Source organism: Rousettus aegyptiacus, unplaced genomic scaffold (genome assembly GCF_014176215.1).
Source record: "Rousettus aegyptiacus isolate mRouAeg1 unplaced genomic scaffold, mRouAeg1.p scaffold_m13_p_5, whole genome shotgun sequence".
NCBI lineage: Eukaryota > Metazoa > Chordata > Mammalia > Chiroptera > Pteropodidae > Rousettus > Rousettus aegyptiacus.
Genome location: NW_023416308.1, coordinates 78,149,132 through 78,221,220, shown reverse-complemented (window position 1 = coordinate 78,221,220; position 72,089 = coordinate 78,149,132). Strand labels below are relative to the sequence as shown.

The window sequence follows — 72,089 nt, the reverse complement described above, 5'->3', positions numbered from 1 at the left end:
TTTTGATGATAACTATTGCTAATAAGGTGTTTATAATGTTTCAGATTGATCCAGGATTTACCAGCTTTATCCCTTATCCTCAAAGTAATTCTACTCTTTTGCTGTCTCTTGTTTATCAGCAAGGCTATGAGACCTCACAGATAAATATCTATTTTCAAGTTCACATAAAAAGTGGAACAAACATTTTGAAAGTGGATCTACATGTAAAAATTGTCTAACATAATGTCTAGTACGTAGTAGTCATTCCCAATGTTCTTTATTTTTCAATCTTTTTAAAATATCTCCTTCCTTCCCCATGCCACACCGCCTTAGTTTGTTAAAAGCCATCTCTTACTTTTCTCACCTCTGGATCTGGCTGAGCAGGTATTAATAATGTATCTTTGCTTTTTCTGTTTCATAGTTGGTGCTACTCACTGAATTTGATACTAACAGTCTGTATTGGCCATTTATCGCTTCTCTGATGCATTTTTTTTTCCAGAAATAAAAGTGAAATGACTTCTGATGATTAAATTATCTCTAGAGGTAATTCTGATAGAGCATTGGAAATGGCGTGTAATAAAGTTCAAGGCTTCAGCCATCTTTCACATTTATATTACTTATTACATCACTAATATTTACATATCCCCACAAAAACGCAACTTCCTTGTGATGGATTCAACTTTTAAACATTAATTAACACAAGATAAGACACATTGTGTAATTGAAAAAGCTTAAAATCAAATGACATCAGTTCAAACCTCATGTCTGTTCATAACAATATATGTTTTTTTCAAAAAATTAATCTCTCTATGCTTCAATTCTCAAATTTAGAAATCAAGAATAATGATACCATGCGAAGATTAAATGAAATGACAAATGTAAAATATCTAACATAATGCAGTAAAAGTTAATGTCCACCCCTTGCATTTCCTTATTTTGTCTTTCAATTCATTCTAATTTTCTTTTTCTCTTCTCCAGACCTCAGAATCTAGGGATAAAATGAAGTGTCCTATCTACCTATATATCTATAAAGTGATGTATTTATTTATATATTTAATAATTACAAAATGACATATATAAAGGTTAATGTGCTATCCTCAGAAGAGTATTTTTTATTTTATGTATTTTATTTATTTCACTCAAATTGAATCATTTCACTATTTTATAAAGAACATTCTTTTAAACTAATGCTAACCCCAATATCTTTTAATAAGATATATTTTTATTCTTCTTTAATTTTTTAATTTAAGTATAGCTGATATGTAATATTATATTGCTTATATCGGTTTCAGGTATACATTATAATGGTTAGATATTTTTATACTTTACAATGTGGTCACTCCATTAATTGCAGTGATCATCTGTTACCATGTAAACTTATCACAATATTATTGACTATATTCCCCTTCCCCTTTCCTCCCATTTCCCACCCTCTCTCTTCTAGTAACCAACCCTCTGGCCTCTGTTTCTTTAAGACTGTTTTTGTTTTATTTTTTCGTTTATTTTGTTTTGCTGTCACATATAAGTGAAACAATACTGTACTTTTGTCTTTCTTTCCCAGACTTATTTCACTTAGCATAATACCCTCTAGATCCATCAATGGTGTCACAAGTGTCAAAATTTCATTCTTTTTTGTTGCTGTATAATATTCCATTATATATATTTTTATATATATATAAAACACATCTTCTTTAGATATATATTTTTTAAATACAGAAGATATTTTGTTATATCAATAAATATACTGATAGTGTCTTAATAAAGATTATTTATTCATTTATCTATTTTATCTAATAAATATTTATTGAGGGTAAACAAAGTAAAATTAGTTCTGTAATTAAATTTGATTCTTATGGTAAATACTAGGAAAAAAAACTATTTAAAAGAAACAAGAGCAAAAGAATAGAGTGTGACTGGGGCAGCTAGAGGGTTCAGTGAAGGCCTTTCTGAGGATGTGATTTTGAGAAAGAGTGGTTAGTGCCTCGGAAATAGAGGCACTAACCACTTCCTGAGATGGGAAGACTGTAGAGATATTTGATCAAAAAGGAGTGGTGTGTGGTCGTAGCACATGAGAGAGGTTTCTAGAGGTCTTATTTTATTAGGCCTTATCGGCTATATTAAGAACTATAGATTTTATTATTAACATGAAGGAAAATACCAAAGGAGTGAGAGATTAGATATATAATAAAAACTTTCTTATTTATGATTTTACTGCCTTTATGTTGATAATTAAACCTTTAAACAAAAGTTTATATAATCTGTATATTACATAGATGAATTTTGTAAGTGGGCTGGGACATTAACACTGACTTTGAAAATGGTATATAGAATGAAGTTGAAAAAAACGCCAGGAGAATTAAGAAGAGAGAGACAAGAAATGAGCAGAACTCTATGTTCCCAAAGTCAGAGTGTTATATCTATGCTGAAAAAAGATTGACTTTAAGAAGATATTTAGGGGTTATTAAATGCTTTGTGAGTTAAAGGAATTTGTCATTATGATATTGTGACTTCTAATAAGAAATATATATTCGGCTTCATCCCAGTTCCTAGCACAGAACTCTCTTGGAATTTCCTATGTGATTAAATCAGTAAAGGTGCCTTTTGTTATGTTAATGAGGTAACTTTTGGATCCCACTTAAGACTGGAGGCTAGTTGCCAGGAGAACCAAGCATGTCATTAGAGGGTTGAAACTTTCAGTCTTATCTTCTTGACATCTGGGGAGGGGAGAGATGCTGCATGTTGAATTGATTGCCAATGGCCAATTATTCAATAAATCATACCTATGTAAAGAAGCTTCTATAAAAACCCAAAATAATGGGGTTTGGAGAGCTTCTGGGTTAGTGAACGCATGGGGATAAGCACATAGAAATTTGGGGGAGAATGGTGCACTCAGAGAAGCATGGAAGCTCCAGGCCCTTGTCATATAACTTGACTGCATCTCTTTATGTGACTGTTCCTGAGTTATACCCTTTAATAATAAATTGGTAATCTAGGGAGTAAATGGGTTTCCTTAGTTCTGAGAGCCACCCTAGCAAATTACTCAAACTCAAGTAGGGAAGCATAGGAACTTCTGATTTATAGCCAGTTGGTCATAAGTATAGGTAACATCTGGACTTACAACTGGTATCTGAAGTCCAAGGAGAAAGTTGTGGAATCATCCAGTTTGTAGCCAGTTTTACAGAAGCACAGATGACAACCTGGATTTGTGATTGAATCTGAAACTGGTGAAGGGGACAGACTTGTAGGACTGAACCCTTAACTTATGAAGTATGATGCTATTTCAGAGTAGATAGTGTCAGAATTGAGTTGAATACTTTTGGGACACTTCTCTGGTGTCCCGACAATTGCTTAGTTTTGTGTAGGAAGCCCCCCACATGCACAGGTTGGAATTGGGTCTCAGAATGGAAATCAGATTCAATTAATAGTGATAGAAAATGTGCTTTTGTTAGGAACTGTGCTTGGTGCTGATAATATCAAGATCATTAACATTAAGACACAAAGTGTGATCTTAATGAATTCATGGGCCACTGTGGAAGGCAGACAAGTGAACATCAAGTTGCAAGACCGTTGCAGTATTGTAATAAAGTTAGAATACAAATTATGGTAAAAGCACATAGACCTTTTGGAGTGATAAGAAGGGAAGACTTTAAGGAGCAAGTTGCGCCTCAGTTGACGTAATTTTTCCAAAGAGCTAATAACACTGTCTTAAAGGACCTCTGCATATTTTCACGTTGGAGATTTTAGAGGTGAGAGTGTGGCCAGTACCCAGATCTTGATGTAACCACTGCTTTATCATTTTGGAAAGGCAGCTCAAGTTCCTAGAAGAAGACTGGTCCTCAATGACAACTCATTAGTGTTCCTTTCTGGAGGATGAGGATGAACTAATTGAAAAGCTTGCATTTCTAATTCCTAATACTGTTGTTAAGAGTCCTCTGACAAAGCCTGAGCCTCTCAATTAAACCCTCGCTTTCTCTGGGCAAGAGGTAGAAACTGATATATTTGTTTATCTTGGAACCTCATTGTTCTTGATGACTTATTTCCATAAAGAGAAGACTCTTAAATGTTAACTAGGTTGTCCGTGAACAAAACTCTGTAGTTGTAGAACATCTATTTATCTCACAGTGTCAGAAAAAATAATAGATTCAAATAATACAAATCTTCCACATCACCAACATACTATGTCTGGCCTATAGTATAGTCCAGTTGACTAAGCCACTTTATATCTGTGATAGTCTATGCTGGAATGTAGAAAAAGTCCAAGAATCCCTCCTCTCATCCCATGCTCAAGGATAGAGATCACTGCTGTGGATTAGTCATTTTTTAAATTAAATTTATTAAGGTAATATTGGTTAATAAAATTATATAGGTTTCAAGTCTACTATTCAATAATTCTTCATATATATATATATATATATATATATATGCATATTTTCACGTTGTTCGTGTGTTCAACACCCAAAGTAGATTAGTCATTTTTAAGGTCATTCTATCTGCTTCCATACAAACACATGGGATTTTTCACTATATTATAAGAGAGAGTTAACAGCCAAGCACATATGACCTATTTTTTGTCCTTTCTTTATACTGCTTCCTATGGCAAGCTTGTGAGGAAAATCACCTTCAGAAGCTCCAGGCCTGGTCTGAAAATTGTTTAGAGCAAAAAACTCTAAAAATTGGAAAAGACACTTATTATGGGTTCTCTTAAAATCTAATTCCTGTAGTTTCCTCCTTTTAAAAAAAAAAAAAATTCTAGGCTCACTCTGGACAAAGCAAACAGAGTTACCCCGCAGTTCTGCCTGATTGTATAAAATTTTTCATTGGCATAGGGGTAGGGAGGGGCAAAGCCTAATAGCAAAAGGGGAATTATTTGCAAGTCGCTGCTTTTTACATGGATATTTTTTTCCGAGGACCTCATGGAGAAGTATAATTAATCAAAATAATACCTGTATTTCTGGTTCTCTTTGCCAATTAGCTTTATCTGACTCTATTAGCAATTGTCTGTTTAGAAGAAATACCTAATTATTTTATTCCTTAATGTGAGAAGTCTCAAAATTGTGTTTTCTTTGTTTATGTCTCAAACAAAAGTGCTGAGAGGAGGGAGATATGCATAATAGACCTATGTTGAAAGTGTCATTTCAGATCTGGGAATAAATGCTTTTCAACTGATTCATCATGTACACTGTTAATTCCTCTAAAATTGAGATCACCACCTTCTTCCTGATTGGAATCCCAGGACTGGAGCATGTTCATGAATGGATCTCTATTCCTATCTGCCTTATGTACTTGGTGGCCATCTTCAGCAATTGTACCATCCTCTTTGTGATCAGGACAGAACCCTCACTCCATGCACCCATGTACTATTTCCTTTCCATGTTGGCTATCTCTGACCTTGGTCTGTCTTTCTCATCCCTCCCCACTGTGCTGAGTGTCTTTGTTTTCAATAATACCGGAATTTCCCCAAATGCTTGCTTTGCTCAAGAATTCTTTATCCACGGATTCACAGATATGGAGTCCTCTGTGCTCCTGATCATGTCTTTTGACCGCTTTTTGGCCATACGCACCCCTCTGAGATACAACTCTATTCTCACCAATGCCAGAGTTGCTAAGATGTGCCTGGTGTTTTCCATTAAAAGCATGCTCTTAATGCTCCCTTTTCCTTTCACTCTCAAAACATTAACATATTGTAAGAAAAGCCTACTTTCTCACTCCTGTTGTCTCCATCAGGATGTCATGAACCTGGCCTGTTCTGAGAACACAGTTGACTTTTTCTATGGTTTCTTCGTTGCCCTCTGTATGATGTCAGACAGTGTGTTCATTGCTGTGTCCTATGTGTTCATTCTGAAGACTGTGATGGGAATTGGATCTCATAAGGAACGGCTCAAGGCCCTCAACACCTGTGTCTCCCACATCTGTGCTGTGCTTATCTTCTACATACCCATCGCTGTTTTAGCCTTAATGCACCGCTTTGGCAATTATAATTCCCCAAGTGCTGTAATCATAAGTGCTGACATTTTCTTGATAGTGCCACCTTTGATGAACCCCATTGTATACTGTGTGAAGACACGGCAAATTCGTGAGAAGGTTTTTGGGAAATTAGGTCTAAAATAAAGGCATAGAGAAAAGTGAGGCAGGGTCAGCCAGGATCAGAGAATAAAATAATTCCTTTCTAAGCAAGTATTATGGATGATTTATTTTTACGTTTATTAATCATTCTTATAACCAATAAAGCATATGTGCTGGGCACTGAGGTCTATGAACTTGGGACTGACATGGGGACTGGCAGGTGCGTATAAGATAGTTTACAATATTATTAAAATCACAAATTAGTACACCAATATACAATTTTAGTTACATTGTTTATAGCACAAGGATAAATACACATGGAAGTAAATGTTATGCTTTTGAGAAGTCAGAATATGATGATAAATTACAAGCACACAGAACATCTGGAATGATAGAAAACCTATTGGCAAAATTAGTAAAGAGTAGCTGTAAATTTTAAGCCAAAGAAACTATTCTGAAAAACAGTTCATGTCTTAAGCACAAAGAAAAACAAGCAGATTGTTATGAAAGAAACATGGAAGAGTACTCATCCTCCTTTTATTATTTGTCTTCAATTCATAAATTCAAATCTTTACAAGCCTGAAATGGCCCAAGTCATAATATGTGAATAAAATGTTTCTGGATGAGAAGAGTAAATCGGCTAAAATTTGTCTGTTTTCCTCATTATAATACAGGTTTAATGCATTTCCAATCAAGCTTCCAGTAACATTTCATTGAGAATTTACCAAAAAAATTCTAAAAATAGATTTACAAGAGTAAACTGAAGAACGTGAGAAAAAAATAAATAGAAATTGTAATAAAGTTTTATATGATAGTGACATTTATTAAACTATAAAATTTAGTGTAGTTTGCTCAGTAAAGCAATGAGAACAAAGAAGTAGAATAAACACACTGTAATATACCATATATGATATGAAAATGATATATAATTAAAGAATATCAGAACATTATTGAAAATAGATTGATTATTCAAATAATGGTGATAGGAAAAACACAGTCTGCATAAAACCATATCTGTGTGATTTTTTATCACACATAAAAATAAACTAAAATAAATTAAGAATTAAATATAAAGAGAATTTAAAAATTCACTTAAACATAAGTAAATAAATAATCTCTGGATTTGAACAATTTTCTAAGAAAATAACAAAAATGGAAAAATGTTACATGTTTTTATTGTAAAGCAATTAATTAGGTATATGAATAACATTTAAATAGTGTGATTTAGAAAGTAATAACATAGTATATATTTAATGCTTATCAAGTACCAGACATTAGGCTATGTAAACTTGCCTGTATTAACTCCATTAACTTTTGCAAAAATTTGGGAAGGTAGATCTCATTATTCCCCCTATTTTGTGGATTAAGAAATTTATACTTTGAAAAGTTAAAAACCATTTCTTAAGACACAGAAATATAAAGTGATTGGAGCTTGAATTTAAACTCAGACAGTATATTTTTAGGCCTACAACCTCATCCAACATACTAGACTGTCATTTCACCTCCTTTGAAATTTAATAATTCACATTCTAGGATTCTAAGAACATCATCAGAGGGATGCTCAAATATGTATTCATAAAACTATATATCAAGGTTTATTTTATATGATAAAAATACTGTAAACCAGCAGTCTCCAACCTTTTTGACACCTGACACCAGCGCTCCTATGAGAATCTAAAGCCTGATGATCTGAGGTGGAGCTGAGGCAGTGATGCTAGCACTGGGGAGCAGCTACAAATACAGATAAAGCTTCGCTTATTCCCCTCCCCTTCTGATGTGTGGCCCGGGTACTAACAGGCCAATGATTAGTAGGTCCAAGGCCCTGGAGGTTGGGAATCCCTGCTATAAACTACTGAAATGTTAAATAATAGGAAATGGTAACATTAATCATGATATACGAATAATATCAAGTATTATTCACCTATGCAACACAGCATCGACCAACCACTAAGTGGTATTTACTTAAGCATTGCTAAGCACTGATGTTAAGGAGTAAATGAAACATAAAACAGTCCTACTATCAAAGAGCTAACAATTTGGCGTCGAGAACATGTAAATAAATAATTAAGTTAGCCAAGTAAAGTATCATAAGTTTAAGCACACATGTAGGAAAGTACAAATAAAAAAATAGTAACTTGCCTAGTTTAATGGAGAATCAAAAAAGAGCTTCCTGGAGGAAGTTAAGTCTAATATAAAATATGATTTAATAGAAACAATAATACTATCAAGAAAACAAGTAAGATACACATTTGAGTATACACTATTATCCTAGTTTATAAAATACAGGTGTGTGATATGTTAGCTAACTAAGAAAAAAAAATGGGTCATCTACAATCTTTCATTAGTAGGATTGTGAATGATTTTTATCTTTTAAATACTTTTCTAAATTTCTCAATACTATCATAAAACTGGAAGAATTATTGCACATATTTACAATTGTTTATCTAAAACCCTTGAAATTCAGAATTTTTTATACTTTAAAAAGACACTACAATTTTTGAAGCATTACCCTGTATTCAGCACAGCTATATTTTCGAAGTGAAATGTGTGAGTATTCAGCCAATGTGGAATAAATAGTGATGGTAAATATATTCACATCAGTTCATGTTATCTTTTGCTATGATGTGAAAAACAAGTTTTAGAACCAAATTTATAAAAAAAAAATAGGTACTTTCCCAGATGTTTTTAAATGTATGAATTATAAATAGAGTTGTGGATCTAAAAAACAAAAACAAACAAAAAACACTTCTAGAAAGGTCTTCCAAAGAAGCACTTAAGTTGATATTAATAAGAATTAATGAGGAGAAGTTTGGCTGGTTAGATTAGGGTGTGGTGTGGGCTGTCTACTCTGTCACAGGTTGGTTTCAGGGTCAGAGACTCTGGTGTACTGTGATGCCCTCTAAGCCAATGGTCCCCAAACTTTTTGGCACCAGGGATAATTGCTCCTATGAGAATCGAATACCTTATGATCTAAGGTGAAGCTGAGGCCGTGATGTTAGCACTGGGAGCAAATGCAGATGAAGTTTCACTGACTGGCCTTGCCCGCTGCTCACTTCCTGCTGTGCAGCTTGGTTCCTAACAGGCCACAGACTGCTATCTGTCCGTGGCCCCAGGGGTTGGAGACACCTGTTCTAAGAAAAATTATCTTTTTGTTCCTGTTTCTTAGTTCATCTCCACTGGCCCTTCTTTGCTATTGTAAAAACCCACTTTCTTCTCCAGGCACAGTAATGCCTGGGCTTAAAAACATGAATATAGAGAACAATTGTTTGGTATTTTATATCATTCCCAAAAATCCCTCAAGAGTTCCATGTCACCTCATCTAGCACTTCTAACATGCTCAATCCTGTGGTTGTCCTTTCCACCACATTCCTATGTGATTCTTAGCTAAATCACGTATCCAAAATTTTTATCTAAATTCACAGATTCTTTTGTCTCTTTCCTTCTGGTTCTTTTATTCTGGGATTACTAGTAGACTGTCTAAGAAAAAGGCTTCTATTCTTAATTCTCATTCTAGAACAAGATATCTAGAAATTAGATGTATCTTGGGACTCTTGAACTTTTGCATAATTGCATTTTATCATATTAAAGAAGATAGAACCAAAGAGACATTTCTTTGGCGCTAACACAAGAATGGAAAATCAAAATTTGAAATACTGAATTGTGGTATAATAGAATACAAAGAATTCACAAAAAGTGCATAAGGCCAAGAGACATTCTGACTGCAGTGTTGGCCTTGAAGACTAAAAGCAATGACTTTTATTTCCAAATGCACTATTTTCTGAATGACCCCACACTGGTTATTCTCCACACACTCTTGTTTGTGGGACACAACCAAAGAGATATTAAAAGCACCTGAATATGCTATATAAAAGGGAAATTATACAAATAATCTTAACTGTTAATATTTAGAGAAAAAGGGTTGAGGTTTGGGCAGAGTCACAAAGTTGTCAATGCTTGAGTCTGAACAGAAAGCTGAAGCAAACAAACCAGTTTGGGGATGGTAATCCCTGTACACCAGGAATAAAAAGTTGATGTAGGGGACAGAGACAGGAGACTCAGATCAGCATATCTGCTTGGTCCACTGTGCTCAAACATGAATCATCCTGAACGGAACTAAAGTTTTATAACTCTGTGTGTGAAACACAAGTTAAGATCATTCTCTCAACATCTTATCAACCCTATATTGAGGTTACCTCTTTCCCAAACAAATATAATTAAAGGTTAACAAAAGATTTCTTGTGAAAAAGCATTAAAGTCACTGTGCAATTCTCCAATGATAAGTACATACACCAAAAGGTCAAGGAAACAAACAGCTAGGTAGAAAATGAACAACCCAAGAAACAAGGGCTAATAGAAAAAAACTGCAGTCCTGAAGCAGGGTAGACACTGAAGAGGGACGGTGGAATCAGAACCAGAACTGTACTAGAACATCCAGGCAATGGAGACAAAAATAAGGCAATGTGTGATTTTACATATTGCACTCAGTGGAGTATAACGTATAGCAATTGGGACTGTGAAAGTTTCACTTTTACTAAGGAAAAAAAAAGGAATTAAAAAAATATATAGCGGTTCGGGGAGTGCATCTGTAAGGAGGTGGGGCTCTCTAGTGGTGATTCTAGGAACTGAAACTAGTGTGCAAGAATTTCCTCGAGTTTTCAATTACAGATTTCTATGTACGCATTTGTAACTTTTCTACTTACCAGCTCAAGGAAAAATCTCTATTGCCCCCTGGGAAATTTGACCACAGAAATAAGTGATTCTGTTCAGCTAAATGCAAAAATAAAAGTGTTGTCATTTTTTTTTTTGTCTAAGAATTGTGTTTTTAAGCAGACAACCAAATTGAGAATAAAATTATCTTATTGTGTTTTTAATGTGCACAGGAGTCCTGTAATTGTTTTAAATGTTTGAGGAACATATACAAAGTTAATTTGGTTTTGAATTGCAGTGTTTTTTGTTTTTTGTTTTTAACAAATAGTCTGAGGATTTTATCAAGAACGATAGTGAAATAGATTCAAGGAACAATGACATTTTACAAAATATGAACTATATTAGATCATACTATATCTCTCAATTTATGCCTTCTTATATTCTACAATAAATTTCTTTGTTTTTTATCCAAATCTTACCTTGTTAATTTTATTTGTACTGTTGAAAAATAAGTGGAGATAGTAATAATTATTTTATTTTATACTAGTTAAATGATAGAATATATACAACATATGTGATTTATCTGGTAAAGTTTCTTGCATGAGTTAGTTTCTTAATAAACGTCACTTGTATCTAAATTGCCTTACATTATAGAAATGTTTATTTGAATTTTTAATTCCTCATTGTCCACTCTTAATTGAGGGGCAGCAGTTACAGGTTATCCACAAAACACTCCTATTGGGTTTGGAATGTGTTCCTGGGACACTGATGTGGGTTATGCTCAATATTTGGAAATTTCCTGCAGGTATAATCACAGTATGTTGCTATAAAGTTAAGATTTTTTTTAACTTTTGATAAGCTTAGGGGAAATTAATTTCTTCTTTCTGCTCCTATGATTTAATTGAAACTGCCTAAGTTTCAAAATGCCTGATAATGAGATGGACCCAAATTCTTTTCCTACTTAAATGTAATTTATGTACTGGCAATGTTTCTCTTTCAATCCCACCTTCCTCTAAGACTTCTCACATTGGGGTGCCGTGAACCTTTAGACTGGAGCAGCTGGAGCATAGCCTCTCGGATAGTCTTGGTCTTCAAGCTATAGATGATAGGATTCAGTACAGGTGGTAAGAGCAAATAAATATTGGCCAAAATGCTATAGACTATCCTTGAGGTTGAGTTGAGGAGACGGTGTGTAACGGACAAGCTGATCATTGGCATGTAGAAAACAGTGACAGCACAGAGATGACAGACACAAGTGCCAAGAGCCTTTTGCTGCTTCTTAGGGGCTGCAATGCTCAGGACAGTACGGAGAATTAGGACATAGGAAAAAAGAATAAATGATAAGTCAGTGCCACTCAGGTAGAGTTGAAGAAACATGCCTATGTAGTTGCTGATCCAAGCATTGGAATATGAGTATTTGATCACATCTGGATGATAACAAAATGGGTGGGAAAGCTCCTGGGCCCCGTGAAAAGATAGACTCTTCAAGAATAGAGACATTGAAAAGATAATAATTACTAATCGTATGCAAATGACCAGTCCAATGACCATAATCATCATGTCTGTGAGGACAGTGGCATACTTCAGTGGGTTACAGATGGCCATGAAGCGGTCAAAGGCCATGGCTACCAGCACTGAGGACTCAAAGAAGGAGAAGGCATGTACAAACATCATTTGAATGAGGCAAACATTAAAGCTGATCTCCCGGGCATGAAACCAGAGAACTCCAAGCACGGTGGGGAGAGTCGAGATGGTTAAACCTAGATCAGCAGCTGACAACATGGAGAGGAAATAGTACATGGGCTTGTGGAGACTCTGCTCAACAATGATGACAAACAGGATCATGCTGTTTCCCAGGAGGGCGATGATGTAGAGACAGCAGACAGGGATAGAGATCCACACATGAACTAGTTCTAGCCCAGGGAGTGCAGTGAGGAGGAAGTGTGAGGAGGAGGATGTAGTGTTATTGAAAATTACCATGGTGGGTTGAGGACACACTCTGAAAAGAGAGAGAAAAATTGAAGTGCTTGTCATATTGATCCTTTCCATCAAGCCTTGATTCTTTGATAGACTCTTCCCAAATTACACAATAGTTTTTCTGTATTCAAAACCCCCAATCTAATTACGGTACCTATCACATCATTTCACAGTATCTTGAATTTTTCTTGTCAGAACCTGGCCTCATTTTTCTACCTCTACTCTCTCCCAGTTGCAGCCATCAGCTTCTGTAGGCTCATCCCCATCCTGCTGCCCAGACAAGCCCTGACCTGAAGTAAGAAATGCTCATAGACATGTCACACACATGCACATACACCAACAAAACAACAACAGTTACCACAATAACAACCAATAGGTCTTTGTATTAAGTCTCCAAATTATATAACTTTCTCCAGAAATAATGGAGAAGCATATAAGAGCTACTGGACACCTGTGACAAAAATATCCATGATGTCTTTGCTAGAAACTGGTCTGGAATATTGTATCCAGAGATATCCTTGTACCTGAATCATCAGCCACCCTCTCCTAGTAATTTCTATTAGAAGTCTCCTTTCGTATCAGGGCTTCTTTACTCTTTCTCTTATAATAAAATCACTTCACATATGTATGGGACTTAGATTCATCTTGTACTCTAATTCTGTTTCTCTCTCCACTTTTCTAGGTCTACTGAAATAATAGGGTCTTGCTCTCCTTTTCTTCATCTTACACCTTAAGATACTTGTTTCTTTCCATGAATATTTATTGTATAACTTTGAAAAAAAAAAACACTGAGTTGACTGCCCTAATTAATCCTGTGAAAAATTCCAAATAATATGTAGAATACATGACTTAGGACTAGTCTATGCATAGTAGGTAAGCCTAGACAAAATATCCATATGAAAGGCCTGGGAGGCACTTAGCAACATGTAATGAATGACTTGGTAAAAAGTATGAATGGGATAGAGGTATTGCCTGAAAACTAAAAAGAAGTCACTCAGGGATTAGCAGGTTAAGGTGACATTACAAAATGGAATATCAAGTAGTTCACTGGGTGAGAAAGTTCACAAAATGATAACTGAAAAAAAAATGGTGCCAAAGAAGAGGCAGAATCTATAATCTATATTTAAAATGAACATTGTGATTCTTTTCAAGACTTGTTCACAGAGTGCTGGTGTCATCACTATTGACTTTTAATAATTTACTAAGGATATTTAGTCATCGACAGAGAGTTAACAAGGAATGATATACCTAGCCCAGTTGTGCAGATATGACCAGCCATAAGTATTCTTATTTTTCAGTAGTCTTAGGTTTTCTGCCTTTGTGTTTGAATAGATACAAGAAATTTTTATCTAAATAGATATGTAATAGAATTTTCTAGTACCAGACTGCCAGTTGTTATATAAGGAGAAATTTGAGGGGTTGTTAATAATTTTCTCCCTTCTTCTTCAGCCTATTGAAGATGGTGATAGAAATAGTCCCTGTTACTCCAAAGGGAAGAAAAAAAAAGACTAATTGCCTTTTATGCTATAATATTTAGTATAATTATACTACATATGGTTGAGAAAGAACACTAAGAATCAGGAAAACTAGTGCCAAATGAGATATGGATTAAACATGCTGAATAAAATCTACCTCTCAGACTCTAAATCACTATTTTAATGCCAGTTACTTTACTGATAGTCAGAGAGATAGAAATAAGTAAAAGACAATTTTTTGCATTCAAAACTCTCTCAATCTAGTGGAATGAATAATATGAAAAACCAAGGCAAAATATTAATGGCGGTCGATTACTACATGGGGAAACAGGGAAGACTAGCCAGACAAGAAAACAGAAGCCTTTGTAATATCTTAAGATTTGCTTCATTCTTGTTCTCAGCCTGATAAACATAGATATTAACAGCAAATCTTCTCTGTGATAACCATTGAGGACTCTCTCTACAATGCAAAATCCTCAATTGACTTTCCTCCAGATATGCTTTTCATGACACTAAAATCTTACTGCTTGATCACATTTCTTTCTCTCTCTAGGATGCTGGCTCTCTGGGAACATAAAACATATGCCTTCAACTTTATATTTTCTCCAGAGACAAGCACAGTTATTTGTACATGATAAAAGCTCAAAAATTTAATTTACATTAGACATATTGATGGATGTATGCAAGATGAATAAAGACTAGATGAGAGAAATATAGATTTAGCCTGGAAGTACTGAGAGAAGGATAAGCCAGAGGGAAATCATTTCCTCAGACACTGGAAACATAAAGAGTGTAATTGTCCTCTCATTAATTGGGAGAAGAAACAGGAAAAGAATTAAGATCTTTTATATATATCAACATTTACTAGACATCTTATATATAATTTTATATAACCCCAAGAAAAATTGATAAGATGTTTTCTCCTATTTAAAAAAAAGGAAATGGACCTGACAAAGTAAAATAGTATATCAAAGGTAAAAGAGATGCAGATTCAAAATTCAAAACCAGACTTCAAAGTCCATTATTTCTCACTAAACCATAGACCATTAGAAAATCCAGACTTATAAGAAAAGTTGAACAGATGGACAGTATGATTTCCTTCTTTTAAAATACAAGAATTGTTTATATTCTATTGTATATCTGTATGATTTAGAGAAGGAATAGAAATGAGAAGTAAGTAAAAGGGAGAACAACATCCTCATGGCTTATTTAAAGATACTTGTGGAGTCAGTCAATGTGTGCTTAAAAAAATATGCAAATGTCCACATATGACATATGTTTGTATTGTGTATGTCTCTGTGTGCTGGTGTATATGGAAAAAAGTTTTGGAATGAAAGATTAATTGAGAGATAAAATGATCATAAAGCAGACAATCATTATTTTCTGTTCTTTGAATTATGTCTCATAAAGGACAAAAAGATGATCCTGGATGATGTAAGGGTTAGGCGGAAAGGAGGTAATGGCTCGTTTTACTGGTGGAGAACTTATTTCCTATAGAATGCAGACATGTGGACAGGAGAAGGACAAGAGGGCCTTCTCTCCAGATCCGATGAGCTCATACACTCTAGAACAAGTTGTAGGACAAAGTTCAGTGCCTCTGTTCATCAAGGTTTTCTCTGCACTGCCCGCTAACCAGAAGAATAGGCTACTGCTTTCTCTCTTTAGTTCTTCATCTGACTGGACAAGCACAAGGTAACATCTTTCAATTTATATACAGAAGGCTAGATTAAATGACTTGGATAAGATCCATTCAACTCATTATCTTGGTAATCCCAAGGTCAACATCCCTGCTTTCTGCCATCAATAAATGCACAGACTTATCTTCATCATTTACTAATCCCCACCTTCTGTTTATTTCTCAACACTGAAATCTACTTTGGCCACAATCTGGAACCTGCCCTAACTACTCCATGTTAACCTGAAACTTAGCCTCTGCTTCCAAATTTTTGCACCACTTCATACGTGTGCTTTTCATTTGACTCTGTTTTTAAGCATTTTATTTTGTTATTATTTTCAAGTATACAGTATATTGGTTAGACATCTATATAGTTTATGAAATGATCCTCCCAATCACTCTATCACCCATCTGGTTCTACACATAGCCATTACATTACTGCTGACTATATTGCCTATGCCATACACCCCATCCCCATGACCATCTCTCAACTACTAATTTATACTCTTAATAATGAGGCATGGTTGATATTGGTATTTTGTATATGCAAGTGTTATCTCCTTTATCTGCCTGAAGTGTAAATTCCTTAAAAGTATGGTCATGCCTGTTTTTCTTCCATCAATGAAAGCAACTAAAGCTCTGAAATAATAGAGCTTAAATTAATAATGTTGAGTAATTGCTGAACAATCTCTGCCACAGAAAGAGAGTTCTGAATCTTATTTCCTTTTCTCTTTCTTTCTTTCATTCCCTCATGTCTCCCTTCTCTCTATCTCAATTTCTCCCAGGTTCCATTATATTCCTCTATTTCTTCATTCTACCTTACTTGTAGTTCCCATCATTTCAACGCTCTTCTCCTTCCCTCCTCCTAGCATTCCTCACTCTTTAATCCTTCCCATTCCATCCCTTCCCATTTGTGTACTCTTCTTACCTGTTCACATTAGTGGAAAATAAGACCAACCTCTCTTCAATCCCATCACAGATCAGGAATTAAACCAGCTCCCAAGGGTGGGTGCTTTATAGGAAGCTTAGCAGAGTCACCGAGCAACAGAGAGATATTTTCATTTGTGAGTGTACTGGTTATAACAAGAGTTATGAGACTGATAAGAATATCTTTCTCTACAGCATCTCAGACACATATCCCTGACATAGCTTCAATGCCTGCTCCTGGGCCCAAGCAAACAGCATACATCAGGGGCTGTAACCAGAGCGCTAGCCCTAGGGGCTGACAGTAATAGGTATCTTCTAAAATGGGCTGCCCGGATCAGATAACTACAACCATTTCTCTTCACCCTGCCTTAGGCTACAGATTCTCGGCCAGAAAGTCTCGCTGAATGGAATCAGAGAGTGCAGAATCATCCCTCTGTTTCTCTGCACCAAAATGTACTCCTCCTCACAGGTCTCATTGTCCCCCTGGCCATTCCCATGTCTCTCTTCTTATGCAGGTACCTTTCCTAAGAAGCCATCCCATTAATTGAGTCACATCTGCAGTCCATCTCTCCTTCTAAGCATAATTAAACTAGCATTTGATAAGTTGAGAATATATGCCAAAAATTGCACTATACTTTTTAAACACATTGTCATATTTATTCATCATCAAGCTTATGAGTTATTATTCTCCATTATTTCACAGATGAGGAAATTGAAACTCAGAGAGGTTTTGAATAACTGTAAGTATACAATTCAATAATACATCATATGTATATTGCATTGTGTGTTCACCACCCAAAGTTGCATTTTCTTCGATCACCATATATTTGATTCCCTTTACCCTTATCTACCTCCCTCCCTTCCCCACTTCCTTCTGGCAACCACTAAACTGTTGTCCATGTCCATGAGCCCCCATTTGTTTGTCTTGTTCATTTGTTGCTTACAGTTTTATATCCTATATCTGGGTAAAATCGGATGCTTTTTCATTCTAACTTTTTCTTTCTAACTTATTTCAACTTAGCATGATATCAAGATCTATTCATGTTATTGAAAATGGCAGTACTTCATCTTTTTTATGGTTGAGTAATATTCCATTGTATATATGCACCACCTCGTCTTTATCCAATTATCTATCGAAGGACACTTCAGTTGTTTCCATGTCTTGGCTACTGTGAATAATGCTGCAATGAATATCAGGGTGAATATATCTTTAGAGACAAATGTTTTCAAATTTGGGGGGTAGATACCTGAAAATGGATTGCTGGGCCACATGATAATCCTATTCTTAATTTTTTAAAAAAGCCTCATACCATTTTCCATAAAGCTACTCAGCAACAAAAAGGAATAAACTACCAATAAACACAATAAGGGTGACTCTCAAATACTTTATGCTAAGAAACCAAACATAGAAGATTACATACTGCAAGGTTCCATGGCTTCCTGAATAAAGAAGAATTATAAGCATAGAAGACAAATTAGTGCTTTCCAGGAATTGGGTATGGATAGAGTGGTTAACTACAAAGGGGAAGCATGAGGGAATTTGGAAGAGTAATACAATTTTTCTGTATCTTGGTGTCAGTGGTGGTTACATTCTCTATGTGTCAAAACTTACAGAAATATATACCAAAAAGGAGTAAATTTTATTGTATATAAGTGTTTTATACACCATTTTGAGAAAAGAAAGTTTATATTTTTATCAAGCTATCTAAATTCTTGAATTCATCATAACCATTATGCAATGGCATGCCATAACCCATTAGATTTTCTATCCAACGAAGTAGCTATGAGCCACCTGTGATTATTTAAACTTACATTTCAATTAACTAAACTTAATTAAAAATTTAAAATTCAATTCCTTAGTTATATCAACAAAGTTTCAAGTGCTCAATCACCATGCGTGGCTAGTAGCTACTATATTAAACAACAGAAATTCTGAACATTTCTATCACTGTAGGAATTTCTGCTGGACAGTGTTGCGTTTGGTATTCTCCTCTGATTTGATTGCATTTGCACAGAAGTAGTAGATACCATTAAGGGCCAATCCTGTCTCTACAGAAGATTTGGACAATCCACCGCCGAATCTGTTTGGTCCTAACACTGTACACAACAGGATTAAGCACAGGAGGTAGCAATAGGTAGATATTGGCCATGAATGTGTGTACTACTGGTGACAAATGCTTCCCAAAGCGGTGAATCAGAGTCATGCCAATAAGAGGAACATAGAAAAGCAACACAGCACAGATATGAGAGAGGCAGGTGTTGAGAGCTTTGAGTCTCTCTTTCTGGGAAGCAATGCTCAATACCGCCTGGAGGATTAGAATGTAAGAGACCAAAAGGATCAAGGCATCTAGTACAATGATGAATATCACAGCCAGAAGGCCGTAGATGCTATTGACACGGGTGTCAGCACAGGCAAGCTTCATGGCATCCTGATGGAGGCAGTATGCATGAGAGAGGATGTTGGACTGGCAGAAAGGTAGCCTTTTGATGAGGAAAGGCACGGGGAGCACAGCTGCCACACTCCTCAGCAGGACTGCTGCTCCAATATTTCTGATGACTCCATGAGTGAGAATAGTAACATAGTACAAAGGAAAGCGAATAGCTACGAAGCGATCAAAGGCCATGGCCACCAGAACACCTGACTCCACTCCTCCAAACATGTGGATAAAGAACATCTGAGCAATGCAGGCATCAAAAGTTACTGAGCGCCAGTTGAACCAGTGGACACTGATCATGGTGGGCATGGAAGATAGGGAAAGGCTGAGGTCAGTGGCAGCTAGCATAGCCAAAAAATAATACATGGGCTCATGGAGACTTTGCTCAACTTTGATAACAATGAGGATAATTATATTACCCAGTAGTGTGGTACTGTAAAGAAGACAGAGGGGCAAGGCCATCCAGAAGTCCTTCTCTGGCATTCCTGGAATCCCGGTCAAGATGAAGTTCTGATGGTTATCAATAGTTTGGTTGAATGATGACATAGTAGAATGGAGGTTTGACTAGGCAGAAAGAAAAACTCGTCAAGTTAACCAGTTCTTCAATTAGAATCCGTGGCAATAAGTATTGAGATGGTAGCCATAAGAAGGAGTGACTTAAATGTTTTTTTTAACACACTCAGGTCCACAGTCTGATACAGAAATGAACGGCCTTGCCCCATTAGCAATAATTGCATTACTGAACATCATATGCTACTATACCTAGGAGAAAGAAAAATAATATTCAATCAACACCTCACCCAAGAGGGATAGAATTCATCTAAAAACATCAAGGAGTTAGCTGTCTTGCTTCCTTGATAAGAAAGAATTTGACATTGTACCTTTCTGTGGGTAATAAACACTGACACCAATAACCATTAAAAAAAACATTAGCACAAACATGGCATAAGAGCTGCTCATAAACACAGATATGCAGATGTGTGTACATATGTGTGTGTGTTGATTATGATCTTAGATTGTTGTGTTTTAGACACAATTTTCTTTGGTACTCAAATTTTCTACTTGCATGATATAGGACAGAAGAGGAAATAAGTATACTCCAAGGATTTTAAAGCTCTGAGTTTCTTCATTCCTAGGAGTGTATGGGTACTAAAAGAACCTGCGTGCAGTGGGTGATGGAGGGAGAAATTAATTTGGTTTCCAAAGACCTTTAGAAGGGTTCCCCTGGCAAGCAGAAAAATGGTCTCTAAGGATACTCACATCTTGGTCCTTAAAACCTGAAAAATGTTAGTTTACACTGGTAAAAGGGACTTTGTGATTAAAGTTAATCTTGAGATGGAGAGTTTATACTGGATTATAGAAGTAGGTCCTATCTAATCATGTGTGTCCCTAAAAGTGAAGAAAAATTTCCAGCTGCAGAGAACCAGAGAGATAGCCACATGGGAAAGAATCAACATGACTTGTTGTGAAGATAAAGGAAGGGGACCAGGAACCAAGGAATGTAGGTAGCTTCTGGAAATTGGAAAAGGTGAGGAAACAGAATTCTCCCTAAAATATTCAGAAAAGGATTCAGACTTGCTGACACCTTGATTTTAATCCCTTATAAGAGCCATGTTAGACTTCTGACCTACAGAACTATAAGATAGTAAATATATGTTATTTTAAGGCACTACATTTGTGGTAATTTGTTATGATAAAAGTAGAAAATTAATAGTCAGAGGAGCCAGAGAAGATTTATTTTAGTACCTTTTCAGAATTATTTCAAGTTTTCCCATTCAATCTCATTTACTCAGGCTCCACCTCTTTCTACAGTGAGTTCTTCATTGCAATTAGAATTCTCTGTCCTAAGGTACTTTTGGAAGGGTATTCTGAGATCAATTTCTCAGCTACTCCGGAAGGAGCAGAATGTCCTCTAGTATTTGCAAAGAGTCCCACAACTAACAGATTGTTCAGATAGATAAAATCCACCCATAGAGAATCTCTCAAAAGGCTGGTTTAAACATTGTTCAGATTGGTGAATTCAATGTGCCAGGCATTAGAAACTCAGCTGGACTTAAGTTTCCCTGTCCCTCCATAGAGACTGCTCATCTCTGCATTTCATACCACTAGATGTCTGTTCTTGTGAACTCCAATTTGAGTGACCAATAACTATATTTCTTACACTAACTCTATGTCAGGCTTAGATAGACCTAAGGGACAATGTAGACATTAATGTCTAACATTTGCAGTGACAAAGATCAGTATTAAAATCTTAGTGCCACACAGTTAGCTCTCTTTTGTTTCAATTATTGGCCATTATCTTTAAGAAGATATATCCAAATAGGCCGATGAGGTAGTCACTTTTGGGGGGCAGTCTAAACTACAAAATTGATAAGGGTTCAGTATTGAAGGGAGTAGTGTTGTTCTGGCTCTTTACCTTATTTATATTATGACCCTCATGAGAATCTCATAGAGGGCCTTCCAAATAAAAATGTATACACACACACACACACACACACACACACACACACACACACACACAAAATACAAGCAAAGTTAGGAAAATTTACGTATTATTGAAGCCCATCTCAGGACCCAGGTTAAAGAAAATAGAACAGAAGGCTGAATTAGAGGAAGGAGCAAAGTCTCTAGACAAAATCTAGGGTTGGGCACAAGGGGCAGAGATCTCTAGATAGTTAGGAATAAGTGGAGACAGGAAAGAGTTACTGAATTGTTCCTGAGAGTTGAAATTTAGTGTCACACTGTCGAATATGGTAGTCACTAGACACGTTTGCCTATTTACATTTAAATTTATTAAATTAAAATGTCAACACTTTAGTTGTACAAATCATGTTTCAAGTGTTTAATAGCCACATGTGGCTAGTAGCTCCTGTATTGGATAGGATAGTACAGATGTAGAACATTTTCATTATTGCAGGAAGTCTCATTGAAATTTGAAAAATTGGTCTTATTGACTGCAGACTTAAAGAATACCAACATCTTTTCTGACTTATTTTGCTTAGCATGAAAAAGTTGAAAACCATATGATTTTACTCATATGTGGGATATAAAACAGGAAGCAGCAAATTAACCAGACAAACAGAAACTCATGGACACAGACAACAATTTAGTGGTTACCAGAGGGAAAGTGGGAAGGAGAGGAGGTAGATAAGAGTAAAGGGAGTCAAAAATCTGATGACAAAAGGAAATCTGATTTTGGGTGGTGAACATACACTGCAATATACAGATAATGTATTATTGAATCATATACTTGAAACCTATATAATTTCATTAACCCATGTCATCCCAATACATTTAATTTAAATAAGTAAGTAAGAAAGTAAATACATACATACATACATACATACATACATATATACATACATACATAAATGAATAAAAAGAATACCAAACATTCTAGCTGACTCTTTGACAAATCTTAGATCCAACTGGATTTGAGGATCTTTTACTTATATACTATATAACCCTTGTCTCTCTTTACCTATATCTTCGTTTGTCTCTTTTGGATACTTGAATAGGAAAATTGTTTTAAAATGAAAGGATCTAGAGAAGACCACCTGTATTTAAATCCTGGCTCTACGACCTTGAACATGTTATTAAGTATTCTCTGTGCTTCATTCTTCAACTCTTTAAAGCAAAAATAATAGTACCTACCATGGAATTGTTAAGAGTATTCATTGGAAATATTGATAACATACTTAGATAAGCACCAGGAAAATAACAAACATTCAGTAAAGCTTAGCTATTATCAATGTTCATCCATTATCTATAAATTTTCTAATGTTTGGTTAACTGTACAAATCAACCAAAAATTTCAAAATATTTATAAGCTATGAAATTTATTTATTTGATGCTAAATGTATTTATTTACTGACCCATATATCATTTATATATTTTGATCCAATTTTGTATTGCCTAAATCTCTCCATCTCTCAGCCAATTTAGCCCAACATAGAACGTCTTGAATTTGCAGGTAGTGGTTATTGCAGTGTTTAAGAAAGTGTAATATGTGGGTCTGTGCTCAGTGACTCTGCACTTAATCATGTATGTTTACTGTAAAGAATTTATTAGAAGCAGGCCCTAGATAAATAAAATAAAAGAATAATGCACTAGTAGGTATACTTTCCACTTAATTCTCACATCTACACTTAGAATTGTTATTTTTATTTTAATGAAAAGGAGGAGAAAATGGAAAAACAGTTTTTTCTGAGAACTTTGTATTCTAGGCTCTTTATAGATATGTAGAAATCATAAGAAATGTGTTTATTGATGTCATAGGTAGACAATGGGAAATATAATGAGTGAACATTATAAATTATTTTAGTCCTTAACAAAAACACCTAATATTGATTGAATACAAATTTATGCTGCAGGTTCTGTTTTTAGCCTTTTTCATATACTATCTCACTTAATCATCATGAAAATTTTATGAGAAAAGTACTGTTAATTATTGCCACTGTATGACTAAGTAAAACAAAGGTCAGAGAAAGGAATTAACTTGATCCAAAACCTAAACTAAAACTTAAAAAGAGGTGCTTTAATCATTGTTCTGTAAAGTACTTCTTAGACCTAAAGGAGAAGGTGAATTTTTAGCCATAGGAAAAAATGTCTGCCACCAAATTCATATTCCAGACTAAACAGTGGACTACATTCAACATAGGTGATCTCCTTCACTCCTACCACTCAATCCTGACCTTTAAGGACTTTTCTATAAAATGTCCATACTATTATCCTCTCCATTCTGTGACAGCATCCTCAGAGAAAGCATTACCCAGACTACGGGTTACTCCCCGACTCACCCAAAGTCTAGTCTAAGAGATGAGTTATTTTTCATGCTGACAACCAGCAGCACAGCCAGAGATTTAAATCCAGGAGCACTCTGGCCCAGATTCCCTCTGGAATGATACTCTGGAGACATGAGCATCACTCTTCCTGGAGATGCTTCCAGGGTCAAAAGCTAGATAGACTTGTGCTTCTAGGCATGTTGGTCTCTCTGTCTTGATCTCAAGGGACCTAGTTTTTTAATGCAAATCTTTGATGGCAACCATCTAAATATATAATCAATCTAGAACTTATATGAATGGTACCTCACTAGCTATATCAAAATAGAAATATACTTTAATGCCTATTCTCTACAATTTGAAAGAAAGAGGGAGAAAGAAGGAGAGAAAGAAAGCAAGAAAGCAAGCAAGCAAGCGAGCAAGAAAGAAAGAAAGAAAGAAAGAAAGAAAGAAAGAAAGAAAGAAAGAAGACTAGAAAAGAAAAGCCTACTTTGTATCCCCATGCCTTCCAGTTATCACCTCTTTCTTTCTCCATTTCACAGTAAAGCCTTTTAACATGGTAGTTTATAGTCCCTGTTCCACTTACTTTCCATTCTTTCCTCAATTCAGTGACAGTTCTTTCCCACTTCACTGAAATTATCTTTGCAGATGTCACCAATGGACTGCTTATTGTTAAACACAGAGAACATTCCTTATCTCACTCTTTTTCTCAGAAGAATTTAATACAATGAAAAACAGCCTTTATGTTGAGTTACTTTCTTTTCTGTGTTGTTTTTGTGACACTATATTTCCCCTCCTGCTTTAATTTCTACTCCTCAATATCTGATGGCTTATCTTCCTTCTTTTCACTGAATGTTAGTGTGTCTCTTATTTGGTCTTTTGCCCTATACTTTAATCTAATTCTACTCTCTCACTGAGTGATATCATCAAGTCCTATTGCTTTAAATATCTACATACTAATTACCTTCAAAAGTATGTCTTCAGGCCTGAATTCTGCCTTGATCTTTCAATTAACTTCTTACTTGATCATTCCACTTGGATATTATATAAGAAACTCAAAATTAGCATGATGAATGCTGTAAAACAGAAAAAATATTTTTCTTCCTATCTACCTGTGGTTAATTTCAATAAATCACACTAATCTATTACTAATGCCTGTTGAGTCCAAGTCAAAATATATTCTACATACTTCAAATTCTCTTCATCTTCACTCTACCATCTCAGCAAAGTTACCATGACCTCTCATTTAGACTATAGCAACAGTCTCCTAACTACTGATGTTTTTAATTCCTATTTTATTTTATTATATTTACTTATTGTGTTGTGGTATAATTTAAAAATCATATAATTTATTTATTTTAAGTATATAACTTGAAGTTTAGTAAAGTGATATAATTGTGAGACCATTACCTCAACTAGTTTTAAAATTAATATCACATAAAATGATTCTTTGATAGTAGTTGACACAAGTAAGCTCTGGGGCTCTCCGGCTTCAGAAAACCATGAATATGCTTTCTATTTTTATAGTTTGCCTTTACTCAAAATTTTATAAATGTAAACATACAATAAATTGCCTTTGTGACTGGCTCTTCACATTGAACATGTTTTAAGTTTTATTCATGTTGCTGTATGCATTCATAGTCTATTCTTTTTCTTGCTAAGTAGTATGTCATTACATGAATAAAATATATTTATTTATCCATATATTAGTTGATATACACTTGGATTGTTCACAGCATTTGACTATTATAAATAATGCTGTTATAAAAGTTAGCATATTGTCTTTGCTTATACATGTTCAGGCAGGTATCTAAGAGAGGAATCACTGGGTAGTATCATAGGCATTTATTTAATTTTAAGGAAAATGTCAAACTATTTACCAATGAAGTTGAATCATTTTATACTCACATCAAGATTCTAATTTCTCCACATTATTGATAACAGATAATATTGCCTAGACATAGTCATGAAAGTCTTATTAAAATATACAGAAACATGTATTATAAAGCACCAGCTCTTAATGTTTAGGTGGTTTCCTACAGGTTGTAATACACACTGGGAAAGAACTGAGTATAGAAAATGAAAATAAATAGATGAACTTCCGCCATAATTCTCTATCATGTCTGAAAAAGAAAATATCATCATAAGAATTATTTAAATCTAGCTTTTGTTTTCTACTGTTATAATGTGACTATGCCTATGAAGGAAAATAAATGAGAACATAACAGGCATGAAGAGATAGTAGAAAGGGTCTATGGACAACTTCAGAACTAATCACACAAAGGCACATACTGATGGGATAACCAGATGTTTCTATAATATTAAGAATTGCTTTATTGATGAAAAAATATCTTTACAGAAAAATACATTAAAAAAATGAAGCTAATTATATTCAATAGATTGAAATAACAACCCATAAAACCAAACAAGTCCAAAAAATTTAAAGAACTTTGTCTTCTGTGTTCCTGAAGGAGAGCCCAAGCAATCCTTTTCTCCATCCAAAACTACAGTAGACCCCCCAGTCTATTTCAGGGTGAATCACAACACTGTGTCATCATTGAAACTGAGACTGAAGTAGATCTTTCAGTCTTCTTCAAACTTGTCTGAAAGGATGCCGGAGGGAAAGGTTGGTAGGGGAGATAGAAGAGGGTAAAAGTGGCCAAATATATGATGACAAGAGGTGATTTGACATTGGGTGGTGAACACACAATGCAATATACAGACAAAGTATTATAAAATTGTACACTTGAAACCTATATAATCTTATTAACCAATGGCAACCCAATAACTTTAATTTAAAAAAGAAAAATCAAAATTAAGAAAAATTTGAGATGTATCGGCAGAAGAAAGGACATTTGACAAGTAAAGGAAGGTTTTGGAGTCCTTAGGGTAACCAGGGTGGAATAGCCCAGGTGGCACTACATAGCACTCCTCAGGGAATTTTTCCAGGGCAATTGTAAAATTGATATAGAATCATGATGTCTCCAGATTCCACCAGAGGTTTGAGAAGTCTTTATAAGTGCTCTGTTTGCTACTCTCAGGGAAAGAAAGAAACCAAATTAATCCTGAACTGGAGCACAGAGGTTGATACAGGTAATATATTAATCTTAAAATCTTTTTACATGTCCTCCACATAACAAGCTCTGTATAGGATTATTTATGAACATTATTTAATTAAATCTTCATAGAAATTCTAGCTAGAGAAATAATAAAGCCAGATGAGAAGAGTCTATAGAGTGTCATGCATGGGGTGACAAAAAGCAAAGAAAATATGGGAAAAGGTAAAATATAGATGTTGCTATTTGGAATAAAAGAAGACATACTGTAGGGGAGGATCTAGCGCATAGAAAAGAATGAAATTAAGATTGGATGGAAAACTAAATGAGAAGTAAAATGGGAACTAGAGAAAAGAGGGAACTAAAAATTTAGGAAGAATAGAAAAGAGAAGGAAGATGGAGAATAGAGATAGTGAGGAAACAAGAAGAAGATGAGATAAAAACATATTTGGATAAGCAGGGTCAAAAGCAATAAAAAGGAAGGGGAAAACAAAAATCAACAATTTCCATAAAACAGTGTTTTATCGGGCCCTTGGGACTTATTCAGAGAATATCGAAGATTTTTCAAGTCTTTCCAAGAAAAATATCTAGTAGGGGTGAGCCAATTGATTCTTCCCAAGGGAAAGCCATCCGAATTGCTTGAGATGAGGTATAGCAGTGAAAGGTTCTCACTTAGCATGTAAAGTATAAAAATGCCCCTTCCTCAAAGTGCAGCCAGAGGGTTAGACAGTCACCGCAGCATGCTTTGTTTAGATATGAGCTCTGTGATTTACTGAGAGAATGATCTGGATTCCGTTTGCAACACACAGCACAACCTTTGTAAACGGACTACACAATCTTTCACGGATTCCTCTAAGTAATCAGAATCTGCAAAATAACTTCTTTACAGTGTTGTCTACTAGATGGAAAATCCTTATCTCACAACAGAGAAACAGGAGGTGAATGAGCAGGAAAGACCGTCTGATCTTGTACACCTGACCGTACTCCCATTCCCCCAACCTAGACTCAGAGTTCCCAAAACAATTCTAGAGATTTTTCTTTCTCCTTTCTCAAAGCAGGCACTTAAGTGAGAATAAAGACACCATGATACCTCTCAAAGGCTCCTCATTTAAGTTTTTTTAAAATCTGGGCCTTATAAGAAAAACAGATCATTCTCTTGGTTAATGATTTTCAACCCATATGCAGAAGATCAGGAAGGAGAATGAGGGTTTGCAAGACTTCTGGAAAGAAGAATGACATTCAATCATTCATATTCATTTAATCATCATTTCATTCCTTCATTCAACACATATGGAAAAGCTAACATATGTTTAGCATATGGTCTATTAGATGATGAATAGATAAATAATCTTTTCTTTTAGGGAATGTAATTCAAGCAAGAGAGATAGGTATAAGTAACTACTTATGTAATGCTAAATTAACTGTGCTCACTTATAAGAAGAAAAGTCCAAAATGTGAAAGTAGCACACTGAGGAGTCTTAAGAAATGATGGACATTTAGAAAGTCTTACTAGGGAAGGACAGATAGGCTTTGATAAGGCAACGAGGAACTATATAGGAAGTGGAGAAAGACATAAGGAACAGGGAAGAACATATGTGGAAATCCTTATCAGGAAGTATCTTAGTGAGAGCCAGGAACTTAAAGACTACAAATTTGGCTGAATTAAAAAAACCAAAGGAGAGAGAAATGGTGTGAGTTGGTGTGAGTTAAGATAGGAGCTTAATCATGCCTTACCTTGATGGCTAAGATAAGGATCTGGGTCTCTGTTCTAAGTACAAAAGACACTCTTAAAAAAGGTTTTATTTGTGATGAATAAATCATATTCCAAGTTTTAAAAGTTTATTCTGACTACAGAATGAAGAATTATTGGAGGGAGACACTAATAAGTAGAGGACAATCAGTTAGAAAGCCTGGGGGAAATGGACTATACTATTTATTGGCTATACAAAAGAAAGAAATGGGATAATTATGTCATGTTTTAGAAGCATGTTTGAAAATGGTTAACTGTTGGTTTGACAAAAGAAGAGGTTTCAAGAATGGTCCCAAGTTTCTGGTGAGTTAGAAAACTTTTAAAATTAAAATCTGGTGAGTGGCTACTCTCATATCATATGTGTGTTTTTTTCTGAGCCAATAACTTTTATTTTCTATTCCTTGCTACTTTAAAATGAAGTTATAGAAAATTACAAATTTTAAAATTTGTGAAGATTAAATATAAGTTTTATCCACTAATGTGTCTATTTATAAATGTAGCCATTATAAATACAGTGAAATAGCTATCTAACATAACACTATATATATATATATATATATATATATATATATATATATATATCTTACTGGATTTTGTTAACCAATGTCACCATAGTAAAAATTAATAAAATGTAAGAGAAAAAAATAGATATCTAGGCATGTGGAAGAATATAAATATACACATAGATAATAGATGATGATTGATAGATGACATATATAGATGATAGGTGATAGATAGATAGATGATAGATAGATGTGTGTGTATGAGAATGTACACATATACACATATGTGGATTTCTATGGACATAGGTTTGTGAAGGCAGTGGAATGTTTATAGGTGTAATGTGAGTTTAGTGTATTTTGATTATTTAGCAAAATGCTCTATGCTGTTAACTCCTTGGGTGTTGTTGCTTCTTTTATTCTAAACATTGAGAACTGTTAAAGGGGGAGATATCCAAATGTTTTACTATGTAAATACTAGGGATTTAGTCTTATCTCCATTTTTCAGATGAACAAATTAAATTCAAGGGAAGGGAGGTCATCTCATGTGATTTCCCAGGAAGGAAAAAGACAAAGTGATAAAAAAAATAAATAAAAACTTGTGAATGCTGTTTTTAACACAGTTCTTCCCTCTGTTGTCTCATTTATATATTTAAAAAGTCATTAGGTATCATTTGAAAATATATTTTCAATGTAGGAGCTGTGAGCTAAGTGGGAAAGTCCAGCCTTGCCCTATGGTGAGAACAACGTGATGAATTCTAATGCATCGCATGTCAACTACCACAGTTTCATTCTGACAGGTATCCCAGGGATGCCAGATAAAAACCCATGGATGGCTTTTCCCCTGGGATTTCTCTACATACTAACTCTCCTGGGAAATGCTACCATCTTAGCTGTCATCAAAGTAGATCACAGTCTCCATGAGCCTATGTACTACTTCCTCTCTATCTTGGCTGTGACTGATGTTAGTCTCTCCATGTCCACCTTGCCCTCCATGCTCAGCATCTTCTGGTTTAATGCTTTGGAGATTTCCTTCAATGCGTGCATCACACAGATGTTCTTCATCCATGGATTTGGAGTGGTGGAATCAGGAGTTTTAGTGTCCATGGCCTTCGACAGATTTGTGGCCATCCGCGAACCATTACACTATGCATCTATCCTCACTCACAGCATCATTGGCAAGATTGGAATAGCTGTCCTCACCCGTGCAGTCTGTGTAGTCTTCCCTGTGCCCTTCCTTATAAAGCGGTTACCTTTTTGCCGTTCCAATGTCTTGTCTCATTCATACTGTCTACACCAAGATGCAATGCGGCTAGCCTGTGCCAGCACTCGCATCAACAGCCTCTACGGCCTCATCATAGTCATCTTCACATTGGGGCTGGACGCTCTCATCATTCTCTTTTCTTATGTGCTCATCTTGAAGACTGTGCTGGGTATTGCTTCCAGAGCTGAAAGGCTCAAAGCCCTCAATACCTGTCTCTCTCACATCTGTGCTGTGCTCCTCTTCTATGTTCCTCTCATTGGCATCACCATGATCCACAGATTTGGGAAGCATTTATCACCAGTAGTGCACATGTTCATGGCTAATATCTATCTGTTACTCCCCCCTGTACTAAATCCCATCGTTTACAGTGTGAAGACTAAGCAGATACGAAGGAGGATCGTTCATGTGTTCCAGAGGAGAAAGAACAGGATCTAGGGAAATTGAATCAAATTACAGAATAAGTAGCCTTTTCAACAGTTATAGTGCAGTCAAATTATATATATCTGGTAAAATGCAAGGGTGGAAAAAGTTTGTGGGTAAAGATACAACACAAGTCATTTCGATCTGTACGTACTCCATTTTGGCATGTATATATTTTGATATCTGATGTCGCATACAAAGTCTAATTTAATTTACAATTTTTTTCCTTCGAAACTGGAGATGAGCATTAGTGATGACAAATTATCACCTGTTTATCCAAATAATGCTTATGAATGGTTATTCATATGCCATAAAGTAATATCTTTTCTTTGATTATCAATTAAATAATAATTACATTAGGTTGGATTATAGAAGCCCTATAGCACTGTTGGGTTTCAGAGGTAGATTTGTTTTCTTAAAATAGAGCAAAGAAAACATTTACAGAGACAAATAACATTTAATAGCATTTATTTTTCTATTCTGTGTTTATTGAGTAAAGAGTGCCTACAATAAAATTAAAAAAGACACATCTGTAGTTGTTTAATTTTCTTTTAAGGGATAGTAATTCCTTATGGATTTATAATAGTTCTAGTTTTCTATCACACATTTAATAGGATAATAGGTGTTCTACCTTTACTTTTTTGACCCAGCATGAGTGAAGTATATTTTGATGTGTACTGGAGGATCTAGCAAAACTTTACCAAGTAAAATTATTGTTGGGCTTTGCGTGAGAATAAGTGAAAACTTTCAGCACTAAGAAGGTTAAGAAATCAGTGTACACATGTGTGGGAATGAGTGTGTCAAATGCAATCATTAAACATTTGACCATTCTCAGAAGTTACTTCAATTTTTGAAGAGCTGGAAAGTAAATTGGGGCTGCTGAATCGGGTTGGAACAGGTGAAGAATACAGAAAAGCACAGTGCCCTTTGTAGAAGGTAAGAAGCTATGGGGCTCAGAACATGGGCAGTGAGGAACGTTATTGTATAAGCAGACTCTTTAAAATGGCTCATGAAATTCAACAAACTTTTTTTCATGTATAATGAAAAAAATGCTGATATTGTAGGAATAAAAAATATAAACAATAGTGTTTGTCTTCAAATAGCTCAGAGAGTAGTAGGAAGACATGGAAAGAGACACAATAGTGTACTAGTTTATGCTAGAGGGATGCACAAAGTTAGTAGAATAGGGAGTAATTTATTTGGAAGGACTACTATGTATTAGAAGGCCTAAGGGTGCTGGTAACATCTGGAGCTACAGAGAAAAAGATACCATTTTTCTGCTCAATCCCTGGCATATTTCTCTGTAAGAAAATATGTACAAATTATAAGCAAAGTAGGTATTACATGATACCTACTTAAATATCACATTTAATTTGGTAACACTAAATAATAATGCTAGTTGCCTTTATATATTATCTCAATGAATTCTCCCAACAGTCTCTGAGAATAAGTGTTCTAAACATTTTACACATGTTTTTACACACGGGGGAAATGAGATTTAGAGCAGTTCAGTAACTAGCTCAAAGTTGTCCAGTTTCTAAGTAGCAGAACTAGATTCAAATTTAGATCTGTTATCACTTATATGTTGGATATAAACCTAAAGCAACAAATGAACATAACAAACAGAGACTCTTGGACATGGACAATAGACTAGTGGTTACTAGGGGGGAGAGGGAAAGTTGATGGGGTTAAAGGGGTCAAAAATGTGGTGACAGAAAGAAATCTAACTATGGGAGGTGAATACACAATGTAAATGTATATATATGCCTTACTGTTAAAATATACAGCCTAAATTTACTGGATTTCATTAGCCAATGCCACCATAAAAAATAAATAAACTTTTTAAAAAAAATTAGATCTGTTGATTCTAAAGCCTATAAATTAAGACTCATCCCATGTCTCCGGGTTTTCTAGGTTTGCAAGCAAGCTTCTGGGAGAGGGAAGGAACCATAATTCTAAAGGACAGATGCATGAAAGATAAACTGCTAATCAATACTTTCAATTCCTTAAGTAAGAGGTTCAGTTTATCAGGGTGAAATTAGACAGAGAGGCAGATTAAGACTAAATTTATGAGACTGATACGGAATTTACATTTTCAGTGGAAATTACTTGAATATTGCTAGTTGGTGTGAAATAAAAATATTACCAAGACCTCATATTGATGCTATCTAAGCGGAAAATATGACTTTCAAACAGGACATATTATAATCAATTGGCCTACAGAAAGAAAATAATAGAATTTTTAAAACTTCTGTTTAAATTTATCTCATCCTTCAAAAATGTTTTTTTTTAATGTGTTATCATGTACATATTATACGGTAGTATCTGTATATAATTTTTGAATGAATAAAAATGAGATATAATTATATCATGGAATGTCCTTTTTTTTCACTTATAAGATATATAACCAAAAATTTGAAAACTACCACTCTAGATTAAAGATAAAAGCCAACCACCAAGGAATATATTTACAATGTTCGCAATCTGATAACAGAGGCAAAAAGCTGAAAGTGCCCTTCGAATGCCACTATTTTCTCATTCTCTGGTGGAACCATGAAGTGGCAAAATAAAAAATCTAAATTCTTTACCAGCAATCTATACACATACTCCACACCCTCACTTTGCAATCCTTTCTCTAGCTCCAGCAGTCTGAATTTTGTCTCCACTGCTACATGAAAACTATGTTTTCCATGACTCAGATTTCTTTCTAATTAACAAAGCAAATATTCTTCCTTTGATTCTCCTTCAGCTTAATTTATTTGGACAAATTATAAATATTTACAGTCTTTTGCTTATTAAAATCAAAGCTACAGAGATGATGTGATTTCTAATTGTGGCTGTCCCCACTTGTATGTGAACTTGACCAAGTGACATAAATCTTCTGGGCTTCAATGTCTTGTTTTTTAATTGAGAATAATAATAATAATAACAATAATAATAATAATAACCAATACTTATTAAATGCTTAGTATTGTCATGCCCTCGGCTAAGCCTTACATTCATTAACTCCTTTAATCTCCATAACGCTACAAAATAAGCAACGTCCTACCCAGATTTTGTAGATTAGAACAATTAGCATTAAATAAATTAGGGCCCTTTCCCAGATTACACAGATGGTAACTGACACAGCCAGGATTTAAAACTGAGGTGTATGACACCCAAGCCCTTGCTCTTAATATATTCACTCATAAAGTTAATTCTGGAAGTAAAGAGGACATGTCTAAAATACCAATTATTATGGTTATTAGTAGATAGTATTGCAGCTATTACTACTACTACTGCTGATACTGCTATTGCCTATAGTTATTACCATTTTTTTCTTTATTTTATTTTTTTATTAGTTTCAGGAGAAAAGTGAAGGAAACGGAAAGGAATATAGAGAGACCCACAAACTCCTTCACCAGTACACGTGTGTCTGAGATCAGCATTTATGTACTTAAGGCACCAAAGACAATTGCTGTGAAGAGCATTTCTATTTGTCTCTAAACTTTGTAGTGTGACTTAGAAAATTTTGGTGTAGACTAAATTTCAAGCATCACATATGGTAAAAACACCCAAGACCTGAAAGTCCTCCCAGAGACTTGTTGATCCTCTGTGGATATTGGTCACTACATTGTTTCCAAGGATCTTTCCCCCATGTCAAAAGAATAGGTTGAGAACAAGACCCTCAACAACAGGAATCGCTCTGAGTTGCATTCCCTGCTCCAGGCTCAGGACTGTGACTGCACTGGCAAACTCTAAACAAGTACCTCCAAGAGTGGTGAACTCAACTCTCTCCACAAAGTCCAGAATATTTAAATGTTATTTTATACTTTATGATTTTGTTAAATATCGGCAATGTGCTTTTGTTTCTCATAGAGTTAAAAAATAAAGCCTATTTTTATGAAACTAAGATTAATTCAGTGAGGCCTCTAAACCTGAAAATAGTATTAAAATGGAAAGCAGTATTTAAATGGAAATGCTCATTTCTTGTATGCATATTCTTGCTGAATTAATCTTAATTAGGCTAGAGTCTGCCCTAATAAACTTCTAAAATAGATACTGATTTGAGTAGTAGATAATGACACTCACCACTCAAGTCACAAAGAATCTTTGGTCTTAGATTTTAACAATCGAACAGTAACTACTTTAAAAAAGTCATTTGGACCATGTGCAGGGATACATGTAACTTGGTTTATATATGGGCCTTTGTTCTTTCTACTTCCTATATTTAGTTTGCCTTCAAAAAAATCCTTTATAATTCTTTAAGCCTTTATTATGAGTGTCTTCTCCACTCTGCCTAACCCACTTTTTCTAACTCCCACAATATAGATGGTATCCAACATTCTTCAGGAAGTCTGCCTGCGTGACCCTGGCCAGCAAATGAATTTCTTTGTGCCTGATAATCTTCATCTGGAAACAATACATAACACTTTCCCTCATAGGGATGCTGTAATTATCAAATAAGATAACATTCAGAAGGCTCTAGCACTGTGTCTTTTACTTAGTGGCCAGTCTATAAATGTATGTTCTCTTATTCTCTTGCATTTGCTACTCTTGATCATTTTTTATAGGTGCATAGCACTCCAAAGTTTACAAATAATTGTATTTATATGATTAAAATTAATTTTATAATAATACTGGATGCCAGTTGATATTATTTCCATTTCCAAAATTACAAAATTGCAGTTACAAGAAGGTAAGAGACTACCCATGAAAGAGCTAAAACTCACCCTTAATCTTTTGATCCCAAATTATGCAACAGAATTGGTCCCTGCTCAATTGTTCATTTATATTTTTAATCCTAAAATTTGATCATTTTTCTGATTCATATCTTATTTAATAATGTATTATCCTCCAGGTATTCTCTTATTATTTAATGAGTATAGTTCATTTCTTCTATTAAGCTAATAGACGCCATTCCTAACTCTTGAGCTAAAATGTTAAATCAATTTAATGAGCTTTAATTTAAAAAAAACATAAAATGAATGGCCTATTTCTGTTCAAAAGTATTATTACAAAACAGAAGTAGTAATATTCCCTGCCTTCAGCTGTTCCATGCCATTTCATAAATGCAGGGCTACAGGACAATACATTGAACAGCTTGTATAGATGCCACTCTTTCTATACTGGTCGAAAGACAGTTTGGCACAGGAATAGGAAAATATGCTTGGAGAACAGAGAAATCACTCTTTTCCCCATTCAAATCACATAGAAATGTGAAAAATATATATATAAACCTTTATTTTTTTATAGCCATAATTAAGCTTTCACGGAATAGATTCTTCCTTTCTCAAACTGGCAGACCTTAACCCTCTGCAGTGATCTTGGTTTGAACAAATATCTGGATGATCTTCCTTCGTATCTCCTTGGTCTTCACAGTATAGACTATGGGGTTTAGCACAGGAGGTACGAGAAGGTAAGCATTAGCCATGAGGGAATGAGTCAGAGGTGAAAGGTGCTTTCCAAAACGATGAATGACAGACACTCCGATGAGTGGCACATAGAAGATGAGTACAGCACAGATATGTGAAACACAGGTGTTGAGTGCCTTCAGCCGGCCCTCCCCTGAGGCAATGGCCATTACTGTTCTGAGTATAAATACATAGGAGAAGAGGATGGAGAGGGAGTCAGAGCCCTTGGTGAAGATGACAGCAATGAGGCCATAGAGACTGTTGACCCGGGTGCTGGCACAGGCAAGGCGCATGACATCTTGGTGGAGGCAGAAGGAGTGGGAGAGGATGTTGGAATGGTAGAAAGGGAGCCTCTTGATGAGAAAAGGCACAGGGAAGACCACACATAGTGCTCTTGTCAAGATGACTGCCCCTGTTCTGCAGACTACACCATTGGTTAGGATGGTGCTGTACCTGAGGGGATTCCAGATTGCCACAACACGATCAAAGGCCATGGCCACTAGCACACCAGACTCAATGGCTGAGAAGGTGTGGATGAAGTACATCTGAACAAGGCAGGCATCAAAGGTGATGGACTTGTAGTTAAACCAGAATATTCCTAGCATAGAAGGCAAAGTACAAAGAGCAAGTCCCATGTCTGCCAGTGCCAGCATGCACAGAAAGTAGTACATGGGGATATGCAGGGACAATTCAGACTTAATGGTAGAAATGATGACACCATTGCCAAAGAGGGCAATGACATATATAGCAGCCAGTGGGAATGCCATCCAGTAGTACTTTTGTTCAAGCCCTGGAATTCCAGTTAAAACAAAGTAAAGGTGTTGGAAGTGGGTGTGGTTATTATCTGCCATGAGGCCAATGTGACAAAAGCATGAAGAGGGAGTTTCACGAGATCCTGATGTGCGGCTTCCTAAAAGCACAGTGACAGAGATTAGCAAGGTATTAGAATGCAACTTCCCTGAGAGTGTAAGCATTTTATTTTCACATGTGTGGGGAAGAGTGTAAGAGAGGACTGAACCACTGATATTACTATTCTAATATGTATCCTGTTGAGAAAGCTTCTACTGGCCCAAAGGAAAAAGACCCACCAAAGTACAAATAAGTCGTATTTAGTTTAAAGCACATGCTGAAATGTCAATGCATTAGGTAAAACATTCTGCCTCTTCTGGTGTCTCCTTTCTCTTTCTAATCAATATCTTACAAGCGATTGAATCAAAGACTGAGGAAATAACAACTAAGACAGAATTAATACGAAATATGCATTATTTGTTCCCCACAAAGGATGCTATTCTTGCCCATTATACTCCTTATACCCAGAACTCTCATGATGGCAATGAATTTTGTATGTAGGGAAGGGATGGAAATGCCCAGTGCACATACCTATCCCTCTAGTTGAGCATGACCCTTCTTCATTTTCCCTGAGCCTGAACGTGGCCTCAGAATCATTCTCATCCCAGGAACCTGAGACAGCTACTTCTAATTATAGGAAATTAAATGTATCTACCATCTCTGATAGTGAAATCCTAGTAGAAGGATTATACTTAGGAAAGCAACAACAGTAATTTTCTTTTTAAAGTAACTCAGTTTGTCCAAAAGGAAGTGAGACCTCCCCCATTCCCAAGGCTTACATGAAGCCTTTTTTAGGAACTGAATCATCTGATAATTGTATTATTAGGGCACAGTGACCATTCATAATGGCATGTTACACTCTGATTAAAAGTCGGTATAGAAGCATTAGTAGAGATCTGGAAGATATACTCATATTGGCAGAATCAGTAACTACATTTATTTCAAAAGGTTCCCCAATGGGGTCATTCAACTTTAGACATGAATACCAGTCAGAAGTAGAGAAGACTCTCTTTGAGAAGTTCTCAACCTTAAGATACTCATAAGTTGCCTTCATCGATTGACTGGAATAAAGCAGACTAAGAGGCAATGTAGTGTTAAGAACATGAACTTTAGACCCACACATCTTGCAATCAGATTCCAGTTCCCCCTGCCCCTCAGTACAGCCCTACACATGTAGTATGTGGACAATAATTTATACCATAGGGGCCATGTAAGGATTAAAAATTAAAATGCCTTAGAAAATAAAATGTGTAGTTTTTATTATGATTATTTGGAATATGAAGTTCTCTTCACGTGTTCTCCATGTTAATATCGTTTTTTTGTTTTCTTATTTGGATTTTTTGGCCAGAGTTTTTTACAGCTGGTAGAAGTAAAACAGATAGATTCTCTTCTATCAGCAAAGAACCACATTTAATTTTGTATCTCTTGTAATTTTTGAACATTTTATCTTCTGCTCTGCAAATATTAAATGTCATACCCCCAGGCTATGTACACACTTCTGGCTGACCCATGCTAATGAAGCATCAAAAAACATATTACAACTGTTTTTGAAATCTCCCAAAAGATCCTCTTCAAAAGATTTACTATTCAGATTTCCCCAGCCTTGGCCAAGGTATTTTCTCTTTTTCTATAAAATAGCCATTTGTTTCCATTGCTATTATGAAAGAAAGTTAGCTGTTGGTGTAAATATTTGGCCTAGCCAACATACATTTTCTTTCTTTCCAATAGTTTTTTTATATGTTTTAGGGGGTTTTGAGAAAGAACATGTCTATTAAGTTTCTCAAATCATTGTAATAAAGAGTGGAAATAAAAGTAGGTAACAAATGAGAGTGGGGAAAAGAAAATAAGATGAGAGGAGAGAAGGAAAGACGAGAAAAAGAATTTTAATAGCAGAGGTCCAACAAATAGCAGAAGTAAAAGTAAATCTATTTCGCATTTTACTGATAATTAAATTGAAGCCCAGATAAAGAAAATAACTTTTCCTTAGTCAAACACCTTGTTAGTAGCAAAACAGATGAGAAGGTTGGGGTTGTGGGGCAGCAGAGACTTGTTGAGGGAAATTACAACTAAGTGCAATGAGAGCTAAAGGCTTCAATTAGAGAAGAGCAAGTCAAAACTGCATCTCTTGGCCAAGATGCTTACTCCCTAATATGGGTCCTTAGATTTTTCTTTACCTTTTATTTTTTAATTAAATTTGTTTGGGTAACATTAATACAATTATGTAGGTTTCAAGTGTACAATTCAATAATAACATCATACATATATTGCATTGTGTTCGGGCGAGTCCTTAGATTTTGTTCTTTATCTATATTACTCAGGATCTAGAAAACAGGTAGAGTTCCAGCTATCTCCCCTGAAGATTAGGTTCTTCGATCCCAGTTCTTCCTTCGAAAGTTTCATCTAGCCCTGAACTTCTGCGTCCATACTGCCATATTTATGGAAAAACAGTCTGTGTAAGTGTTTTATATCTGCCTCCCCCTACACTACCATATGACCTCATTATAGATCCTAGATTAAAGGAGCAGATGAACAACAAAATAAAATTGCAAAATTTCTCTGTTGTGTAAGTAGCAGTAAACAAACAAACACAGTTCCATTTGTAAGTACCAGGGAAACTTCCAGGTTCCTAGAAATTCTAAGGTATTTGCAGATAACAGAATAATAGACTAGCCTTCAAAGGAGAAATTTACTAATTAGTGCTTCATTCTACCAGGGTGTATGATAGGCAAGGGGGACCTGAGGAAACAGAAAGAAAAATCTTCCTGATCTAGAGATTAATTTTAACTACCCTTCACCTGATAGTAGAGCCACAGATTCACTTCTTAAGGGGAAAATTCTCAAATTCCAATCATTCTAAGATTCTATGAGTAAGCAATTTTAAAAATTCAGTGTGTAACTGATATAGGAACATTCATGCTGTGTTCCATAGGTGACATTTTCCTTCTTCTTGCATTAGTTCCAGTGACTGGGACTTCCCTACTTTCTAAGGCAATGTATTCATGATAGAAAATCTTATATTTACCCACACCTTAGAAAAAGATGACCTATTCACCATGTGGTTAAAGAAGCTGTCTTCATATCTTTCCCTTAAAGCAGGTGTTAATAAGCAAGAGAGCAAGAACACAAGAACATGGAATGCTTGGGTTGAAGAAAGAAGGACAAAGGAGAGATAAGGGGACACAGAAAAAAGTGGTTATAGGACGATCAATTCCTTGATGATATCTTACAATATTCTGTTGATAGGCCAACCCTATCCTCTGATTTTGCCCTAATACTTACTTGGTTGCTGAGGGTATTCCTAGCTGAGAGAAGATTCTTAAGCAGCCTGAGGCTTGCTGGCAAAACCATTGCCACTACCCATATGAGAACTTTTATTTTCTGAGCTGCTCCAAATCCCCCCCTGTACCATGCCATGGAAAGTTTCACAGATCTATGAACAAGGGGTTATTCCCAAGGCATCTAGGATTGAGAAGTCTCTCCAGGGCTGTAAAATCACCTCTTAGATTTTCACACCTGGGAAATGAGATAGCATTGAGGAGACTATTTGGAAATGGGGTGTGTGTGTGTGTGTGTGTGTGTGTGTGTGTGTGTGTGTGTGTGTCTGGTTGGAGAGTTCCAGAGGCTGAATAGTGATCAATCATAGTCTCTCAGGGCTATCTTAGCCACCTCACTTTTTCCGTGACCTGAAATGAATAATAGTTGCCTCTATTTTTCTCAAAACGCAGCAAAACTAATAACAATATCCCATGGAAAAGTGACTTATGATTTTTCCATTCCATTTTCCCATGAATTCTAAAGTTAAAATAACTCATAGTGAATTATGGTATTTGTCTGTATTTTTCAGTTTTCAATATTAACCTAATAAGTCTTATGTTCTGTGCAAAAGGAAAGCAAGAGGCACTTCAAGGAGTAATTAATCTATGCACCAATCAATCAAGAAACAATTCATATTCTAATTACCACTTTCAGGTAATTCTACTGTTCTTACCTGCCCTCTGAATAACAACAATAATAATAACAATAATCATATTTAGTATTAATTCTGAGCTTTATCAATTATGTAATTTATCACATTTGCTTTATACTTTCATCATCATTATTCTCATACATTCACATGACTTTTATACTCCTGTGAAGTGAATAAGCTGAGTATTATTCTCATTGATCTGAAAAGAAAAAAGGATCACACTGGGAATTGGCCCAGATTCTTGATGTAATTATAAGAATTTGATTTTAGAAATTATACTTATGATAGAAATAATAGAACAGAGGCTCTTCACTGTCCCAGATGCGTTTGGACTTCCTGGATCTTGAAAGTCACCATGTCTAGGTGATGGCAAAATGTTCATACAGAATGAGGCTCATATGCTAAGCTATCTTATTCACTTACCAATTACCTACATGATAGTCCTAGAGTAATTTATATTAATTTAGATTACTCTTCCAATACTGTAGACACTCAAAATATTGATTTTTTAACTCAAATAAAATTCATCTCTGCATCACATAATCATTCTTTTAATATTATTTCAAGTAATTAAAATGTGGAATTGTTCTATTTGCAATATCTTAACCTATACATTCCACTGCTCATTGTGTGTCATCTTATGATGCTTAAGTCATGCCCTTATTCATATTTTTCTTCTATATTTACAAATAGGGTTTTGGAGTAATTGAATCACTATAACTTTATTCCAAATCCTCAGCTTTTTGTTCTGTTTTTTAAATTAATTTTTGGGGGTATCATTGGTTAATAAAATTTATAGGTTTCAAGTGATAATTCAATAATATATCATTAGTATATTGCATTGTGTGTTTACCACCCAAAGTTAAATCTCCTTCTGTCTCCATATACTTGAACTTTTTTACCCTTGCCTGACTCCTCCCTCCCTTATTTCCCTCTGATAACTACTGAATTGTTGTCTATGTCTATGCATTGTTTTTTTCTCTTGTTCATTTGTTGCTTTTAGTTTTATATCCTACATATGAGTGAAATCATATGATTCTCATCTTTTTCTTTCTGACTTATTTTTCTTACATTGATAATCTCAAGATCCATCCATGTCGTTATAAATGGGAGTATTTCATCTTTTCTTATCACTGAATAATATTCCATTGCATATATGTACTACATCCTTATCCAATCTATCAAAGGGCACTTCAGTTGTTTCCATGTCTTAGCCACTGTGAATAACGCCACAGTGAACATCAGGATGCATATATCTTTAGGGATAAATGTTTTTAATTTTGAGGAGTGGATACCTGGAAGAGGGATTGCTAGGTCATATGGTAATCTTATTCTTAATTATTCGAGGAACCTCCATACTGTTTTCCATATTGGCTGCACCAATTTACATTCCTACCAGTAGTCTATGAGGGTTCTTTTTTTTCCCATATTTTCTTCAACCCTTGATTTTACTTGTCTTATTGATGATAGCCATTCTAACAAGTGTGAGATGGTATCTCATTGTGATTTTTGATTCGCATCTCTCTAATAGCTAGTAAAGTTGAGCATTTTTTCATAGTCTATTGGTCATTTATATGTCTTTTTGGGAGAAGTGTCTGTTCAGGTTTTCTGACCATTTTTAATTGGAATGTTTATTTTTTTGTTATTGGGTTGTAAGAGTTCTTCATATATTTTGGACAATGGCTCCTTATTGGAGGCATTGTTTATAAAAATCTCCCATTCAGATAGTTGCCTCTTTGTTGATCATTTCTGTGCTATGCAGAAGCTTTTTAGTTTGACATAGTCCCACTTATTAATTTTTGCTCTTACTTCCCTTGCCTTTGAAGTAAAATTACTGCATGCTCAGCCTAAGAGAATGACCTTCCACAATAGAAGGGATGTTTTTTCCATTAAGGATATTTGAGTAGCTACACTCCCCTGCTAGAACCTCCAAGCAAGCTTTAAATCCAACATTGCTTTTTGCTTCTGTTCTTGTTTTTTATTTATACAGGTCAATCATTCATATCTCACATGGATTCTGATTTCTTTCAACTTTCTGCCATTGACTGCCAGCACAAATGTCACCATCTCTCTTTTTTTTATTTTAACATCTTTAAAGCTGAAAATGATTAGAGGATACTGACTATTCAGTAAGTGGGATTGCACGGTCCTGTAAATTTAGAGAATCTATTTTAATTATTTTAATTTGTCTTGGTTGGATACTAATCCCATGCCTATCAAAAGCAATTTCACATGTTCATAACATATCTTACCTCTGCTCTTCTTCAATCTTTCTCCCAATGTTTTCTCATAGAAAAAAACTTTCCCTTATTCATTAAAAAAATTGTGATCATTTGATCCAGTGTTTCTCAATATCTTGCCTCTTTTAGCTCCTTCTTGAAATACATCCACACCCACTTCTACCTACCCAGAGTTAAGTAAATTGCTTCTTCCCAAGTTCAATAGTAACCCCACTCCATTCTCAATGTCTCTGACTCCATCTCCTACTTGACCACTTGCTTTCTCCATTTCACCTTCTCCTCTGGCAATTTAATTTACACATATGGAGTCATAATTGTTCATATTATTTATATGAATAAATATATATTTAACTTGACTTCTAAACAGATTCATTACAAATCTATATCATTGCTACTGATTCTTATGCTGAGTTTCAGAAAATTATATGTATCTGCTTGGTGGCCATCATCTTAACCTCTGTATCACACATATTTACCAAATTGACAAGTCCATAACTTTAAAAAGATAATTCAATCCATCTAGTCATGTAAATCAGATAATTCAATCCATCTAGTCATGTAAATCAGAAATAAACATGTCATCAAAGAAACAATAAGTCCTGCTGATTTACTTCTTGAATATTTCTAATATTGTTTTTCTCTTTCTATATCTAACAATGTTATACAAGTCCAGACCCTCCTACATGGAGTTTTCCAATAACGGCTTTAACTTTTTCATTCACATAAAAATAAATTACTTTGCTTATTCTTGTATTTTCCTGTTACTCTTTTCTCTAAACTGTGAATGAGTAATGAGGTTTTTCTTATTTCTTGTCTATTTCTTTAGAATATAGTACTCTAATAGCACTTGGCACTAACAAAATTTGAATTAGACAGATGTCTTATTACATCTAGTTAAATGATATTATTACAAGATAAATTAAATTTTGCATGAGAGCTTCATGAAAAAGCATCATTATGAGAAGTTGCAAATACAATACAAATTTGTAAGCCTATATAATATATCTTGTCTATCCTTGAGTGGTTTTCATAACATCAAGATAATTTTTAGCAGTAATGAAAATGTATATTTTTACCAAAACATTTTTTTTCATTTTGACTCATTTTAAATACATGTCTGAGGCATTTTAAAAACTTGATTACTAGAATTTGTCAAACGCAGATGCTTCAATCCATAACCCATGGCTAGTATATGCTGTATGATCAAGATGACCAAAACTATTTGTTGTATTAAAAAAGATAGAAGGACAGAAGAAAAGAAGCCAGAAATAAGAAAGCAATACACAATGATCAAATAGGAGAGAAAGAAGAACCTAATAAAATATGGATGAGCCTTGAAAGGTAAATTTTAAACAACTGAAATGCTAAATGATCTTATGAGACTTTGTATTTTTTAAATGCTTTTTAAATTTACATCTGCTGAAATTCACTTTTTGTAGTGCAACTCTATGAGCAGTGATAAATGTATAGAGTAATGTAACTATGACCCCAATCCAGATACAGAAGTTTCATCAACTCAAAACATTTCTCCCACCCACCTTTGTAGTCAACCACTCCACCCTACCACAAGCCCTTGGCAGCCACTGATCTTTTGTCCACTCCTATCATTTTGGTTCATTATAGAGTATGTAATCTTTCAAGCTTGAATTCTTCTACTTAACATAATACATTTGAGATTTATCCATGTTATTACTGAACAGTGTCCCATTGTATAGATATCCATTGTATAGATATTTAGGTGGCCTCCCATGTATTCGTTAGGCTGTTGAAGAAACTTTAGTTACAAATAAAGTTACTATATGCATTCACGTATAGGTTTTTATATGCACATAAGTTTTCATTTGTCCTGATTAAATACCTAAAAGTCATTACCCAGTCATTTGCTAAGTATATGTTTAACTTTATAAGAAAATATCAAATTATTTCTCAAAATGTTTGTGCCATTGTATGGCTATCCATTTACATTCTCATGACCAGCATATCAGTCCTAGTTGCTTTGCATTCCATATAGTCCCTTAAATTCTCCTATCCCTCTCCTTCTCCCTCTTTGTCATTCTAATATTTAGTGGCATCTCATCATGGTGGTTTTAATTTGTATTTCTTTAATGAGTAATAATGTTGAGCTTCTTTTTATGTGTTTATTTGACATATTCCGTATTTTCTTTGATGAAGCGTCTAAATCTCTTATCCATTGTTTCTTATTGGGTTGGTTGTTTGTTTTTTTATCATTGAAGTAATAGAGTTTTTATTTTAATACATATTTTGAATAATATTGTTTATATTATTTGTGAATATTTTCCCCTAGTATGCGATTTACTTTTTCTTTCTCTAACAATGTTTTTCATTAAGCACTTTTGAAAAAATTTTCATTAAATGTAGTTTACCTTTCTTCTATACATTGTGTTTTTGGTGTCTAAGAATTATTTGCATAACAAAAACTCTCAAAGAATTCCTATATGTTCTCCTTTAGCAGTTTTATAGCATTATGATTTACATTTAGGCTTATAATTTTTTGTTTAAAAATTAATTGACCACATGTCTGTAGGTCTACTTCTAGATTCTCTACACTGTTTTAGCCCTTCATCAAACCAAAATTTTCCTAGTTTTGGAAGTCTAGAAGTCATGTACTGTGCATCTTCAAATTTTGCTGTTCTTTTACAAAAGTATTTTGTCTATACTCTTTTGATTTTCCATATACATTTTAGAATCAGTTCATCATACCGAGAGAGAGAGAGAGAGAGAGAGAGAGAGAGAGAGAGAGAGAGAGAGAGAGAGACCTTTCTGAGATTTTGATTGGCATTTGTTAAATCTTTAGAAGAATTTGCATAGAATTGACATCTTAAACAATAGTGTCTCATAATTCATTTTCTCCATTTACTTAGGTCATCTTTGATTTTTTTTTTTTAGCGATACTTTATAATTTTCAACATAATAATTCTGCACAAATTTTATTAGCTGTATACACAATTGTGTCATTCTGGGCTATTACAAATGATACTTAAAAAAATCCATTGTTAATTATGTATTGCTAAGATGTAGAAGTATTACTAATTTTAGTATATTGACTTTGTATTATTCTGTGCTCTTGCCAAATTTATATTTAAGCTCTAGAAATATTTTCATAGTTTTTTTTGGTATATTTATGTAAGTTATCATGCTATGTGTGCATAGATGATATAATTTTCCTTACTAATCTGTGTTTATATGTTTTCTTTTCTTTTTCTCACTGCACCAACTAAGACTTCCGATACAATGTTGTGTAAAAGTAGTAAGAACACATATTTTTTTCTTTATTCCCATAGGATCTTAGGGAGATAATATTAAGCCTTTCATTGTTAAGTATAATGTTAGCTAGAATTCTTTTCAGATATGTTCCTTATAAAATTATCTACAATCTCCTTGCATTCCTAATTTGATGAGAGTTTCTGCATGAAAGTTATGTTGGATTCGACGAGGCATTGTTGGTTTTGAAGATGGAGACCACTGTCAAGAATTAGAGCAGGCTCTAGGGTATAAGAGTGACTTCGAGCCAACAGCCAACAATAAGTTGAGGAGCTTACAGACTAAGTCTGGTTTGCCTTTTCTATCATGCAATTCTCTTGAGCTTAAGATAAGTTCTTTTCTGGGAAGAAATATTAAATTCCACAGCCACTTATATTTTTGGAAAAATGAGCTGATGAGAAGAAATTAAATTACCTATATCAATTACTAGCACATTTATTCACCTTTTCCCTCCCAACAGATGTTAAATACTTGATAAGCAGTGAGCTTGTATTAGTGAATATTAAATCTAAGACTTTGTCATGAAACTTGGAGTGGATCATTTTTGTAAGTGCTACATTTCTGTGATAACATCGAAAATGGACAAATAGTGGTATTTGCTGAATCTTTTATTTTTTAAGACAATCTTCTGCTAAAACCTTTCAAGTTGCTTCACAAATCAGAAATTTCCTTCTTGAGTCTTAGCCCAAGGAGTTAGAAATGAACATTGTTTCATTTCATGAAATGAAGAGAGCAATATCTAAATTGCTTAAACCACAGTCATGGTTGTATCCGTTTTAAGCCCACTAAATCTTCTTACCTTTTCTGTGGCTATTCTTCTGTTGCTATCTCTGGGGACTTCAAGCAAGACATCTCTAGATTATGTGATGGTGGTTATGGAACTAAGACCCTGAATAATTATTGGGAATGGTCACTGTAACTTTTCTTGTCCTTTCGAGTTTGGCTTTTTTTTTTTCTTTTTCTAGAGGGCCTTTAACTCTTATCGTGCATAAGATACAAGTTTTATTTGTTACCAAGCTGTGAATTACTAAAGTAATTTTCAACAGTTTGTTCTGCATGGTAGCATTTAGAAGCAAAGTGTATCAGGCACTGTACCTTCTAGTGAGATTTACATCTTCCCTTTCTGACTGTGAATATGGCCATCATGGTCCTGATGCCAACCATTGCATTTAATATCTAATACTAGATATCTTCTGCCACCCAGTACCTCCCAGAGAACAAGAATCCATGTTTAAAGGTAGAGTAAGCTAAATGGTCTAGAACAGGAAAGAAAAATATACTTTATGTGTTTTCTTCAGTTCTTTACCTCACCAAATTCCATAATCAAGTTGTACATTGCTATTAGTAAAGAGTTATTTTATAATTAAAAGGAAAATGCATTCTCACAAAGTAAGTATTAAGCTATTTGGTTTTCTATTGAATACAACTTTGTTATTGAATTTGATTAATTTGTTGTTTTTTCTTGACTTGTGATTTTGCTTAAAATGCTTGTATAATAAATTTTAGATATATATATACATCAATATGCCTTTATATAAATAATTTATTAGCTGCATTGCATAATCAGGTCTACATTTTATGATATAGAGTGAAAAATAAAATACATTAAATCTCTAGATAGTTATTAATGACTTGAGTCTTTGTCTCATTGCACTGAGCATTAAAAATAACCTCACATATGAACATACTATACTATATGTTTTCATTCCTTAAAACTAACTCCACTGTATAGAAACCAATGAAATAAGAATAGAGCTTTATGCCTCTGCAATTGTATCACATGTGTTTTTGGTTTGTTTGTTTGTTTGTTTAGTTTTGTTTTTACATAATGGATATGGGCAATATTTTTAAAAATTGTTCATTTCATCTGTGTAAAACAAAATATCCTTGAGTTGGACTTTGCTTTCGAAAGCTATTTAATATAACTGTGTGCTATGATACACTTCATCCATTCAATTGTTCATTAAAACCTTTTTAAAAAGACATGTATATATGGAAAAAACATGATTAAGAGTAAAAATTTTACTCTTGTATAACTTTTACACCAAGAGTAAAAGTTTTACATCTTTAAAGTTTTCATCTTTTATAAATGAAAACACCTTCTTTGAGTCTCTATATGAAATACATCATGACATTTTTCCTGATTTAGTGGCTGAAGTTCAATTTTAATATTATCTGGATATTATTGGGTATCACAAGAGAGAGTTTGCAAGTTTTGAATTGATGGTAGGGACAAGCAGCATTTTAATATATTGTTAATAAATAAATATCACTAAAAAGTGGTTGCTATTTGAGTATCAAAACTATGAGTGATCTCTTTTTAATACTGTAAGGTTCTCATTATATGAAGGATCTAAAGTAGTAAAATTCATAAAAATAGAAAGTAGAATAATGGTTACCAGGGACTATGAAAGAGCAAAAAAGAGAGTTGTTGTTTAGTGAGTAGAGAGAACCAAGTAGTGAACTTATGGTAAATTGGTGTTAGGTATCCTGGATGCGTCACTAATATTACATCCAAATTCTTTTTACTGATGAGGAAACTGAAGTTCAGAGATATGAAGTAACTTGTCTATAGTCTTATATCTAGAAAGTAGCAAAAAATGAGAATTTTTACCTAGATGGTCTAAATCTGAAACCACAGCACCATACTGCGGACTTCTGAAACATGATACCAGATGACACACATGTTGATCTAGGAAAAGGAAGAACCCAGGGATGGTTTAATTCTGTCTGTCCCTCTAACTTATCAGGCCATATTCATTTATCACATTAATAATGCTATCCTGAACACCAAAGAGAACAAAGTGCAGATAGATATGGGGCCCCTTCCATGGTTTAGAGATCAAAGGAAAGATAGCCCTGGATCCCAGGTTGATGAAAGGATAGGAGTGATACATTGAACTGAACAGGTAACCTAAGACAGGACCTGGATACTGAGTTGTGGGTGTACTGAAGAGCTAAGATTAACTAGTTCAATGTTCTCAGCTCCATTCACCATGGCATTAAACTTCATCATGAGATTTTGAAGACTGCTTACAGGTCCAATAGTTCAGACTTGCTGTACTTGTCTGAAAGGAAGTGAGAGGAGGGATGCGGTAACCTGAGTCCAGGAGAAGTTTAGCTGTACCCTGGGCATAGAGAGATTAATATGTCATCTCTTGAAAGGGAGTAGAAGTGACAAGGATGAGCCAGGATAAACCCATGAGCTGGGATCTGGTTACCCAGGTCTGCTGCAGGGATTAAAGGAACAAAAGCACCCTGAAAGCTCTCAGGAAGGGGAGGATCAGTGGATAGCATGGCACACAATGGGTGCCCAGGCTAATTATGTCCAGGGTGTAAAAGAAAAGCTGCAAGCTGGCATGGGGAGTGAGGGCGTCTGATGATACTTGATCCAGGAGAAAAAAAAGAGTATATATAAAGAACAAGAAATGGCAGGGAGAACGAGAAAATGCAAAGTACAGGGAAGGTAGAGAAAAAGAGTGAGCTAAAATAATGGGGCCGGAGGAGTAAAGAGGTCCAGTCAAGCTAGAGTGATCCAGCTTTATTACAACACTGTGTGTGTCCAGGGATGAGGATGAAATCATAACAGGATAAGAGCTCATTCTATAGTCCAGGTGGTATTTGAATTGATTCAAGCTTAGCTTGAGGATGCAAAGCAAAGTGACTAAGTGATCCCTGCAGAGATGAAACCTGTGACCTTAGCACCATTAGCACCATGTGGTACTCCACTGAGATAATGAGAATTAGTCAAAACAAAGACAAGCAACAAAACCAGGAGGTGTCCCTGTGGATGGAGCAGGTACACTGTCTGAAACTCATTATCTGCTCTCTGGAAAAAAGGTTGGAGAGAGGCTGTGGTAACTGGCAAAAGCAGACAGGCTAAGTTAAAATGGGATAGGACATTAGGACCAGTCAAGCCTATGAACTCGGGATTAGTGTATGGTGCAGGAGGACCTATTTGACAGATTATGGGAGCAGCACTGGATGCTAGGGATGGAGGGATTCTTTCATTCCCATTGAAGTTCAAAGGTCATCATGGTGCTTCCTCTGGGCAGAACAGCAGGCGGTTAACTAACCATAGCATTCTCATCAAGGCTCCCCCTGGGGCTCCGGCAACAAGAGGCTGGACACCTGTGCTTACCTTTCCTGTATCCCACACCCCACCCACTCCCCCAGATGGGGTACAATAAGGGTAGTCATAAAGAATACACCTGAGGCAGTCCTCTAGAACACCAAAGTGTGTGAGAGTCGCTGGGAGAACCGAGAATGGTGAGTGAACAGCATAAAAAGAGAAGAAGGTATGGGAAACAATGATAAGATTCAAGGTGAGTGGTAAAATCAATGGGGAGAGGATAGTAAGTGGGGAGATGAAATGAAAAAGAGAGGAAAGATGAGGGAGAAATCAATGTGGAAGTCACTGTTTCTGAACTTGGAAGGACATAAAAGAGATAGGGCAAAACATTTGACCATTCTCAGAAGTTACTTCAATTTTTGAAGAGCTGGAAAGTAAATTGGGGCTGCTGAATCGGGTTGGAACAGGTGAAAAATACAGAAAAGCACAGTGCCCTTTGTAGAAGGTAAGAAGCTATGGGGCTCAGAACATGGGCAGTGAGGAACATTTTTGTATAAGCAGACTCTTTAAAATGGCTCATGAAATTCAACAAACTTTTTTTCATGTATAATGAAAAAAATGCTGATATTGTAGGAATAAAAAATATAAACAATAGTGTTTGTCTTCAAATAGCTCAGAGAGTAGTAGGAAGACATGGGAAGAGACACAATAGGGCACTAGTTTATGCTAGAGGGATGCACAAAGTTAGTAGAGTAAGGAGTAATTCATTTGGAAGGAGTACTATATATTAGAAGGCCTATGGGTGCTGGTATCATCTGGAGATAAATCCATTCTCTTAGCCATTTCTACCTATTCTAGTTTATCCCCTATGGCCCAAATCTGAAGCTATAAATCCCCTCACATTGGCCATGTCTTGACACCATTCTAATATTGCAGCATTCATCTGCAATTGAAGATCCTATCTGACACACATTCTTCAATACTGGTCTGGTAATAACAGGAAATATTGTGGTGAGGGTCCTAACAGCAAGGACTAGGTCTGGACACAAATATAAAGTTCATAATACTCTGCCATCTGTATATAACTGGTAGATCTCTCCATTATACAAGCAACAAATCTTCCCTATAATCAAATGTCCTATGTTCCATCCCTTTAATAATCTTAGCCGTCTTTCTTTCAGATGGGAGGGAACTAACCTGGTAATGAATAAAATGTTTGTCTTATGCTAGAAAATATCATTCGGTACTTATAAATGTCTCCACTTTGGTTTTGAATCAGAATCAAATCTATAGAAAGCAATATTTCAGTTTGAGAAAAAAGAAGCTTACTTTTCTTTGTAGCAACTATCAACTATTTGAAGGAAAATAAGAACGGAGTGATGTGAAATGTGATTGTAAGGTGTATGTTCACAATCCCATGCATTTCAGATGAATAGAGATATCTGTACATGTACTATTGAAGGGTTGTTCGTGAACATTTAATGAATATATGTGTATGAGAAGGGATAAGAGTTACTCATTGCTTGGGTATGTGTGTCTTTTAAAAAAGTGATTGAATCTTTGACTTTATCTGGCTGTGATTGTGTGAGGTGGCGAAAGATTTGTTAAGAGTATTCACCATTCACAATTTGTGGAGATAAATGTATATATAACAACAATGTATGTGTATAATATACAAGTGCTTTTCTTTCCACATTCTTCTTCATGTAAGTACATACATATATATCAGTACATACTTAGAAGTGTCCCTATCTTAGGAAATGAGAATTCGTACATTTCTATATCCTTGAATGTATGCATGAGTATGAATTACAGTTTTTGCTTGAATGTTTATTAATTTGATGTGCATCTGCTTCAAAAATTTTTTGTCCATAAATATAAACCATTTTTGCACGAATGTGTATGTGTTTCTGTGTGTCAATGTGGATAAGTGTGTGTTTGTGTATTTGTGTGAGGGTATACATATGTCTATTATGTGTGGAAATGAGCAATGATTATAAAATGTGAGTATCTTTTTATGTATGGAAAGTGAAAATGTCAGGTAATATATGTGCTTCTTGTATACTAATTGGGTATATAGGAAAGGGCTTTCGAAATTCTGGGAAGGAGTGAACTGTTATGAATGTTTCCATGTGGTGGCTTAAATATCCCCACAAAAGCCTCACAGGCTTTGTTCAACAGGCACCTATCCCAAACCTCTCTCTGCTTTACCTTCTACCAAGCATGTCCACTACCTGACCTGTTTTTAATGAGCAGGAATGTTCTGGGAATGTATGGTATACACAAGAAAACTCTGTTCTCCAGATTGCAAGCCCAGACACTTAAAAGAAGCTCCATCTAGGGGACATTTCAGGCAGAGAGGCAGAGAATCTAAGAATCATAAAAGGAGAGAGTGGATCCTAAAAATATGTTGGGAAGAAAAAACTGAAGGAAAGAATAACATTTTGAAAGATTTACATAAAGTGTGCATGAGGGATGGCTGAGGAGGTTTTGAGAAAGGTGATAATTATGAAATAATAAAATTAAGCAGGCATTTCAGAAAGAGGGATCAAATCTAGGAGAAAATTTAGAGAAATAGAATTGCAAAGCAAAAAATAGAAGTGTAAAAGATTTAGGAAGCACATTTATTTGAACATTTATATAAACTAGGAAGTGGATTCACAACAATGAATAAAATAAAAAACCATCTCCTGAGAAAGTAGCAGTCCATTGAGGAGAAAGGCATAATAATTGAGAATGACAGGGCCTATATTAGAGAATGTGCCATAGTGTGATAGGAGAGGGTAAATAATCTCTACCCAAAGCCTATTTAAAAAGTCATTAGCAGGGCTTCAGGGAAGAAGGGAACAATGCCCTAATAGAAACTTTATGATATATATGAGATAAAATGATACAGAGAAACAGAAGGAAATTCCACTTATAAAATATATATTTTTTAAAGTGCAAAAAGCCATAACACATACTGAGGGATCACAGTAGTTTCGGAAGGCTAAAGATGCGAGCAGAAATAGACTAGAAATGGGTTAAGTAGTAAAAGTTGTCTTGGGCCAGATGGTGAAGGGCTTTCTATGACAAATAAAGGTGTAGCCTTAAAGCAGTGGAAAATCAGATGGCTTTAAAGCAAGACACCACAGCCACATTATCAGATTGCAAATTAGAAACAACACTGTGGGATCTGTATGGAGGAAGGATTGGCAGCATAGAAGCCAATCAGGACAATGCAAAAAAAAAAAAAAAGCTTCAGTTAAACCAAAGCATGGAAGAAAAACATTCAATACAGCAGAAGGAAAATTTGAGATGTGATAATGAGCTTACTGAATAATTGATGAAAACATATCTTTTCAAAAAAAATAATAAGGTTTTAGAGTTAAAGCCAAAGTCATCGTTGAATTCTATTCTTAATTCAGTATTAATCCCTTCTCCTCAGCCACTACTTACTACTTCTATCAAATCGATTTAATGCAAATCCTTCCAGGACTATTTTTAGATACTATGTACAAATATAGATATCTGAGAGATAGATATCTTAGGAGACTTTTAAAACGTATGTGATACCACAATGCATGAATCACTATGAATCTTTTTTTTAACTCAACAATTTATCTTCATTCTTAGCTGTTGAGACTATTATGCATCATATTATCTCTCTGGTTAGTTATCAGACTTAATGAGAATTTTGAAGAACTCTACTTTTTTCCTCTTGCAACCAAAAATATGTAATGTCTCTTTATGCATATAAGAGTCTTTCTCTGTGATAGATATTAGATATATGAAGAACTAGAATTGTCAAATAAAATAAGTTTCTTACTTGAATGAAATGTGCCAAATTGTTCTCAAAAGGGCTACACAATTTTATAATACTGAGAACTTTGATTAAAAATAGTGTTTTAATATCTTTTCTAGCACATAATTTTATCCCAAATGATGGAGAAGAAATGTCTTATTTTTTTAAATATGTATTCTTTTAGTAACCACTGAGATGAATTTTATCACACATTTATTTAGCATTTCTATTTATTCTGTATAAATCACTGTTCATATTTTGCCAGATTTTACATTAGCGAGCCCATCTCTTACTTATTTGCGGTCCTTTAAATATTCTAAATTTAAACTTTTTTTAGTAATGTCAATTCCAAAAAATGTCCTGTTATGGGACACTCTGTCTCATTCTCTCTCTTATCTTTTAACCTGGTAGATGAGACAATTGCTATGACTTTTTTTTGCTGTGAATTTTTTGTCGTTGTAAGAAGACTCAACATAAGCTCTAATCTTCTAGCAAAGTTTTAAGTTGTTAACTATAGGTACAACATTATACAGATTTCTAGAGGTTATTCATCTTATATAATTGAAACTTTATACTCACTGAACAGTTTCTTCTGTTTCTCCTGTCCCTCCCCCCACCCCCGCCCCCAGGCTCTAGCAACCACCATTCTTCTTTCTGTCTAAAAATTTGACTAGATATATACCTCAGATAAGTAGAATCATATAGTATTTACCTTTTTTGTAACAGGCTTATTTCACTTGATATAATGTCCTCCAGGTCCATCCATGTTGTACCATATGGCATATTTCCCTCATTTTAAAGGCTGTATAACATTTTATTGTATGTATATAGCGTATTTCCTTCATCCATTCATCCATTGATGGACATTTACATTGTTTTCATATCTTGGCTATTGTGAATTATACCACAATGAACATGAGGCATCAACACAGAGATTTCTAGGAGGAGATGAGTATAGAATAATCTGGGGAATTTATTCATGATTCATCAATTTATGGAGTTTACTTGGAGTCATGAAAGCAGATAAGATCACTACAGAAAAATAAGAGAGCCAAATAAATATCTCTCAAAAATACCAATGTAAAAATTGAATGGAACACAGGAAGGTGCATTATGAAGTTAAATTATGAGAGGTAGAATTAAAAAGGAAAACACACAATGCAATATACATATAATATATTATTGAATTGTATACTTGAGTGTTACATAATTTTATTAACCAATGTCACCCCAATAAATTTAATAATAAAAAATAAAAAACAACACATCCACTCCACCTTATCTTACCAAACAAGCATTGTATCAAAAGGAAAGTAGTTCTTCTCAACTCAGTGTCAGTAAAATTCCAGCAAAATTGTTGTTGTTGTTGTTGTTTAGTATGTTCTCTTATTTTGCAGAATATAACAAAGGATTACATAATAGTAGATAAATAAATAAATAAACAAGCAAATAAATAATAAGAAAAAAGTAGATTCATAACAGCCAAAGCTCATCGAGAAATAAATCAGTTTAGGAGAGCTTATGAATTTAGTAGTAAAGGGCTAATCGATGACATTAATGAGGACTATTAATGTGAACTGAAATCTAAGTGTGGTAAGGCAGCACATAATTCATATGGCCTGAGATTTGGAGACACAGAAAAAGTACTTATGGAAGTGTAAATCCTCTTCCAGGTGTCTGCATTAAGAAAGAGAAATAAGTTAGGAAATGTTGCATGGAAAAGCAATTTAAAGAAACAGCTTTGAGGACAGCTATAAGAAAAAGTCCAAGGTAAGGGATGACTATGACATAGATACTAGAATGTATGTGTGTGGGAGGAGGGAACATGTATGTGTATGTGGGACAGGGGAGAGCAAGTCAGGGAAATGGCAGGGGCTTTTAGAAAGCACCACACAAATATGTCATAAGATTAAGTAAATCTTTCCAATCAATTTTCAGATTCCAGAGTTCGAAGTGGGATCCTGAACTATGTCAACATTCCTCATGCAGGCAGCTCCCAATGGCAGCACTTCAATGGCCCCCACTTTCCTGTTGGTGGGCATTCCAGGCCTGTCAGCTGTACCCTCCTGGTGGACGATACCCTTCATCGCTGTCTATCTTCTTTCTGTTCTGGGCAACAGTACTATCCTCTGGATCATTGCCCTAGAGCCCACCTTGCACTGCCCAATGTACTTCTTCCTCTTCCTGCTTAGTGTGTCTGATGTTGGCTTGGCCACAGCCCTGATGCCCACCCTGCTGGGTCTTGCACTTGCTGATGCCCATGTGGTCCCTGCCTCAGCCTGCCTCCTACAAATGTTCTTTGTCCATGTCTTTTCCATCATGGAGTCCTCTGTCTTGCTTGCCATGGCCTTAGATCGGGCACTGGCCATCTGCCACCCTCTTCGCTACCCAATGCTCCTCACTAATGATGTCATTGGCAAGATCGGCCTGGCCATTGCTTTTCGATGTCTGGGTCTCCATCTGCCCTTGCCGTTCCTCCTGGCCCACATGCCCTACTGCCACCCACAGGTCCTGACACATTCTTATTGCTTGCATCCAGATATGGTCCGATTGGCCTGCCCAGGAGCATGGGGTGCAGTCTACAGCCTCTTTGTGGTCTTGTCAGCCATGGGATTAGACCCCTTGGTTATTTGCTTCTCTTATGGGCTAATTGGTAGGGTAATGCAAGGTTTGAGATCCAGTGAAAATCGCCGGAAGGCTGGCCAAACCTGTGCTGCCCATCTCTCTGCTGTGTTCCTCTTCTACGTACCCATGATCCTCTTGGCACTCATTGACCGTCTTAGGGTGCCAATCCCTCGGCCTGCCCATACTCTTCTCTCTTATGTTCACTTCCTGCTTCCTCCATTGATAAACCCTATTCTCTACAGTATTAAGCTGAAGGAGATCAGAGAAAGAATACTCAAGAGGTTGCTACCCAGAAAGGTGGATTGTGGCTCAATGAGGAGGATTCCTTTACACCTTTGATAGCTCAAGGCTACCTGATACAAAGTTGTCCATGACAGAGAATTCTGTTCAGCATGTGTGAAACAGTCATTCAAGTACACAGAGGCATATACACATGGTTGTATATGTCTATTCCTAGATGTGTGCATGTGTATACTGATGAAAGTTTATGAACCCCAGAGAATGACAGTGGTCTATGCATTTTTACACTACAATCAATGACATTGAAAAGGCCAGAATCTAGGTCTTGTCACAACCATTCAAGTACGTGTCTGTTGTTCTTTAGTTTTTGTTAATTTCTACATTACATCTATATTCTAATAACTTACAAAGTTGGAGAAGTTAAACAACACGACAAAGGAAAAAGAAGAAAGAAACATTCCACTCAACTGAACTGAAGACCTTTAACTAGTGCTGTCCTTGCATAAGTAGAGATTCTGATTTACTGAGATTGAATGAATGAAGAAGGCACAAGTAAGTATCTCATTTAGGCACTTTACTTCAAGAGATGTGTTATACAGCTCCAATCAAGCCAGGAAAAAGGAAAGGAAAAGTAAACTTTTTCCGCAGTTTAATTAGTTTTCAAAATATTAGTATAATTTTTTTAATCTATATGCATGTTTATGATTAAAATTTCAAATAATTCAGAAAAATAAAACAAGTAAAATCATCCGACTGTAACCATAATTACCATTTTAGTGAACACTAATTAATGTAAAAATTTATATAAATGGAATTTTTCACATGGTAGATGAAATAGTTGGTCTTAATTCCTAGTAGTAGTATTATATACCCATTCCCACATCATGGGAGTCACAGTAGACAAGCTATACTTTTACTTTAAGCTTGGACACATGACTTGCTCTGATCAATGCAATCCATATGATCTGCTTTGGTCAATAAGATGATAGTGGATGTGATAAGAGCAAGAGCCTAAGTGTGACTTTTGCAATGAGGTTTTTTCCTTTGCTGTGAGTAGTGCTTAGCTCAGGTAGGTACTGCCCCTTTGATCTGCTCTCTAGAATTAAACACATGGTGCAATCTTAAGTCAAACCTATAGCCCAGAGCCAGTCCTAGCTGACTAGAGACCCAAAAGAGAGCCATCAAGTCAAAATAGCCTAAATAAAGAGGACTTCTATTAATTTGATGATCAGTAAGCATTACAATAAATTCTATACTTGTAGGCAACTGAGATTTGTGGTTATATGTAGCAAAAATGTAATAACACAGCATAATTGCAGTTTTATTCTATAAACATGGTTAATTTCCTAATGATTTTCTCTTTATAACCTTAGAATTATTAATAAATGCATAACATTCTACATGTCTATCTGTATCTTGTTTTTTTCTGGTAGAAATCCCTCCAAGTAAATAAGTATGAATATAATCCATTTAAGGACTATATAACATTTCACGGCATGGATAGACTGCCAATCAATTCAACTATTTCCTAGTAATACATGTTAAAGTTGTCTTCAGTTTTATATCACTCCAAACAATGCTGTATTAGACATTCTTATGCAGTTCTCCATGTGTACTTATGCTTTTGTTTCTATAAGACTGATCTCCAGGTCATCAACAACTGGTTTTGAAGGATTATACATATGTAATTTCAATGCATATTGGTAGATCCCTTTCCCTAAAGGCCATATCAATTTATATTTCTACCCTATGTAGGAGTGTGTCTTTTTCTTGAAAATCCACCAAAATTCACTGTTACCATTATTTTTAAATTTTCATCAATTTTATTAATAAGACTTACCACATTTAACTTTATGTCGAATTTCTCTAGTAAAAATAAGCATCTTTCATATATCTATTGGTTATTTTGTTTCCTTCTCTATGAAAAGACTCTTCAAATAGCATTCATCCATTTTTCAATTGTATTGTTTATGTTTTAAATAAGTATTTGCCAGAGATCCTAGTTATACTCCTTTACAAATATAGTATTTATATTTAGCCTTATTCAAACCATCAAATCTCAAGCACATACAGTTTTATATAACCAAATCTACCTTTTTTTTTTTTTAACAATTTGGGTGTTTCATATGTTGTCTAAAAAAAGTATCTTTGACTCATCTATGTTCTACATATAGTCTCATGCTTAACTTCTAAAATTGCTGCAATAGTTTTAATTTTAAATATTTCTGTGTCAGAAATTCAAACTTATATTCATCAAAATGAATACGTACTAATGGCAAAATCTATTAAATACATTCTCTTATTCTCACTGAAATAAAATACAATATATGTATGTCATCTTTAAATATATATGTGTATATATGTATATGTACACACACACATGTATGTACATTGCTTTACAGATACTCTTATGGATTTTGATATATGTGTATCATGTATGTAATCACATATCACTGAACCTACTGAGTAGTCTCCTAGTGTGATTTTGTTAATATTTTGCTAAAAATGATTTCTCTCTCACAAAACAAATATGAGCTTTGGAATTTTAAGAATTACAATGTTTTTATAGATTAAATATAAAACAATCAACAATTGTGATAAAAAATTTTACATCCAATAATATATGATAAGTGTTTTATTTATTAATTAATATCTTTTTTACATTTAACAAAATTATTAGTTTTAATTAAATTTATTTCCATATTTTAAATGTATGATTTGTTGCTATTATAAATAAAATTTTCCCCATTTCTATTTCCACATACATATTGCTAGATAAAAACATTTTAATCTTGCATTCATATATACCTTACTAAATTATATGCATTATAGTTTTTATAATTTTTTATTTTATTTGTATACAACATATATAAATAAAAATTGATGGTTGAAAACATTTTCCAAATAGTCATACAAATTATCTCATGTTATTTTATTTAATTCACTATAATTTACAACCCATTATGAAAGATTAAATGTGAAAGTGAACAATTCAAATCTTGTTTCTCATTTTAATAGAAAGTACAGTAGTGTTTCACTTATTAGAACAATGGTTGGCTGCTAGATCTTTGGGTAAATTTTATAACATTTAAATAATTCAGTTATTTTAATTTTTTAATAAAAATACTTAATGAATCCTTTTTCAGCATCCACTAATATAATCATAACTATCTGCTTTAATGTGTTGAAAATTTTTCTGATATTGAAACATTCTTGTTCTCTTGTGATTATAGAAGAATGCATTTTGAATGAAAAATTGCAAATCGAATTCACTTAGTGTCAAAACAAAAACACACAATGATATGTCAGTATACATTCCAGGAACTCAGGGTTAGTTAAATCCTCTGATTATATCAAGTTTCTCTGAAAGGTATATTATATTTTCTCTCATTAAACTAATTAGATATTAGTCTATTTCACAAATGATAATACTGAGGCTGATCATTTTAGAATGCCTCAGGTCTATAAAATTAGAGAAACAATCTTAATTTTCAGATTGGCCTACTACAAAATATTCTTTTAAAATTGAACAGAGACTCCCTTTAACCCCTACTACCTTCTTCTCCTTCCTTCTCTCAGGATCAAATATTTGGTGGTGGAAGGAAATTTAACTTTGGGTGGTGAACACACAATGCAATATACATATGACGTATTATTGAATTGTACACTTGAAACATTTGATTTTATTAACCAATGTCACCTCAATAATTTTAATTAAAAAAATAACCAAAAAAAAATCAACAGAGGAACAGCTTGGTCTAGAGGCAACAGCAATGAGGACTCTGAGAAACCCTGCTTTCCCTAAGTCTACCTTTTCCTCCTTCCTGGTACACCTACCTCCAGCTTTCTATGTATTTACTGAGAGTAGAGCAATGTGAACAGAGTCCCTCAGACCTGGGTTTGAATTCTCAGTCTACTATTTCCTGTGTGATTTGGTGTCCATTGTTGTCACGATTGTAAACTAGGTATAATGAGTACTGCATGAATCAAGTCCCTTTATCACAGTGTGTGGACATATGAGGTATTTGATAGATGGTAGCTATGATCTAAGTTTTCTGTTTTTACAGAAATTTCCGGTATTATTATTTGTTCCCTAATACTTGTTACACTCTGTTATGCCAACTATGTTACCAGATGTGATCTTTTCTTTAGAACATTCTTTTAGTTCAAGTTGATACACATCTACCAAGAACAAACTCTGGACAAGTTACTTTATTGTAAGGACACTTTTAAAATTGAATAATTCACAGCACTTTCCTTGTGGAATTCACAAAGTAATCAATGAGAGAGAGATGTGTGATGTTTCAGATGCCTATGGGTCTCCATCCACTGTGTTCCAAGGACTCAGCCTCCTACCTTTACTAAAAAATAATGAAAATGCCAATGCTCAGCTTCAATTTCCTCCTACAATTTTCCCAAAAGTTGCCTTCAGCGAAAAACACACTCTCTTGGTTTTCCTTTTACATTGCCCCAGTAAAGTATTTTTTAAATATTAATGTACACACCAATTATCTAGGATCTTGTTAAAATGCAGATTCTGACTGAATAGGCTGGCAGAACTTCTGCAATTCTAATTACTTCCCAGGCGATGCTGCAGATCAATGTACCACACTTCGAGTAGCAAGGAAGAAAATATACTTAGACAAACTTAGATACATTGTAAAGGACTAAATATGAATCACAATGAGGAATCAAGTAAGGGGGAGCAAATATAAAGATGCTAATTGGTTCTAGAACCTTGCAGAGCTTTCCCAGTCACAGGGCCACTCTTTCTTAACACCTCCTTAGAAGCTTCTCTAAATCCTCGCTTTTCATTCTTGTACCTGAGATAGATATCACCAGTCCCCAAAAGAGCAGGACTCCTACTACTTCATGAAATTCATGCCTCTTCTTTCTTAAAAGCACAAAAGCTGTGGTGTATTAGATTCCTGATAAGGATCGGTTAATTAACTATGTAACTAACTGATGTAACTTAGAAACTATGAAATAGAAATTCTCTTAGTTGTATTTACTGACCACAGATAAGTTAAGTTGTCAGTTAAATTAAATATAGTCAATGGAAATATCTATTATTTGGAAGATATGTTGTCCTTCTCCTGAGACAATTTTCTGTTGAGAAAAAAGGGAACTTTCACCTTTGTCCCATCATTTAGACTTCAGACCCAGTTTTCCCAGGACCTTCACTCTAATCTGCCTAGTTTTTACACAATACACAATGGGATTCATCAAGGGTGGAACCAGCAAGAATGCATCAGCTATGAGAATCATAGCCAAAGGGGACGTATGCTTGGCAAAGCGATGCATGGTAGCTAAGGTGATGATGGGCACATAGAAGATGAGCACAGCACAGATGTGGGACACACAGGTGTTAAGAGCTTTAAGCCGCTCCCCATGGGATGCAATACCTAAAACAGTCTTCAGGATGAACACATAGGAAATAGCAATGAATACACAGTCTGACATCATGCAAAGAGCAACAAATAGGCCATAGTAAAAGTTAACCCTATTGTCAGAGCAGGCCAGTTTCATAACGTCTTGGTGGAGGCAGTAGGAATGTGATAACAGGCATTTATTACAGTATCTGAGTCTCTTTAAAGTGAAAGGAAGGGGAAGAACTAGGAGAATGCTTTTAACAGCAAATGACAGCCCAATTTGCAAAACTCTGGAGCTAGTGAGGATGGAACTGTATCTCAGGGGATTGCGAATGGCTACAAAGCGATCAAAAGACATGATCAGGAGCACCGAGGACTCCATATCTGTGAATCCGTGGATAAAAAATTCCTGGGCAAAGCATGCATCAGCAGAAATCCCCATGGCATTGAACAAGAAGATCCTCAACATGGTGGGAAGAGAAGAGAAGGAAAGACCCAGGTCAGATAGGGCCAGCATGGAGAGGAAATAATACATGGGCTCCTGCAGGGAAGGCTCTGTCTTGATGACATATAAGATGGTGCAGTTGCCCAGGATGGCCAGGAGGTACATGAGGCAGATAGGGATGGAGATCCAAATGTACATATGCTCGAGCCCTGGGATTCCAATCAACAGGAATGTGGAGATTTCAACTTCTGAGGTGTTGAGAGGAATCATCGTAAACGGGTCACTTGTTTACATGCTCCTGGTACATAGTAACATCAATTACAAACAATTTTTCTTAGTTGTATTTCCCTACCATAACTAAGTTCAGTTGTCAGTTGAATTAAATATAGATCATGCTTAGTGTCAAGAAATAATGTAATATAACTTTTTCTATATAAAGAAAAATATAAAATAGATTTAAACATTTTTTATTATATTCATATAAGACCTTTATATTTTTCAAGTCCGTCTTTATTTCTTGATATATTTCTAAACTCTATAATCTGGAAGTAACATGGTATTTTAATAAATTTTTTAAAACTACCACTTTATAAGCTTTATTCATCAAGTAAACTAAGTCAGAATATATGACAACCTGGAAAAGCTCTAACATCCTGCTTGTGGTCCACATCATGTATTCAGACAAACTACAGATGCTATTAAAGGAAGCTTAATCTTACATTATTGTACATGGTACATGAGTGTGAAAATATAAAATTTATCTACCTTAGAGGTTGGAAAACTATGATGCAGAGCCAAATTCAACCTATGGCCTGTTTTTGTACAATCTGTGGGGTTTTTAAAAATGTTTTTAATCATATTCTTAAAAAAAAAAGAAGAAAAAGCATATGTGACAGCAACAATTTATGGCCTGAAAAATCTAAAATATTTACTTTCTTAACATTTACAGAAAAGGTTTGTTGACCCCTGGATAGAAAATTATGCATGCAAGCATGTAATTATAAACACACACACACACGCACGTGCGCGTGGTACGAGTATGGTGGGAATGGAGAATGAGTCAAAAAAAGAACTTCAAATTTAAGAGTAATATATCATTTTTTAATTAACAAAAAAAATACTAGATACAGCAAATGTGTAAATGTTTAAATTTGTCCATCAGAATTATGAAAACACAGTTGTTACTCTCTATATTTTTCTACATTCTTTCAATTCTTCCCTCCCCTCCTAATTATCTTACACAGCACCACTTCCAGAAACAAAAACTCAGAGAGATCTCTAGTACTGAATACCATTTTCCTGAACTTGACAATAGCCTGAGACAGGGCAGTGTGCAGTGGTGGGAGCATAGTGGAAAGACTCCTAACACCAGCTATCATGACCCAGGTGAACGACCAGTTAGAAGACCACAGTAAGTGGTGAGTAGGCAGTGACCAGGCACTAGCATTTCTCTTTTCATGGGGAGTTTATGAACATTTCTGGGAAATGGTAAAGAAAGAAGAGGTTGCATCCAGATAGAAGAAATACCAGGGCAAAGGGTATTTTCTCTCTGCTGCCAAAATTTAACAACCTTTGCCTCAAATTAACTCAAGATAGAAGTGACGGAGAGTTTTAGTGGTACATATGGGTGTGTCATATGGAGAAGGATAATAGTAGGGCAGGATGAGGAGAACATATTTTCTACTCATAGTACTGAGTATCCATGTTGTCTCAGCCTTTCAGCTGTGATTAATGTTCCCCTGACATGCAGCACACACCAGTTGTCATTTGTAGGTGCTTAAAGCACTCACATGGTTTCCATACAATTGCTACTGGCTCTGTTCAAAATGACCACAGCCCTTGCCTTTGTCTTTTTGCTCTCGAATTTTTTCCCATTTCTCTTGGCTTCTCTGTGTCTACCAGTTTTACTGGTCATCAATTCAGGTTATTGCTGGTATTTTGACTAAGTCTTGTTCACATCCATGCCAGTTACACTGATACCTTGGATAATTCTCCTTTTAACAGTTCTAGACCATAAAATCTCCAATCATGTAGCTGACAGTGTACTCTTGTCAGAGAAGTGGGATTCAGACAGAGGGAAAAAAATAACATAACATCTGTTCTTGTTCAATGTGTCCCCTTAAAATGGATCATTTCCAAGATTCCATGTCTGAGGCCTTTCTTGACAAGCTTCCAACCTAACTGCGCTAACTGAAGAAATTATTTACTTTTGACAACATCATTTTTTTCAATTGTATTCATCGTGTATGTACAAATATGTACGACATCCCACATATGGACCATGATCTTTTCAATTATCCATGCTGTCTCAAATGTAGCTTGAACCCTGAGGTTGGATAACCCATGAAGCCTTTTTAGGCATAGAATTGATCTTTATAAATTGCAATGTTTTCATTGGGAAACATAAAATCATCTTAGGGAAATTCAGTTTGAATCTCTAGGATACCTACCAGGCTCTTGGTTGCCTTTGTCTGGAGCAAGAGTGGAGGTTTCAGACTGTTCAGGTCTGTAGCTTCTCTGCTCCAGCACCCTGTTGGGAATCCATATTCTCCTTTATACTCTCATTCGCCTCTCTAGAACAGGCGTATTCTCCTGAGAATTAACAAACACCTCTCCCCTGGGAATAATGATTCCACTTACTTCATCATTGTCTGTCTATAAGAGGCTCTCTTAAGAAAATGTAGAGAGCAAGCTCTGACTCACAGTCACAGATTTAATTCTTGTGACCCTGTTCCCACATAAGGCACAGGCTTTGGGGAGATCCAGTCTCAGACATTGATAAAGCAGCCTATATTCAGCTGTGGCTCCAAGATTAAGTAGATTAAGTATATGCCACAGTACACTTGATCTAAGACTATTAAAACTTATATACAATTCTGACTAGAGATATGTTCTGTTTGGTAATCACAATGCCTAATTTTATTTTTAATGTCAATAGATTTAGATGGGTCACAAGCTCTCAAATTTATCATAGAGGTATTCTTTCTTCATTGTTTTACATCCAGTCTTTTCATCTTTTCACATTTATTGACCACTGAAGACTGGAAACATTTAATCTCACAGAACAGAAAGTAAAGTGCAGGATCACAAGCATTCCAGGTATCTTGGACTCTCGGGTTAAGAAAAGAATATCCATTTTATTCAGCCCTCAACTTTAAAGATTGAAAATAAATAAAAAGTATAATTCTAGTAGCATCTTGTAGAAAGACATATATTTTTCAGACAAGGAGTAGAAAATAAGATCTAACAAAACAACTTAGGCCTATAACAAAATAAGAACAGATAAATGAATCAATGTGGTAAGCTAACAATTATGACTGTTTTCAGGTTAATACGACAGGGGAAGTGCTGGAAGTGAGGACTGCAGTCAACAAAGTAGGTCAGGCAGAACACTGTGGAAAGAGACCTATAAACTATCAATTTTGATTTTTCACATTCTAAAAAAATTGATATAACATATAATCTCTCACTGACAATGTGATAACAAATGGGCATCCAAACATGTCATTGTGTTCTTTTTGGGTTAAAGCGTAAGATTATTGAGGCAACATGATCAATAGAATTCTGAACAAAGCTTATCTTAACTTTTAACATTCAGCTAATAATAGCAGTAATTGATTCTGACCACTTGATATGGCATTGTGTTTTACATTGAATATGCCCCTACACATAACAAAAGACAAAATAACTTCACTTACATAAGATCCAATCTTGAATTACATTGATGTGTATTTTAAGATTCACCCTATAGGATGGCTGTATTTGAAGGATGCTGAAAATCAAAAGTTTTAAGAAAAAAAATCTAATTAATTAAATTGCTTTTAGTATATTATTCAGAAAAGAACAATTGGCTTATTAATAATTTTTTCTACAATAAATCTGGACTTTTAGAATCATAATTAATGAATATTTTATTGATGTGTCCTAGTGCTTGCAAATATTAATAGTTGTTTACATACATTATCTCACAAAATTATAATTTAGATGGTATTAATATGGACTTACAGAGAAGGAAATGAACTAAGCAAATATATGACCAATAAGTTGCCTAGTTTGGACAGTTGGAGGCATATCTCAGCACTTTTGGGACAACTACCCCATTCTACCAAAGCACTCATTCATAAATGGCTTTATCTCTACTCTGAGATAACTAATGGTTAGATTTGAAGATGCTTCTGAGTTAAGACCTTGACAATAACCTTTCGAATCTGCTTAGTCTTCACACTGTAAATGATAGGGTTGAGCACAGGAGGGATAAGCAGGAAGACATTGGCCATGATGGTGTGGACAAATGGAGGTGCTGAATGTCCATAGCGGTGGACAAGAGACAAGCTGATAAGAGGGATGTAGAAGATGGCAACAGCACAGATGTGGGATATGCAGGTATTGAAGGCTTTCTGCTGCCCCTCTGAGGATGCAATGTTGAGGACAGATCGGATGATCAGGACATAAGAAAGCAAGATGCAAGGACAGTCAAATCCTGTCGTAGAGAAGAGTGCAAACAGGCCAAGGATGCTGTTGATTCTGTTTTCTGTGCATGAGAGTTGAATGAGATCAACATGGTAGCAGTAAGAATGTGAAAGGACCATAGAACCGCAGAAGGACAGCCTCTTGACCAAGAGCACAACTGGCAACATGATAGCCACATTCCTTATCAACATACTCACTCCAATATGGGCAATCCTGGCATTGGTGAGGATGGCGGTGTATCTTAATGGTTTGCAGATGGCTACAAAACGATCAAAGGCCATGGCCAGCAGAACCCCAGACTCCATGAAAGTAAATGCATGGAGAAAGAACATCTGAGCAATGCAAGCATTTAAGTTGATCTCTCGGGCTTCGAACCAGAACACAGCAAGGGTGGTGGAAAGTGTACACAGAGACAAGCTCAGGTCTGTGGCTGACAGCATAGAGAGGAAATAATACATGGGCTTATGGAGGCTCTGCTCACAGAGGACCACAAACAGGATCATGCTGTTCCCAGACAGGGCGATGACATACAGGAGACAAAAAGGAATGGAGATCCACACCTGGGCTGCTGTCAGGCCTGGGATACCCGTCAAGAGGAACGTCAGAGGCTGAGCATTGGTATTATTGAGGATCAACATAATGAGAGACTGAGAAGACAGTAATATTTGAATAATTGAACATGACACATAATGAACATATAGTTTCTCACTTAGAACGTCTTTCTTGCACACTGAGATTTACTGAATTACTATTGCTGATTCTCCAAGAATTTTAATATTTTCTGAGTTTTCTAAAGCTATAATCTTCTCTTATCACTTCTCAGTATTTCTTAGTTATTAAGAGAAGATTCCCTGAATTATTTCACATCAAATTTTCTTAGGTCTGTACTTATCTTTGGTGGCAACAAACATTGCAATTAAATCATTCTTAAAAATAAAAGTCCCCAGTAGAATACCTAAACAATATGATGAGAAATTTGGCTTCCAGTGATTTTGGATAATAAATTACTGATTCTGGACTAAAGCACCAAAAAAATCAAGTCTCATTTGAAATGTGGGTTTTCTTGGGATACATCCAGAATGTCAAAGATGTCTCTAACACACATGTTTATACATACGATAACAGGATATGTAGTAGTATGTGTGTTTTGCATATGAGAAAACTAAGACTCAACAATTAGACATTCTCCCAAGGCTGTCTTTATAAATCTCTGCCTAATTGTTGAGAGAAACCACATATATAACAATGATTAAAGAAAGAAAATAAGGGAAGGAAAGAAGGAAGGAAAGAAAGAAGGAAGGAAAGAAGGAAGGAAGGAAGGAAGGAAGGAAGGAAGGAAGGAAGGAAGGAAGGAAGGAAGGAAAGGAGGGAGGGAAGGAGGGAGGGAGGGAGGGAGGGAGGGAGGGAGGGAGGGAGGAAAAGAAAGAAAAACTGAGGAGAGAGAGGGAAGGAGGAAAGGGGGAAGAAAGTGAGGAAAGTAGGAAGAATTATAACTGTCCAAAGAAGTACAAAAAATTTTTATCACTAATATACATACAGAAAAAAAAAATCATGTTTAAAGTAATTAAGTAATTTTCCCCAACTAAAATTCCATCTAAAACTTATAATTTTCATAAAAATGAATCAGTTATCTAAATTAGAACTCTAAAAGTTATCCTGTACTTTTATCTTTCTGTCACCATTTCCAATTAATTACCAGATCTTTTCTATTAAATCTCTAATATATCTCTTTCTTCTTTTACCTCTTCTTTATTAAAATACAAAATAATCTCTTTCAGATCTTCATACCATATAATTTGTACTATAAAATTAACCTACAAATAATAATAATTTATTATAAATATAAAGTGACAAGAGCTCCAAAGCAATAACAATATCCATTTATTAAACATCTTCTCTATGCCAGAAAAAATATAAGAAAACAATTCTTTGAACTGAATAAAAATGAGAAAACCACATATCAGAACCTGTGGGGCAAGACATTAAAGTGCTATGTGTAGCCTGAAGAATATACATTTATTGAAAAACAAGAATGTAAAATATTATTTTTTCATTTTCAATGTAAGATGCTAAGAAAATATTTTAATAATGTCAAAAGAAGCAATTAACAAAAATAAAAAGCACAAATGGTTGAGTTAATAATAAAACCAAAGTGAATTATTTAACAAGAAAATATATGAATTTTCTTCAAGAGCAGTCAAGAAAATTTAGATAAAATATGATTAACTGCATGAGAAATTAAAAAGGAAACAAAAGAATAGATAGAGAAATAAAACTTTAATTATAAAAGAGATGTATAAATATAACAATATATTTGGCAACTGATGTAGAATGGATAATTTTAAAGGAAAATACTGCACACTAAACTAGCCTAAGAAATCAAATCCAGCAGAGAAAACATGGCAATGACAGGTAAAACTCCACCAACAACCAAACTTAAAAAAAAAAAAAACGTAGAATATTTCCATCTTTTACAAATTCTAGAAGAGCAGGAAAGAGGGAATTTTGTCCTCCACCCAAAAGTGATGCCTGGAGAGTTTTGGTTGTCACGACTGGGGAGGATGTGCTACTGGCATCTAGTGGGTAGACGCCAGGGATGCTTATATCCTACAATTCATAAGACAACAAAGAATTATCCAACACAAAATGTCAACAGGGCTGAGGCTGACAGATCCTCTTCTAGAGCAAAAAAAAAGAGGAAAAATTATTCATCTAATTACTTAGGATGACATGTGTAAACATTATAAATAACATTTTAGCAAATCAGATGCAACTGGGCTCTTAAAGAATATTGTACTTTGTTTTATAAATAAAAAAATTATTTAGCTTAAGAAATCTACTGATGATTTGACTATGCTAACAAACTAAGAAAGGGAGACATGATTTTATCAAGAGATTAAGAAATCAGAAAATTCAATGGCAATTCATGATCAAATTCTTAATATTGAGGAAGAAAATAAGTTCCCAAACGAAAGGTATCTTCCGGAAGTTTGGAGCAAACATATTTACTGGTGATCTATTAAAAGCATTTGTATTAAAATCAGTGACAAGATAAGGAGACCTGGTATCCTAATTATTATTCAATATTTTATGGAACAGTTTCAGTAAATGAAAAATGACAAATTAATAAAAAAAAACATAGTACTAACCTTTTAAAGAACATAAAAATGTCTTTTTTTTACTTTTACCTGAAAAAAATCTAAAGGAATGATCTGCAAAGTCTTAAAAAAGTGTTTACCAAAGAGACCAGATAGAAGATCAATATCACAAAGTAATATAGCTATTTTTATTCACAAAAATTAACCATTGAGGAAACTTAATAAAAATAAGGATTTATTTATAATAGCCACTAACCTACAAAATACATGGGTGTAATAAAAGTTTGTGTTTAGTGAGAATAGAGGAGGTCTGTAAAAATTTACTGTTGAATATTTTAAAAAGTCCTTTATTTCTTTCCTGAAGATAGAAATATTCAATAGTGAAAAAAATGTTAATTTTCCCATTAACACTCTCATAAATTCAAAGCCTTATCAATCAATAGCATATAAGAGTTTTTAATGAATAGTGGCAAATGGATCCTAAATGTATTAGGTATTATAAATGTGCAAATATATTCAGTATAATATTGAAAAAACAGAGAGACAATGTCCTTTGATATGTTAAAATGTAGTATAAAGTTATTATTATTAGCAAAATCTAATAGTCAAAGATTTAAAAAATACATCCCAGAAAAGAATTGCATTTCCAAAAAAGAAAAAAAAATGTATAAATGAGGATAAAGAATATGATGATAGTGGCATCTTAGATCACTAGACAAAAAGAACTGCTTTGTGATACATGTTTGGTCAATTGGCTACCAATTTATAAAAAATATAAAATGATCCCTATTTTCCACATCCCTGCATCTGGATTAAGAATTTCAAGGCAAAACAAAACTCTTAAAATGGTATTAGTATGAGGGAAAATGCACTTATAACTCTTAGGGAATGCCTTCTTGAATAAGATGAAATTAAAGCCATTAAGTGAAATATTGATACAGAACACTACATCAAACTTAAATATTTACTGATTGCAAAAGATATATGTAAACAAAATAAGAAGTACAGCATGCCATACATGCATTAGAAGGCCAAGACCAAAGAATGCTGCTACATTTGCTTTAGGTTGTGTATTGGTTTTTGTTTAGTGACAGTCTGTGGTTTGATAGATGGTGAGGGAGTTGGGAACAGGAAACAATAACACTAAATAGATTTCTGTGTCCAGAAGTTTTGGTCATTAAGTAAATGATGGACATTAGGATATATTATTCTGATCCAGTAGAATAGTAAAGATGATGGTAGAAGTCCTTGCTCCTACATTGACCGGAGGTAAGACCTTGTTAATCCATTCCCACCTAAAATT

The 72,089-nt window shown here is 34.9% G+C and overlaps 8 protein-coding genes across 8 annotated transcripts; 3 read left to right on the top strand and 5 right to left on the bottom strand.

Moving 5' to 3' along the window:
• The first annotated feature begins 5,151 nt into the window (after positions 1-5,151).
• On the top strand, positions 5,152-6,087 carry LOC107517348 (olfactory receptor 51A4-like). Its single transcript, XM_016157930.2, has one exon. The coding sequence runs from the start codon at positions 5,152-5,154 to the stop codon at positions 6,085-6,087; it is 936 nt and encodes a 311-aa protein (XP_016013416.2).
• Positions 6,088-11,685: 5,598 nt separating this feature from the next.
• LOC107517356 (olfactory receptor 51T1) lies at positions 11,686-12,669 on the bottom strand. The gene has a single exon (XM_016157939.2). The coding sequence runs from the start codon at positions 12,667-12,669 to the stop codon at positions 11,686-11,688; it is 984 nt and encodes a 327-aa protein (XP_016013425.2).
• Positions 12,670-18,773: 6,104 nt separating this feature from the next.
• On the bottom strand, positions 18,774-19,724 carry LOC107517309 (olfactory receptor 51H1-like). The gene has a single exon (XM_016157887.2). The coding sequence runs from the start codon at positions 19,722-19,724 to the stop codon at positions 18,774-18,776; it is 951 nt and encodes a 316-aa protein (XP_016013373.1).
• A 10,292-nt stretch (positions 19,725-30,016) lies between these two features.
• On the top strand, positions 30,017-30,964 carry LOC107517310 (olfactory receptor 51H1-like). The gene has a single exon (XM_016157888.2). The coding sequence runs from the start codon at positions 30,017-30,019 to the stop codon at positions 30,962-30,964; it is 948 nt and encodes a 315-aa protein (XP_016013374.2).
• A 5,272-nt stretch (positions 30,965-36,236) lies between these two features.
• Positions 36,237-37,193, bottom strand: LOC107517354 (olfactory receptor 51H1-like). Its single transcript, XM_016157937.1, has one exon. It carries the CDS (start codon positions 37,191-37,193, stop codon positions 36,237-36,239), a length of 957 nt encoding a protein of 318 aa, XP_016013423.1.
• A 19,311-nt stretch (positions 37,194-56,504) lies between these two features.
• On the top strand, positions 56,505-57,500 carry LOC107517311 (olfactory receptor 51S1). The gene has a single exon (XM_016157889.2). It carries the CDS (start codon positions 56,505-56,507, stop codon positions 57,498-57,500), a length of 996 nt encoding a protein of 331 aa, XP_016013375.2.
• Positions 57,501-62,546: 5,046 nt separating this feature from the next.
• Positions 62,547-63,488, bottom strand: LOC107517351 (olfactory receptor 51A7-like). The gene has a single exon (XM_016157933.2). It carries the CDS (start codon positions 63,486-63,488, stop codon positions 62,547-62,549), a length of 942 nt encoding a protein of 313 aa, XP_016013419.1.
• Positions 63,489-67,375: 3,887 nt separating this feature from the next.
• Positions 67,376-68,356, bottom strand: LOC107517349 (olfactory receptor 51F2). Its single transcript, XM_016157931.2, has one exon. The coding sequence runs from the start codon at positions 68,324-68,326 to the stop codon at positions 67,376-67,378; it is 951 nt and encodes a 316-aa protein (XP_016013417.1). The 5' UTR covers positions 68,327-68,356.
• Positions 68,357-72,089: the final 3,733 nt, after the last annotated feature.

Excerpts from the sequence above, each read along its gene's own strand:
- LOC107517356 (XM_016157939.2), bottom strand. The coding sequence starts at position 12,669 with ATGGTAATTTTCAATAACACTACATCCTCCTCCTCACACTTCCTCCTC.
- LOC107517309 (XM_016157887.2), bottom strand. The coding sequence starts at position 19,724 with ATGTCATCATTCAACCAAACTATTGATAACCATCAGAACTTCATCTTG.
- LOC107517311 (XM_016157889.2), top strand. The coding sequence starts at position 56,505 with ATGTCAACATTCCTCATGCAGGCAGCTCCCAATGGCAGCACTTCAATG.
- LOC107517310 (XM_016157888.2), top strand. The coding sequence starts at position 30,017 with ATGAATTCTAATGCATCGCATGTCAACTACCACAGTTTCATTCTGACA.
- LOC107517348 (XM_016157930.2), top strand. The coding sequence starts at position 5,152 with ATGTACACTGTTAATTCCTCTAAAATTGAGATCACCACCTTCTTCCTG.
- LOC107517351 (XM_016157933.2), bottom strand. The coding sequence starts at position 63,488 with ATGATTCCTCTCAACACCTCAGAAGTTGAAATCTCCACATTCCTGTTG.
- LOC107517354 (XM_016157937.1), bottom strand. The coding sequence starts at position 37,193 with ATGGCAGATAATAACCACACCCACTTCCAACACCTTTACTTTGTTTTA.
- LOC107517349 (XM_016157931.2), bottom strand. The coding sequence starts at position 68,326 with ATGTTGATCCTCAATAATACCAATGCTCAGCCTCTGACGTTCCTCTTG.